Source organism: Miscanthus floridulus, chromosome 8, assembly GCF_019320115.1.
Source record: "Miscanthus floridulus cultivar M001 chromosome 8, ASM1932011v1, whole genome shotgun sequence".
In the NCBI taxonomy this organism is placed as follows: Eukaryota; Viridiplantae; Streptophyta; class Magnoliopsida; order Poales; family Poaceae; genus Miscanthus; species Miscanthus floridulus.
Window position 1 is genome coordinate 207,493,105 of NC_089587.1, and position 72,089 is coordinate 207,565,193.

The 72,089-nt window shown below is 43.3% G+C and overlaps 2 protein-coding genes and 3 non-coding genes across 7 annotated transcripts; 4 read left to right on the top strand and 1 right to left on the bottom strand.

The window, feature by feature from the left end:
- Positions 1–4,824: 4,824 nt before the first annotated feature.
- Positions 4,825–11,893, bottom strand: LOC136478048 (putative disease resistance protein RGA3). 3 transcript variants are annotated; one of them, XR_010764166.1, is made up of 5 exons: positions 11,519–11,893; positions 9,987–11,123; positions 7,886–9,883; positions 7,387–7,614; positions 4,825–5,280 (listed from the first exon to the last, which is right to left on the bottom strand). XR_010764166.1 is itself a non-coding variant. In XM_066476369.1 (4 exons), the coding sequence occupies exons 1-4, from the start codon at positions 11,792–11,794 to the stop codon at positions 7,447–7,449; spliced, it is 3,579 nt and encodes a 1,192-aa protein (XP_066332466.1). In that variant the 5' UTR covers positions 11,795–11,893; the 3' UTR covers positions 4,825–7,446. The 3 variants fall into 3 exon arrangements, 1 of the variants encoding a protein (XP_066332466.1); XR_010764168.1 differs by having other exon boundaries at positions 6,892–7,614; XM_066476369.1 differs by having other exon boundaries at positions 4,825–7,614.
- An 815-nt stretch (positions 11,894–12,708) lies between these two features.
- Positions 12,709–12,797, top strand: LOC136478865 (small nucleolar RNA Z266). The gene has a single exon (XR_010764533.1). It is a non-coding gene; the product is annotated as a small nucleolar RNA Z266 (small nucleolar RNA).
- Positions 12,798–12,889: 92 nt separating this feature from the next.
- LOC136478866 (small nucleolar RNA Z266) lies at positions 12,890–12,978 on the top strand. The gene has a single exon (XR_010764534.1). It is a non-coding gene; the product is annotated as a small nucleolar RNA Z266 (small nucleolar RNA).
- A 3,165-nt stretch (positions 12,979–16,143) lies between these two features.
- LOC136470551 (uncharacterized) lies at positions 16,144–18,288 on the top strand. Its single transcript, XM_066468359.1, has 5 exons — positions 16,144–16,360; positions 16,943–17,323; positions 17,407–17,611; positions 17,855–18,015; positions 18,107–18,288. Exons 1-5 carry the CDS (start codon positions 16,144–16,146, stop codon positions 18,286–18,288), a joined length of 1,146 nt encoding a protein of 381 aa, XP_066324456.1.
- Positions 18,289–31,300: 13,012 nt separating this feature from the next.
- LOC136478643 (small nucleolar RNA R71) lies at positions 31,301–31,409 on the top strand. The gene has a single exon (XR_010764363.1). It is a non-coding gene; the product is annotated as a small nucleolar RNA R71 (small nucleolar RNA).
- Positions 31,410–72,089: the final 40,680 nt, after the last annotated feature.

Consider the following 72,089-nt stretch of genomic DNA (forward strand, 5'->3'; position numbering starts at 1 on the left):
TCGGAGTATGTGCATACATTCCTTCCATGCATGTGGCCTCAGGTGATCGATTTGTTTGCTTCAAAGCAGGCGGGGATCGCAAGGATGGCCGTTTATTTTTCTATCGCACGGGGTATCTCATGGCCAAAAGGGAGGAACGACCCCAAAAAAAAGTCGCACCAAAAAATAGTCTTACTTTTAGTCTTTTTAGTTGTAGGATATATATATATACTCCCGGGAGTAACTACTCCCTCCTCCTAGCGGGTACATCAGAAACCCAATAGGGAAGACGGCTCCATACATGGCACATTTGAATGCCACCAACGAGAAAATATCGATATAGCAGATTGGAGTACGTGTACTCCCTTTAAAATATAGTATTTATACATATAGATTAACGGGTCTGTTTTTTAAACCCGCTAACGTTCCACGGGTGTATATATGTGTTTCAGTGTGTAATTAAGAGCAGAGAGTAACTACTCCTAGGGAGTAGGAAAATTTTTCCATATATAGGGTGAGTTTTCTATACTCCCGAGAGTAACTACTCCCTCCTCCTAGCGGTACATCAAAAATCCAATAGGGAAGACGGCTCCATGCATAGTACATTTGAATGCCACCAACGAGAAAATATCAGTACAACAGATTGGAGTACATGTACTCCCTTTAAAATATAGTATTTATACATAGTACTTTTTAAAATGAAGTATCTGTACATAATTTTTAGGATAGAGTATTTATACATACTTTTTGGAATTGAGTATCTGTACATACTTTTTTAGAAGAATGGAGTATGTGTACATACTTTTTGGATTAGAGTATTTATACATACTTGCAAACATACGCAAAGATTTAGAAACTACAAGTGCATACTAAACCACACGATCGGAGTATGTGCATACATTCACGTATGGAGATATACAAAACAACGAGAGTATGTATTCATACTTATTTTGAGAAAAAAATATATGTGGATACTTTTGTGAGAAGGGAGTATGCGTATATACTTTTCTCAACAAAATTACACTGATGTAATACTCACATGCCAAAATCAAATCGTCAGTACTAAAAATTCATAGATAATTGAATCAGCCTTCACTGCCTATGCTTGCACCGTATCCCGCGTGGAGCCGCCGGTGGAGCAACAACTCATGCGGGCAGGATTGCATGAATCAAATCCCACGACGACGGCGGGCAGCGGATGCCGATTGGAGCAGTTTCACGTGGACGGAAACTCTGATGATCGGTAGTCTCACGTTGAAGTCCGATCTGAAACCTATGGTGGAAAAAAAATCAATGCTTAAAAATCCAAATAGAATCTGAATCCATCGGATGCGAGGACTCAAGAATCAAAAAATGAGGCATCCGTTCAAGGAGGCATAGTGAGAAAAGAAAAGGATAACCAATGCCTGGATCTGGATCGAGAGAGGCACCGTGGGAGACGGGCACCAGCGCCGGCCAGATGCAGGCTCCTCAACCGTCGCCGATCGCGGTTGTGGAGCGAGAGCCGCCGGATCCACAAGGCCAGGGGAGTGCCGCCGGATCAACTGACCTGGATCTGGAAGCTATCGTGGGGCGCCGTGCGGGTTGGGCCGCCGTCGCCGCCAAGGACGCTTACCGCACGGGCTGGCAGTGCCGTGCGTGCGGGGAGGGCCGTCGACGCAATCGGGAGGGTCGGGGCCGCCGCCGTCACGGTTCCGACTTCAGCACGGAACTGCTCGGCGGGGACGGAGCTCGGACACCAGTGGGCTCGCGTAGCCTGGCGTGCCCGCTGGACTATGGCGGCGCTGACATCTCCGACAGGGCCGTGGAAGAGAGGAGGAAGGGAAGAGGACGGCGGTGACTGCGAGATGCGTCGGGTGGGGCTCCGGCCTGAGATGCTTGTGGATCTTTCTATATATATCAGATTAACGGGTTTGTTTTTTAAACCCGCTAACGTTCCACGGGTGTATATGTGTGTGTCAGTGTGTAATTAAGAGCAGGGAGTAACTACTCCTAGGGAGTAGGAAAAATTCCATTGTCCAAGTCAGAAACTAGCGCACGCAAAGCAACCTGTCACCAACGACGTCGTTCACTGCTGTGTTTGGTCGCATGACTGCTAATCAGTCATCACGCACAATCCACGGGCAAGGAAAAGCTACCCAGAATCAGATTGCACACTAGAAACGCCCTCCTTGATTATACCAGTTCATAAGTACAGGTTTCAAACTATGATGGTCTGCTCATTTGTTTTGGGTATTATTGTGTTGTTATGATCTCAGAAATGAAACATAGCTATATGATCTTCTATATTTCGCAAGACTAACCAACTTAGCAAATCTGTATTACACATGTTTGCACGGGCATTAGAAATGGCGAGTCATCCAATTATCCTATTTCAAATAGGGTAGTATAGCTACTAGTTAATATGCATTTAGCAAGGAAGCAAAAGCAAGTATCCTTCGGGAAGCTGTTTGTTTTTCAGTGTCATCGACCCGCTGAGCCCGTCTACAGGATTCTGGTGGACGACAATACGATATATTGAAGTGCTCCACAAACTCGTGAGTAAACAACCTGTATTCCTTGTTGATGTGGGAAGAAGATTAGAATAGAGGTAGTGAAGTTAGAAAAGCTAAGTATCACGAAATTAAGAAGCATGGCTTGCAATCTGCTTAGACTTCAAGAACCTCTTGCCCCCGCTGTGTAAAATATATCAAAGGCTTGCTATGGTGAGCCAAGCCTCCTTTTTTCATCCATGCTAATCGCCGGAACTGGAGCAAGGAGTGAAAGTTTATTTGGAGGTATCTTCCCTTCTGCAATTGAGAGAGAGAAAAAATGCACAATCGATTTGAATACCATGCTTTAAATCTTCTGCGAAATGGCTCAAGTCTTTATGAAGGCGTTTTATATGGCTCTCTATTTGCACACTAATGCTCAAAAGTGTTTAAAATTAGATGACCACACAAATAAAATAACACTGAATAAAATAGTTAGATTGTAAAAATTGGACTTTCATTTTTTTAGGTTGATCTGCATTGACCAAAATCTCTCTATTTCTATGTGGCATATCAAACAATATGACCAGTCTCTGTACATTTAAATTTAATTTCATCTTGTAGCGCTCATATTTGAGTTTGTGCAACTATTATGAGTATATCGGTGACCACAATGATTTGACCCTAGAAAAATTGTTTTAATTTTGATGTGATGTTGGAGCTCACTTTGGACAATAAAAACAAAACAGCTACTATATAAATGTGAAATACGAACTATCAAGTATCAAATATGTGATATGTGTATTGTTGAAAACAACTCATATCATAAGCTCAGGAAGGTACTAGAACCAGGTCATAGACTTGGCTGCCAGCAAGACTTTGTAGGTGCAAAGACAAGCATTGTCCAGGTGAGCTTCAGTGTTCTTGTCCTTCATACTATCTGATTCATCATCATCCTTGTTTCACCTGTCATGACGATGGGCTGGTATGATAGCCTGAAATACAAAATGGCATAGGCAAAAATAATCATTCACATGAGGTTTTTAGATGCAATCTACAGTTGAAGAAAATACAAGTAGCATCAACTGATAGGGAAAGCAAACTTCCAGGAGGTAAGCTAGAAGTTAATCCTGTTACCTAGGTTCTATTTCTACACTTGCTAAACCAATCCACTTTGATAAACAAATGAGCTATAGATTAGAGTATGGTCCTTTGTCAAACCACTCAACAGGACATAAGTGTGGTTGTAATGGAAAAATAACGTTTTCACCACAAGATCATATTATTCTGCCTACTACTATCGTTGTGACAGAGAGCTAATAATTTTTGCCAAAGTAAGTTAACTAAAGGGCATAATTCATTATAATGTAAAGGTACATGTGCATATGGATTTCTCAAGCTAAGGGCATATCACAACTGATCCAACAAAATTGGTGTTGAAATTTGTTGAGCCCTCGGGAATTTATTTTGTATTTATTCAAGTTCTGCGCATTAGAATAAATAAAGAATACATGTGCATATGGATTTCTCAAGCTAAATTGGTGTTCAAATTTTGTACAGCCCTCTGGGAATTTTTTTCGCATTTATTCAAGTTCTGCACATTACAATAAATAAATAAATTTTGGTTCGAGTGACATATGCAAACATATTTTAAAAAGGTAGAGGATTATGTTATGAATCTAAGAAAATTAATTTCATAGTATTTGAATCTATTGTTATTTTCCTACGATTTTCACAAGTTTCTGCATGGATTAGTACCAATGTGCAAGTTCTTATTAGCTTGTACTATTCATTTTCTTGTCCTAACAAGCAAACACATACAGAGAAGGAAGGACCAAACCGCTACAGATCCACATCAAGAAGCATTCAAACGGGATGCGCAACCAGTTGAAGGAGCTAGATATAGCCGTATATGATTTGGCTCGAGTTTACCTTGTTGAAGGAGAGCAGAGCTCTCTGTGGGCGTGATCTCCGGCGAAGGTGACGACGAGCACTTCGTGCTCTTTTGTGTCTCTTGCTGTGACTCGGCAGTGGCCTCGCTCTTCGCCTCACACAGAGGAGCTTCGGCCACCGCCGCTGCGCTCGCGTCTAGAGAGCACGGGGTGCTTGGCGGCGGCGCCTGTGCCACGCTGGGCGACCGCGTCTCCTCGCCGGTCGCCGTGCCCTCGCTGCCGCCCGCTCTCCCAGGGAGCACGACGGGCCAAGGGCCCAAGAAACTTCGCGAGCCATCGGATGAGAGAATCGGGCAAAGACCTGAATCGCTACCGCATCGGACGGAGGACGACGGACTACGTTGCTTGCTCGTCGGATCCAACGGCCAGCGGGCGACGTGGCCAAATATGGTGCGAGCGCGTGGCCAAATATCTTTTAAGAGGCTAGAACATCAGGCGCCCAAAAGGGCGCCCTACCGTGACTTCTCTTCCGCAACTTGAATTTTAGCAGGTCCATCAGGGAATTGCTTCATTTATCAACAGAAAAAAAAATCATAATGGCTAATTTCCTAAAAAAAGCATAAACGGTTTATAATCTTGAGTTGACAGGTAAAACACTACAAAGGCCATAGATAAGTAAGTAAAACATATGAGATCACAAAGCTACATTCAGGGAGTGAGACAAGGCCAAAAGAACTAAAGAATTCACTCGTTGACAACAGTTTTACAAAAAAAGAAGACCAAAGATAAAAACCTATTATCATTATGCATATAATGGATTAATGGTACATCTACATAGATAATCCTGTAGCCTCCTGTAGCAATGGCCATTGTGATCATTTAAAATCAAATCACGAGTATCATCATCAGAGCAAAGTAGTCAAAGCCCTATCAGTTACCTGCAATTTGGCACACACAGTACATCAGCGCATGGTATGACATAGAAAATAGATGCAAGCCAAAAAAAGAAAAGAAAAAAACAGAAATATGGCTTACAATAATCTGCAAAGAACCATTGAGGCCGTAGCCATTTACCAAGGAAATGTTAAATGATATTTCTTAATGCACGATGTAATATTCAATAAATAAATTACTGGTCCGTAAGACATTCTATTTGCCCTCCTTTTCCCAAATCAATTTTCAACTCTAACATCCTGTGTATTTCTTCCAAGAGTAACCCACATGTCCAAAGGGAGAAAAAAAAACAGAATGGCAGTAGCACAGGTATTACACAAATAATAGCTGCAGTCTACACATGTAGAAGAATATGATGGTTGAATCTCAAGGCTCATAATAAAGGCCGCTCTCATATTAGATTTTTTTTTTTCCAAAATTGGATTAAAATGGTGACCGTGGGTGTTGTTTCATTCGATAGACATCAATTTCCAAGAAACCAAAAGTTACTTGCAATGGGATCATTTAAAAAAATTCCATTTATTAGATTATACTCATTTAAGCCTTTATGGTATGGTATACAAGTAACCATTGTCAAGAGTACATAATTTAATGCATGGTAGGACAGAGAGCTACAAACTAATAGTTCTGACGAGCAGATATTTGTAGGACCATCTCTTCCCTGAGCAGAAAAAAGCACAACATATGGTTTTCAAAATTTTGTTATGCTAAAATTACTGACACAAAAAATCCAATTCTTGAGAGCTTCCACAAGGCAAATCCAGTGGCGAGTTGGGGCATGCTAACACACAGCATACTTTACACCATGAGAAGAGATTTCTAGTTATGTCAAGAAGCCTGAGATATGAAACATGCAAAATATCATTGTGGAAAGTATGTTGTGTGTTAGCATACATCTCATCTGCTCCAACCATTAGCCTCTATTATTTCAGTATAATAACCCTTGAGTTACGGCATGCTAACACACAACATGCTTTCCACAAGTATGATGTGTATTAGCATACATCTCACCATGAGAAGAGATTTCTAGTTATGTCTAGGGTTATTATTAATTGTGAATACTCTATGGCTCATACGTAATCAACATGACAATCATAAGATAATATTCACTTATAACCAATCTCTTTAGTCCATCTGGCAGTACGATTGACCTCACTCCTCTGTATGAAATAGTTGCACAGATGCGGCCTGTTCGGGAGGCCGTATCGTATCGTGGATTATTTACTGCTGGCTGGTTTGGTGTGAGAGAAAAACACTATTCCCGGTTGGAAATTCACGATCGTTTACGAGCAAGCGAACAGGCTGCAACTCATTAGACTTATTGAGCCTCTACTGAACTTTGTGGCATACATCTCATTTGAATATTGCGGCACCCAAATAAATTATGAACTTCGCCAAAAAATAAATAAATTATGAAGGCACAAACTCAAGGAGGTGTTAGAACACTGCACTAATCTTGTTCATCGTTGTGAAATCCTGGATGCGGTAGCAGAGGCGGAACTAGAATTATAACAATCCAATCTATAAAGTTGGATGAGAGAAGTCGGAAATCCATAAGAAACGATTTCCTCGCAGTGCAAAAACCTGCAGCTCACCTGGCAAACGTTGAGATCCAGAGCCTGTCGTTGTGCTCCTCGCTGCTAGATCTCTCGGAGTTGAGGACGACTCGCCGAAGACGAACGCAACCCCTTCAACTACACGACACATCCACGACGCCTAAATGCATCTGAAGACAGGCAAGCCACCGCTTCTCATCGCGAGTGGAGAGTCCGACTGCCTGGGGCCGCCGGGATCCTAGCGAGCTAATGGCACCTCCACGCCATGGATCCAAGGAGGTTGTTCCTCCCTACGCGCTCTAACTCGCCACCTCCACCAGAGCTGCACCCCTCGCTCCCAGCAGCTGAGAGAGATGGGATAGAAATAGAGAGAAGGGGGAGAGAGCGACGGATGGGAGATAAGGCCGAGACTGGGAAGAAGAAGACCGGGGACGGGAACAAGGGGCCGCCGCGCTCACACGATATACATGTGATGTTCTATGAAATCTAATAGATTTAGTACCAAAAGATCTGTCGGACAGATAAATCTCTTACCTCGAGTGTAGCAGGTATGCGACATTCATGCAAAACTGTCTCAAGAGTATTCCATCAAGTTCAGCGCCCCGCCCGTGATGATTCACCATATCCATACATGGTAAAATATTCGAGATCTTCATCTTGACCCCATTCTTTTGTATCTGCAGGGCTATTGCTTCCCTCCCAGATGTTGGCTTTGCGGTCATCCTCGGGTGAATGTTTCATCAACTTGCCATCAAAATAAATCTGGAGACACCAATCGTGTTAGAACTCTAGTCTCAATTCAATCAAATGAACATCTGATTTTAAAGTTGTGCCGTATTTATACTAATATTAGCACAATACCCACTGTTAGAAGATGGCTTCCTCAGTTTGGGACACAAGCAATGCTAAATGAAAAAGTACCGGTCACATGGAGTAGCAACCATGAATGCTTTATGCTATTCCTCCACCAGTAAAAGAAAATAGAGCTTCGACAGAACTAACTTAATACTGGCTAGTGAGTGCCTAAAGTTACCTTATCTTTTATGTCGCTATGCCTGATCCAGTTATAATGGCCCCTGAACCATCTTTGCAATGCGTCATTATCATTGATTTCCAATTTCTTCAGAGCAGTAAATGTCAGTACGTATTCAGGCAGAGTCCTAAGTCTAGTGCAGCCAGAAATAATGAGTTCCTGCAGTGATGACAGGATTCTCAGTTCTTCTGATAGCTCCACACTATGACAGCCATCTATCTGCAGTGATCGGAGTGATACCAGAAAACGAATGCCTTCTGGCAATGTCGGCCCGTGGTAATTTGAGATTTCCAATACCTCAAGAGTGGGGATAAATTGAAGCAGTGCCCATTTGCTGGGCAGAAGTCGGCAACTTCTAACATGCAGTTTTGATAGCATCAAAGAGGATGATGAGGCTGCATCATATTGACTTGCTACAACTTCATCACTTGCTTCTATTCTCCATTCATTTGCCCTAGGAAGGCATGGCTTCAACCTTAACTTAGGGCAATGACAGATTTCCAACTTGTAAAGGCTAGGGAACATAAACTCACCCTTTGCTGAAACTTTGGTGACCCACTCCTCGAGGTTACCAAGATTAGCCAAGGTAAGCTCTCTTAGTTTTTTAAATGCTCCATTGCCACCACAAATATCCACTCCCAGTTTCCTGAGGATAGGCATTCTCTTCAGAATCAGCTGCTCCAAATTTTGTAATTGGCCAAACGGTGGTAAATGTTCGCATCTGGGTAAATCTACCATCTCAATGCGAACAAGATCTGGTAGACAAGACGCCAAGTCTATCATCCATCCAGAAAAGGAAGTTGCCATGTAGCTTTGCAGTTTCAAAGTAACTAGACTTTCAGGAGGCTGTAAATTTTGCAGCAATGCTTCATCCTCCACAAAGCGTTCAACTGCAGGTGTCCATGCCATTGTCAAATTGTATAGTGTTGATTTAGCTGCCAAATTTACTGCACCAATTTCTTCAATACATGTCACATTTTCAAGGCACTCAATTTCTAGTTCAGCTGGATATACAGATTGTAGCCGTGAAATATTGCTACACTTCCCAAACATTGCTCTTTGAACAATAAACTTGGGCAATGTCAGAATATCATTTTTGAACTGAGACTCCCTGACACGCTTTTGCAACCAGGGCGAACATCCTTGTATTAGCAGAAATTTGAGGCTGGTAATTTCACATAAACTTTGTGGAAAATTCTCTATCCACTGACATCCTGAGAGATCTAAAGTCTGGAGATTCTTTAGATTGCTTACAGATTCAGGTAGATAGATGAGACTTGGACAACGGGACAGGTTTAGATACTGTAGGCTAGTAACACAACATATATTCTCCATGCCAACCAGTAGATTTAGTTTAAAGCAACATGACAGGTTCAAATAGTGAAGTTCACTTAGCCTCCCGAAAGACTTCGGCAAAGAATAAAGAGCAGAACAATGTGCCAGGTCCAAATGTGTGAGGTTCTGCAGGTCACTGAATGATTCTGGTAATGAACAAAGCTCACAGCATCCAGACAGGTCCAGATGTAGCAAGCTTCTGAGTTTGTTTACTGAGTCTGGCAGCTTTGAAATTTTTGGAGACCCACTTAGGTTCAAATAGATCAGGTTTGAAAGGCCAGTGACGTGCTCAGGAATCTGTTCATGTTGCATGCCAACAGCAGAAAGATACCTCAATTGCTTCAATTTGCCAATATAAGCTGGTAGGTTCCCATTGGAGCACTTGCTTAAATCTAGTACACGCAAGGATTTACTATACAAAGACATCGGAATTTCACCACAATCAAAAACATGCAAAGCTCTTAACTTAGCAGGAACATCACTGCATGAAGCTGTTTGCCTTGGGCAATTGACTACTAATGCATACCGGTAATTGCCATATTCAGAATCGTAGTCCTTTTTTCCATCCATGAGTAGTAGCTCATCATCCATAACAGATCTTGCAAGATCATGAATTAGGTCGTGCATGCTAAGCAGCATACAATTCTTTGTGTCCTCCGTAATCTGAAATATTCAGAGTATATTAATTAGACGTATCCTAAAAGGTCACTGAAAATATTTAATACAAGATAAGGATTAGATTACTTAGGTATATTTTTTGACTCACCAAGGATGTTATCCTAGAGTATTGGAGAAAGGACATTCCCAAAAGTTCATTCACGTAGTTTTCTCCAATCTTCTCGAGTGTTAAATCCTTCCTAGAACTGGAATGAATGAACCCAAGGGATATCCACTGTTGGATTAGATTATCCCTATGTATTTCACAACCTTTAGGAAACACTGAGCAATAGGAAAAGCATAGTTTCAAGTAAGGAGGCATATGGTAATAACTAAGTTTCAGCGATGGAAGCACATCATCTGTGGATGGTCCCTCCCAAATCTCACTATCTCTCATATTTTCCCACTCCCAGACATCTTTAGTGCGCAGCATGAACCCAAGAGCTTGAGCTGCTAATGGCACTCCTTTACACTTCTTTGCAATTGTCTGCCCTATGCTTTCCAGCGCATCCGTATCGCCTTCTCCTAAAGTGCAACCAGATTGAAAAGCAATCTGTCTGAACAATGCCCAACAATAATCATCAGACAGTGGCTTCAGCTTGTATGGAGCGACTGTACCTATGTTCCTTGCAACTTCTTCATTCCGTGTTGTTACAATCACCCTAACCATACTTTCCTTCTTAAAGCTGCTTAACATCAACATTAATTCACCCAACCGAAAGCAATTGCTTTCCCATAGGTCATCCAAAACAATCAAGCAACTTTTACCATCCAGTGTCTCTTCAAGACAATTACTTACTGCCTGTAGATCATCTAAACAGTCAACCTTCCCTTTGATCTGTGAAATTATACTCTTCCCAATCATTCTTAGATCAAAATGTGGAGACACAAAAACCCATGCTCTCAAATCGAAACTTTGCATCCGGTCATCATTGAAAACCAATTTAGCTAATATGGTTTTACCAATACCCCCAAACCCGAAGATAGGGATTACCAGTGTTTCTTTTTCATCATCTAAGTTTAACAATGTTACAATTTCCTCCTTCTCTTTGTGCCTTCCAACAATAGTTGCTCTATTGATCTTTGATGTTGTTTGTCTCTTCTTGATCTCTTCCTCGTCTGTTGAACAGGCGTCTAGCATGAATCCGAACTGTGTCCTCTGTGCTGCTATGTTTGCTAGCTTTTCTCTCATATTCTTCAGCTTTTTACCCATAGAAAACTTTGCAACAAAGCTAGAGATTGTCCCCTGTTCAATATGGAATTAAATTGAAACAGGTTTTAAAAGGGAAAAAAACGAACGAAGTTCCTAAATAACTGATGCACAGCTTGTCAGCAGACAGTCTTAGTATTACCAAATAACCTACACAATGTTATATAACAACGTGTTGAACCTATCTAACAATTGGTTCCATCAGAGAGATTAACTTTTGTACAAGTGCTCAATGATGTGACTAACATCGTCTCTCTTCAAGCACCCATGTGGCCATGTCTAAGCATCTTGCACAGTAGTATATGCCTAAATGAAAGAGGTAACAAAAACATATGAAGATGATTGCTGCAGTAGTTCAGGACACAGGACTGTAATTGGTGCTATTACGAAGAAGTCTATGTTTTTTAGAGCACACGCAAGAGAAGATCTACCTGTGACAATTTGATTTCAAATTCATCGAGCATATCGGATATGTCGTAGGCGGCATTCTTGAGCATTTTGAGCCACAGCCTGACCGGTTCCTCCCTCACGGACCGCCTCTCGGCATCCTTGAGTACCGCTTGCACTACCACCAGCGTGCACTTGATGTACTCCATGTCTTGCTCTAGCTTCCATCGCGCCTTGATCTGCTCCCCGACAGCAGATCCCAGGTTGCGCAACACCTCCTTGAGCACTACGGACACCAGCGCTTCCCCGACACCAGCCATGGATGCTAACGACTCCGCAGATCGCAGGTCAACGGCTCGACGTCTTCTTCTTCTTCTTCTTCTTCTTTTTTAAGAACGGCTCGACTATTTAACAACTGAAGTCTGCAGGTGCGAGAAGTGAAATATCTGTCACTCTGTCCACTCCGCCTACCACTACGGAATGGATTTTTTTAGAAGGGTAACGCGGAATGGAAACTCACTCCGACACTCCGCCTCCCAGTGCGCGTGAAGTCGTTATAGGCGGAATGGATTTTTTTAAACACGGAATCCAATTGGGTTTTTTTACAACAACTTTTAATATATAACGTTAAAACACATTATACCGGTGTGAGAAAAGAATTTCTCAGAGCACAGGTAAGTTAGGCCCTGTTTGGGACAGCGTTTACTCAGCTTCTAAGCTCAATAAGCAAATAATCTCGCATAAACGCCCTGCGATCAGGGCCAAAAAGCGAACGCGCTTCTGCGATCTCTGGTCGCCCGTAACATATCCGAAATCACGAGCAAGGCCCCGCTTTTCCGAAATCGCGAAGGCTTTTCCTCTCCGTGCCCCTCCCTCAAGACCCGAGCGGTCCCGTGCTCTCTCCCTCCCCCGTTCGCTCCCTCCCCGCCGCCTCCCATTCCCCTCCGGCCGGTGCTCCAGCCAGTGCGCCGGCAGCCGTCCCCTCCCCTCCTTCGGATCTCCAGGCATTGTGCCGGCTCCCCTCCCCTCCCCCTCCGCCGGTGCTCCAGCCAGTGCGCCGGTGGCCCTCCCATCCCCTTCTTTGGATCTACAGCAAGGGCGCCGGCTGCCGTACAGCAAGGTGATTAGGTGCTCCAGCAGTTGATTTTCACGGGTGGGACATTTTCCGTTTCAGTCCTTTGCGTCCACTTGTGACAATCCAATATCGCTTGTTTCAATTGCATTCAGTGCAGTGGGTTGGCAGGAGTGATGAACCAATTAGATGTGCGAACTTACCTTATGAGCTTAACTTTTGAGGCATACATTCAGTCTGAACTGCCAGTCCACTGATTAGTGTTCTGCATTATGCGACACTTGTATAAGTGCCCATTGTCGATATCGGTGCACTGCTGCTTTTGTGTTTTCATAGAATAGTTCATTGGCAAGGAATGATGAATCAATTAGATGTGTGAAGTTTCCTTATGAACTTAACTCTTGAGGCATACATTCTGTCCGACCTGCCATGCTATTGTTTAATTTTCTGCTACAGCCCCGTTCGACTTACCTTAAATCCGACTTATTCGGCTTCTTTTTTCAGTCGAAATAGTGTTTTTCTCTCACAACATTTCAGCCAGAACAGTGTTTTCAGCCCATTTCAGTCAAGTTTCAGCAAGCCGAACGGGGCTAGCCATGCATCTATTTAGTATTCTGCTGCATTCTGTTTTTTTTATTGTTAGCAGTATGTACATCTTTGCTTCATTTTGTTAATGGCATGCCTATCCTCCCTTACTATTTGTATTATATGGCTTATCTGTTGAATGTTACTAGAGCTCTTTGTGTTTTGGTAGTATAACTTAGGGTTATTTGTTCAGTTGCAGTGTCTTTGGACTGGGATTTGTGCTGTCCTAGGCTCCTAACACAGTTGGTTGGCTGGAATGATGAATCAATTTGTTCAGTTAGCGGATGATATGAATATGTGTGCTTTCCGTGATGCTATTGCTAATGCGTTGGTTGGGTGATTCATGGTTAGAAACTTGAGTATTTTGTAGCAATTACATTACCCAAATGGATGTTATTTTCGACTATTATTGTACATTGCAACTTAATGGAACCATATTGCTATCTCAAACTTTAAAAATATTCCCACCATTGTCTTCAGATTATTGTGACGAACCAAAAGAGGTATCATCAGCCTTAGGGGTACATAGGTCAATTTACATCCAGGACAGATAATCTACCAGAAATAATCAGGACAACCAAATACCCAGCTTATTCAGAGAGCAGATTCTCCAGATCGTGACTTATCAGATAAGCCTGCTCAGCTTATAAGCCTAGTTATTTGGACCGGACCGGACCGGCGGTCGGACCGGTAAAAGACCGAACCAGAGCCTACACCGGTCCGGTTCAGTTCAAAGACCGTCTGTGCAATCGGACCGCTATAAACCGGTTGAACCGGCCGGTTTTTCATCAAACCGGTGAACCGGGCGGTTCCATACGAACCGGTGGGTTTTTGATTTTTTTCCAAAGTTATCCTCTGTGCACTCAGCAGAACCTTATCTACGTAGGGGCATTGATGTACATCGGTAAAAATGAGTCCTTTAGGGTTGTTTGCTGGCTGAGGGAGGGAAAAAAATTCACTCTTATCCTTTTCGCGGTCATTTTGGGCGGCGGCGGCGGCGGCTCTGCTCCTCCTGGAAGCGGCGCGCGCGTAGCTGGGGGCTCCGTCACTCGGGGTCTCTCCCCTACCCGCAGCGCCCACCGCGTCAGGCGAGCTCCGCTCCCACCTGCGCCGCCAGAGTGCCCATCCGCCCGTCGCCGTTTTCTCCATCGCCCAACAGCAACACAACAGAGCAGATCCCCATCGTCGCCTCATGTCTCCGTTGCTCCGATGACCGACACATAGGTACGCTTCTCTTCCAAGAAAGAGAGGAGGAATCCTTCTCTCCTTTGCGCTGCTCTTCTCAGCTGCTGTTAAGACTTAAGACTTTAAGAGAGTTGCTCGTGCCGCGTCTACATGCTAGTCATTTGTTTGTAAATTTCCCCGAGGATGCGGATCCATGCCCTGCGTCGTGCGCTTCCGGCGGCCGGCCGCTGTCACCGCACTATTTGACTGTTCGGTATTCCGGATTTCCGGTGGCTGACTTTGCTAGCGTGGTCTCCCATCCTCAGTCGCCCTCCCACCTAGGCCACCATCAATTCAGCCAGCAAGATTTCATTCTAAAAGTGCAGTTAGTTTGTAGTTTTGTACATCGCTGTTGGCATATTTCATTCGATTCATCAATTAGTTATGCTGCCTGTACATTGTTGATTGCACTGTATGGATGTTGTTCATCAGCCTCAAACCAATTGCAAATTGACCCGTGCTGCCTCATGTCATGTTTACTTTCCCTGCGAACTCCCTACTTTGTTTCAGATATATTTAACATCAATACTAAAACCTACTACTGAATCAGGCATTTCTTTTCAACCCAAGTTTCCTGTTAACTACAGCTACCGATGGTCATGTCCTCTTTAATTTGGTTGGAAATTTGGTACTTTATTGCTCATGTTGTCTGGTCATTTAATTTATTAGTAACCGAACGACAGACAAGGAGCCGCCTCGGCGGGCAGATACTGCAGTGCACTGCACCTGCAGCGGCGGGCAAGGAGCCAAGGACAACGAGCGGCGGGCGCCGGGCGGATCCAGATTCCTGTTCTGCTTTTTCAATCTCCGGCTTCCAGACAGCACGTCCACTCCACGACATGGCCGCTAATGGTGAGCTTGTCTAGTATTTGTCTGCGTTTATTAGATGACAGCACCTCCACTCCACGACACTATATGGCCTGCATTTATTTGGTATTTGTCTAGTGAGATTTTTTATATGATTTCAATAAGATTTGTTAGATATATTTAGTAAGATTTTTTAGATATATTCAGTAAGATATATGGCCTACATTGCTTTGTTAATTGACTGATAGAATAGAAACATGGCTATGATTATTGATTAATGTCATAGAAACGTAAGGTTATCCATGCACTCATATATATTTTCTTTTGCACACAGTGGATTCTTCGGACACTCCAACTCCGGTTGACAGTAATCGGAATTCAACACCTTCTACTCAAGAGGCATCCGTAGAAGTAAAGACAAGAAGGAAATCTGATCCAGCATGGGGATATTGTACACAGTTCACTGAAGGAGGAAAAAAGAAGATCAAATGCATGTTCTGTAATGATGTATTTGTAGGAGGAGGGATCCATCGTTTTAAGGAGCATTTAGCCAAATACCCAGGTAATGTGGCGCCATGTAAAAAGGTGGATCCTGAGGTTGAGCATGCAATGTTTCAAAACATTGAAGATTGGAAAGAAAAGAAAAAGAAGGCACAACAGGACTATGAGGAATGGAATGCATATGGGCCAGAACCTGGAGAACAAGATGACGTTGTTGAAGTCTCTGTTGCTAATGCACCTACAGCCCCTTCCCAGCGTGTTGCTGCTGCACCTGCAGCAAACAAAGGAAAAAAAAGACATGCTGCTACTCCTAGTGTTGGCAAGTACTTCAAGCCTAGAACTGGCCTAGGGGATCAACCAACAATTAAGAGTGTTCTTCAAGGAGAAGCAGTCAAGGAGAAGACAGATTTGTGCATGACAAGATGGTTTCTTGATGCATCTATTTCCTTTAATGCAAGTAATTCCATTTTTTTCCAGCCGATGATTGATGCTGTGTGTGCATATGGTTCTGGATACAAGGGGCCAAACTTTAATCAGCTGCGTGGTCCATTGCTTGCAAAATGTGTTGCGAAAACTAGGAATTTTGTTGATGGTTTCCGTAGAACTTGGAGGGAAACTGGTTGCACTATTATGGCTGATGGGTGGACTGACAGAAAGAGAAGGACCCTCATCAACTTCTTGGTGTACTGTCCCAAAGGTACTGTTTTTCTAAAGTCAGTTGATGCCACTGATAGCTCCAAAACTACAGATTTCTTGTTTAGATTATTCAAAGATGTAGTAAATTTTGTTGGGCCTGAGCATGTGGTTCATTTTGTCACTGATAATGCCTCAAACATGGTTGCTGCTGGTAGAAGGTTAGAAGATGAGTTCCCATCCATTTCTTGGTCCCCTTGTGCTGCCCATTGTTTGAATTTGATATTGTCTGACTTTGGTAAGGAGGATTTAGTGAAGACTACTGTAGCTCATGCATCAGGCATTACAAAATATCTCTATAACCATTGCTTCCCATTGTATCTAATGAGGAAGTTCACTAAAGGTCATGAGATTCTCCGCCCAACCCAAACTCGTTTTGCTACTAATTTTATTGCTTTGCAAAGCATATATAAGCACAAAGCTGAACTGCATGCAATGGTTATCTCCAATGAGTGGACAACCTGTGCATATTATAAGGAACCAAAAGCCAAAAAGTTCACCAAAGCTGTGCTAGACCAAAAGTTCTGGAAAAATTGTGCTATTGTTTGCCAATTATCAGAACCACTAGTTCAGGTGCTGAGAATAGCGGACAGCGATGAGAGACCTGCAATGGGCTATCTATTTGCAGCATTCCATGCTGCAAGAGATGAAATTGTGAAGAGATTTCAGCGAAAGAAAGAGTTAGCAAAGCCTTTCTTGGAATACATAGATGCACGGTGGGATAAGCACTTTGATAAGAATCTCCATGCTGCTGGCTTTTGGTTCAATCCTAATAACCAGTACAATATTGAACTAAGAGAGAAGTACAAGTTTACTACTTCTGGAGTTCTTGATGTCATAGAGAGATATGCTGGCAAAGATGCTGCCCTTAGAAGTGCTTTGACAAAAGAAATGAAGATTTTTAGGAATGGAGAAGGTGATTTTGGGCGTTCAACTGCTATAAATGATCGCTCGGTCATGCTTGCTGGTAACTTCACTACTACTTCTAGATTGCTGTTTTTTACTTTTTTAGTTTATTTCAGCATCACTAACTTCTGTTTTGTCACACAGATGAGTGGTGGCAAACTTATGGTTGCAGCGCACCAAATTTACAGAAGCTTGCCCTGCGTGTGTTGAGCCAAACTTGCAGTGCTTCTGGATGTGAGAGGAGCTGGAGCTACTTTGAGCATGTGCACTCCAAAAAAAGAAACAGATTAGAGCATCAAAGGCTAAATGATATTGTGTATGTTCATTGTAACCTGAGATTGCGTCAAAGGTACCCCTTCTCTAGTTCCTTACATTCATTCACAGCTATCTGCTAGCTTGTTCTTTAACCTGAAAATGATATTGTCTATTGGACTGAAACTTGCACAGCTAGCCGCTAGTCTATTCTGTAACTTGAAAATAATATTAGCTGTAGGTAGCAACCTCACTTTAGGATTGTTGGTTACTGTCAAATATTAATGTCAATTGGATAATAGTCCTCATTGTTTTCTTGTTTGAACTATTTGAACATTAGGTCCAAATTTAGTACAAGAAATTATGACCCAATAAGTTTGGAACAAATTGGAAAGGGAAATGAAGCTTGGATCTTAGAGGACAATCCACCTCACCTTAACTCGGAAGAGCTAAACGCCTTTCGTAGTGAACTGTCCGCACTAAGTATACAATGCAGTGATGGTAATGTCTCTTGTCAATTGTGAAATCAGTTCAACATACATATATTTTTTTTCTCATTTAACATCATATCTATATTGATAAAAAAAATTAGAATTGGTGCTAGACTTGGATGTTGTTGAGGCTGATGCCATGGAAGAAAGTGACGAGATTCAGGACATTCGGAACCTGGAAAGAGAGGAAGATCTATTTGATTACGATGGTATTGCACTTGATGTTGGTGGACCAAGTGATGATGCACTTGAAGATGAATGGGATCCCCTGAATTTTGATTGAGTACCATCTACCAGTCATGCTATTAGTCATGCTGTCATCCAGTTATATAGGGGACAAGTAGGTTATGTTGCTGTAGATTTGGTAAATGTGCCAATGTTGCTGGGGACTTGGTAATCTCCAGTTCCTGTAGTGCTGAAACTATGCAATCTCTAGTTCCTGTCATCTCCACTTTCTGTCATCCAGTAACTGTTGTAGTTCTGAAAGTGTGAACTACTACCAGATCTTTTTTTTCTCAGATTCATGTATGCTCTGAACATTGTCATCCTTTGCCTTCTTCAGTTTTCAGTTTTAGTTACTGGATGCATTATTTGTCTAAAAATGTTGTTAGCTATTTGAGTTTCAGTTACTGGATCCTTGATCAGTACTGCAGTTGTTTAGTCTTTTTTTAGTATTTACTGGTCCGTAATGCAGAAGTTTACTGGATCCTTGATCAGGGTATGCTATGATTCTGAACTTGGTGTACATAGCTATCAGTCTGAGCTTGGTGTGCATTGCTATCAGTCTTGCAGTCTGAAACTCTGAACTGCTGCATGAAATGGTACTAACTTGATGATCCATTATCTATTTTTTACAGGGATAAAGACCCACAATCTAGTTAGGAAGTTCATAAAGATAGAACCTACATTTCTTTCATGGAAAAGCGAAGCAAAGCTGCATTCTGACTGGCTTTTTTTTGAAAAAAATTGACTGGCTAAATATTTAGCCTATTATATAGAGAACACTGGATGAAAGACTAAGAACATGTCATTTTATATATACATATGTATAAACCTTATAGTTGTGCAATTAAATTTATGTTGTTTAGCATCCGTCAATTATTAATTATAGCATATATAATTATATATATATACCGGTTCAAACTATTTTTGACCGGTTCGATTTGTCCGGTCCAAAACAATTGAACCGGCGGTTCAATCGGTTCGAAACGGTTGGACCAGTGAACCAATGAACCGACGGCCTCGCCGGTTCGATCTCCGGTCCGGTTCCAATAACTATGCTTATAAGCGAGACTCAGAAAAGCTGAAACAAACAGGGCCTTAAAGCTACTCTGAATTGCTTATGTAGACATAAGTAATACTTCCGTCGGGGCGCGGGGCCCGTCGAGGCCACATGGTCCACGAGAAGTGGCCACGATAGAAATATCGAGGGTTCTCGTTTTCGTACTCTGATAGAACAACCGGCGCTCCCCTCGACTGTCTAATCAGCCTGTGTCTTCGAGGACAAATAGTCTTGAATCGTAGATAGGATGGACGCTTCACTGGAGTCAAGAATATGGATCCATAGCCACCGATGCAAAAGAAAAAAAATCCGAGGACCAGCTTCAACTGACATCGGCGGTTAACCCGCACCAATGGCTGTGTTACCACTTCCATGTGTACAAATAAAAAAAATAGATTGACAGAGAATATAAACTTGCTGTGCCTGGCAGACCCACGGAGCAAGAGATGGCCACCACGTGACGTCAACTATGCCTCTCCAATGGGCATGGAACCGCCCATGAAAGCGTAGCCTCCTCCATGTGATACACGTTGCACTGGTGGGGCCTAGCCCTCAGAAGATGGACCCCATAGCGTAGCAGGTAGGCCGCACCCGCACCGAACGGATCGGAAGCGCCGAGGAAGTCGAAGACGGGACGGACGTAGGAACCTGCAGCAGCGAACGGCACCGCCGCAATGGTCCCCACTATGGACACGAAGGCCGGCGCAACCTCCACCGCTCGGGAGATGCAGCCGACCCCGGCCTCCATGGACACAGGCGCTGGAGACGAAGAAGGCCGAGAAGGCGCGCCGATGCGCGCGTTCCACGCCTCCGACCTGCAGGATCCGCTCGCCTAGGGACACGAGGACCCGAGGCACTCGAATCCCTGCCAACCGCCTCCTTGTGTTGGTGTTGTAGGTGACCTTGTCGACACTGCTGTTGAAGTTGTCGCCAGGCATGCCTCTACCCTTGCTCGATCTGGATCGAAGCGGCACCATGCCGCCTAGAAATCCAGGGAGCAGGGGAGGGCGAAGCACATGAGAAGAAGAGAAGGGCTTTATTGTAGTACTCACCTCGTCGATCTAGAGGAAGCTTTCGTCAGTCACCATGACCGCGGCGAGCTCGCCCACCTCCAAGATGACGACAGTGAGGAGGAGAGTCCTCAAAACACTCATTCGGGCACTTATTCCTCTAGGGAAACTCTACAGAAGAGAAGGAGGGGGATGGGAAGGGACCGGGAAGGGGACCGGCCCACCTGCCCTCGTCGCCGGCGAACACGCGACGAGAAGGAACCGTCCGAGACTAGGGACCGATGGAGCAGACTGATGATCTAGTAGTTCCAAGTTTCCAACCGTGTTTGGTTGAGGCATCGAGCTGGTCCCGCATGAGTTTTCTTTAAACGAGAAGAATGTGGCGCGCCTTGTTATAAGTTAATAGAATAATCAAATAAAACGTTTATAGAAAATTAGATCAAATTATTGGAAAATGTGATGACCAAACAAATAGTACAACGTGATGCCTTATAAGTTAATAGAATAATCAAGAGCTGGTGATGGCTCCTGATTCTCTATGTGCCCAGTTATTGATGGCTAAGCATTGTCAGAATGGGAGACTTATGGAGGCTGGTGAAGGTCCAAGTATATCCTATTCATGGAGAAGCATAGTCCGAGGAATCAAAGCGTTGAGGAGAGGTATTATATGGAGAGTAGGAGATGGGGTACAGATTCGGATTTGGGAGGATCCCTGGCTACCGAGAGGTGCTACACGTCGGCCTATTACACTAAGGGCGACACTTTTGTAACACCCTCAGTGTTACACCCTAAATCATTTACTAAAATATATCATAAGCATCATGTTTATATGTTAGTGCATGTAATAAAGTGTGTAGATCAATTTCTTGTAACCTAAAATGACTAATAAAAATGTTAAACGAAAGTTAATTCAGTAGCTCATGTATATCAAGTAGGGTTTAAAACTAATTTTTATTGAACAAAAATGCTATAGAACATATATGTGGCGCTTAAATAAAGATTGAAATATGAACTTTGTAGATGACAATAAAATACTTGCTGTAGAAAAATAACATTGCTAACAAACATTTCTAATAGTCAAGAAATGCAAATTAGAATCAAGTTCAGCTCAAAAGACTTAGAATATTTTCAAGTATGTTGATAGTTAGACAATGCCATGTTTGGTAATTTATTTTGTGAAATTGGATTAAGAAAATGTATCATGTGTTAGCTCGGTTTGGTAGCCTCATATGCCATCTTGAGCATAGTGAAGATGGTTAAGGTTCAGAAACAATTGTTTAGTTTTTATAGGCAATTTAAAATTCGTGCACGACACGGTCTCGGGCTGGTTGGCCGCGTGGGTGAGGTCACCATGCTCGGGCCCTCGGCGTCGCCACGCTGGCTGTCCCACACGCACGCGAGCTGCCGCGCATGGTCGGCCACAGCTGCTCTGGCCAGGCTGTGGCCTGGCCGCTGCTGGCTCCTAGCGCGTGGAGCCGCCGCCGCTGCTTACGCAGCCAGGCAGTGCTGCTGCACTGTCAACCCTCCCCATGCCGCGACACAGCCACTGCCGGTGCCGTCGCCTCGCCATCATGTCCGTGCCTCCCTCTGCATCTCTACGCCGCTGCCGACCCAGTGCGATGCCGCCTCTGCCGCGCGCACGTGGCTGGGCTCGTCGTCACCTTATCATTGATGGCACTGCGGCACGCAGGACACGTCGGTCGTGAACGTGCACGCCTGTCTGCTAGCGCCTGGACATGGGTCTCTACGGTCACGCCAACCACATCCAGCCAAGGCGCGCACACGCCGAGCCACCAGTCGTACCCCACCGTCCTCTCTCTGTTTCTCATCTCTCTGCCGCCGTCGAGCCACGCCCACGAGCCGTTGCGCGCGTGCGCGCGCTGTGTCGCGTGGGCCGCGTGGGAGAATTCGTCTTTCTTTTTCATAAGGAATTAGAAATAGTTTTTAATTTAATTTCTAAGCTGATCTTTGGCAATTAATATAAAATCATGTAGGTGTCCAAAAATTGTGAAACAAATTTTGTTAGGTTCCTAAAATTGTGCTCTATCTGTTAGTGTATTTAGTTCATATATATACATGTTGATACCAGGAGCTATTAAATCATTTGAGAGTGCTCAATATTATTAGGTTAAATATTGTAGGAATTTTTGTGGTAAATTGGTGATAGCTTTAGTCCTAAAATTTTTATGGTAGTTTCATTGTATTATCATATGCTCACTGTAATTTTTATAGCCTTAGAATAGACTAAGCATTATGGTAGTTAAATGCTCTTTGTTTCAATATACATTAGATCACTAGTATCAATAAAGATATATCCTTAATTTGCCAAGCTAAGGGTTTGTTAGTTGAATCCAACACCTTGCTTGATGAAGATGATAGTTAGCTTAGTACCTTAGTCATTAGAGCTAGCTTAGTAGCTTAGTATGCGTATTCTTAGTTTAAGAGTTGTTGTTGCCTAAATGCTAAGTGTTGCATCATCATCGCATGTATGTAGAAAACGAGTTGGCGGAGATCGTGACCACCGACGATCACGAGTTCGAGGAGATCATCGAGGAGTACGATGAGGAGATTCTTGTGCAGGATGAGGTCCCGGAGCCGCCACTGACCGACTCAACTGACACCGCGCCTGCCCAAGGCAAGCCCCAATGCATAACCCTTATTTTTTATAATCACTGAATATATATGTGATGTGCATTTACGTTATAGAAATTTTATGAAAACCACACGCATGGATATATCTGTCCTATGAGTCTTACTAGTGCAGGTTCGAGTAGATGCTATGCTTAGGTTTTCGGTAGCATGAGTAACCTGTCGTTACTCACAATAAGTGATTATTATATTTACTCTCGTGATAAAATAATGAAAGGAAAAATGAAGACAGGGCAGGGATATGGTATGGGTATTGGTGGGTGTAACAGGTTGTGTCCCATAGCCAACGGGGCTTAGCTTGGTTATACTGTTTTCCCTGTTCGTGTCGATTAAGGGTCGTCCGTTACTGTGGATGGTAGTCAAGTTACAGACTTATTATCCTAAGCACATACTTGCTTATGGGTACGAGAAGGCTCGTTACACTTTTGTCATGGGTTCCAGCTCTTTCCGGACCGACTGATTGGAGGCGGGGAAAGGTGGAGGTCTAAGCACCATATTGAGACCGGCTCTCAAGCATGGGGGCTTGGAGTCCAAGTTTGGATAGGGACCTAGACCCCTTGACAGGAGTGGAATAGGTTGGTCTTGTTTGTGCCTGGGATACAAATAGGGCATGTGTTTCGGGGTACCCAGCTGGGATACATTGATTCATGAATCGCCGTTTCCATGAGACGGTATGACTTGGCTATGGTCTAGCACCGTAGTAAAAACTGGAAGATGAAAGATGGTAAAATGGTTCTGATTGCTCAACCCTTGCTTAAAAGATGGTACGACTTGGCTATGGTCTAACACCACCCTTTCTAGTGTGCACCAAACACCCTAGAGCAGTGGCACCGCCCCCCCTAGGGTGGTGCACCGCCACCCCCTGCAACGTGACCATTTCAACAGCACCATCCTTTTGTATTTTGGGTATAACGCTTAGATTTGAACTCTGATTTTGATGATCTTGGACTTTTAGGAAAGCTAATGAAATGGTCTACAGGCTTGAGGTGGTGGAAATTGATTTGGAGCAAGTTTGTGTCACTAGACTGTCCGATGACCATGGTAGTGTGGCACCGCCCCTTTTTTCCAGAGAGGGGGAAACTCGTTGGGGGGCACCGCCACCCCTAGGGCAGTGCACCGCCCCCCTATGTCTGGTGCTAGGGTCCCAACGGCTATTTTTTGTTGCAATTTGACCATTGGGCACCACCACCCTATGTCGGGTGCCCGCACGTTGCTATCCGATGATCGCGTAGAAATGTGATCCAAGGCTCCAACGGCTCTATTTGGCTTTGGGGCTATAAATAGAGGTGGAGCTCAGCCTTGGGCTGGTTGCTCAGCACCCTTAAGCCTTGGTGGCTTATGTAGGTGTCCTTGGGAGCCCTCTAACTTACATACGCTTGATAGTGATCATCCGATTGAGTGTAGTGCGATTCTAGTGCGATTGCATTATGAAAGTGTATAGAGTGGCACTAGGTGATCGAGTTGCAAGCCAGTGGTGCTTGTTACTTTTGGAGGTTGCCACCTCCTAGATGGCTTGGTGGTGGTCTCCGTCGAAGCACACAAGGAAAATTGTGCGATGCTCTAGAGAAGAGATTGTGAGGGGTATTATGCTCGCCCTGTGGGAGCCATGAAGAGCAACTCTAATGGAGCATGTCATTGAGCTACCCTCACTTGTGGGTAGGTTCTTGCGGTGCCCAATGTGTGGGCTTGGCGGGTGATGCCAATTAGCGGCCAAACCACCAAGTGAGCGGTCAACACAACGGGGACTAGCTTGGTGGCAACCAAATGAACCTCGAGATAAAAATCATTGTGTCAACTTTGTTCATCCTGTTGGTTTGTAATCCCCTTACACAAGCTTGTATTTACTTTCATTTACATTGTGCTTGTGTAGTTGCTCTTGTAATTAATTAGCTTATGTAGCTTGCTAGTTACCTTCTTGCTTGTGTAGTATAGAAGTAGCTCCCTTGCGTGACTAATTTGGTTTGTGTAACCTTGTTAGTCACATTGTTTAGTTTGTGTAGCTAAGTGATTTGCGCTCTCTAATTTAGCTTGTGTAGCCTTGTTATTGAGCATTGCTAGTGAGCTTAGGAGTTTTGTGCTTTTGCATCACTAACATGTGTAGGAGCTCCCCGATTGCTAAAGTACTAGTGCAGAGGTTTGTGTGACCTTGCTCTAGAATTGGTTAGGTGAGCTCTAGCTAGCTCGACACCTTAGTTGCTTAATTAGTATCTTTGTAAGGTGCTAGAGAATTTAGATAGAGGGGTGTAGTCTTGGCTAGACCGTTAGTTTTAATTTCGAATTTGTTTTGGTTAGCCGGTGCGATTAATTTTAGAAAGAACTATTCATCCCCCTCTAGTCTGCCATCTCGACCCTACAAGTGTCAGGTCAGGCAGTGGTGCGTCTGGTGTTGGCATTGTTTGTGTGGGTGCGTGTGCGAGTGGACACGGCGCTGGTGCGTCTGATCCTACTCGGCTACGTCTGGTCTCGACTTAACCGTTGGCGCGTTGTCTGTTGACCATTGGGATCAAGAGGAGGAGCTTGAACACGAGGGCACGTGGCCTCCATCTAGCAACCAGACATTGGGGCTGCTGCATCCGGTCAATGCGACTGGCGCGTTCGGTCAGTGTTGGTATTTATTAACGTGTCACTTGTTTTAAGTAGTCACCCTATGTTGTTGACATTCCTTAGCATCTTTTACTAAGTTGTCATCCCTAGTGATGGTGCCAGAAATGCTTGTTGGTACTACCTAGTGCCACTTCTTGAATGACACTAAGAAGTACTTTAATATTGCATGTGACTAGAAAGAATATATATATATATATATATATATATATATATATATATATATATATATATGAAAGGAATCTACAAGCGCACATATAATATACTATTGTAGCACTTTACCCAGGAGTATTCTAGGTATCGTTATTTATATTTTTACCATAGGGAAGGACGGGCAGTTGGAATATATTGATAACTCATATGTATGATGGAGAGATTAACCATAACCTACTTCTACTCACAACAGGGGTAAGTCAAGAGATAAATATATATGAATGGTAAATAATAACTAATCATTGATCACTCAAAGTACTCCTTTCTATGGCATTAGCATGGCTAAGTAGAATATTAGAGGAATAATTCCTAAGTCATTCTTAATTACAAGTCAAAGCATACGTTGATTAGTGCAATTACACCTAGTAGTCATGGCTAAGATAAACTTTATTTCTACATATAAGGGATATTACTAAGGAAGATTAAGAACATAGCTTGTCTTTCTTCATAACCGCATCCTAGTTGTCCCATATTCGAGGAGTGAACTACAAAGGACTCAACATGAGTGTCACATCCACGATCTACCACATGGCCCAGAATAAAGGGTACATCCACAGGTAAACAACGTATAAGCATCATGCTTACACAATGTCGACCACTCACCCCGTGTTATAACAATTGTAGCAAACATATAAAAGTAATGAGAGATACAAACGAGAGGAGATACAAAAGCTATACCAAGCCACGCTCTTGACAAGATCGAAAATCCAAGCAAAGCTTGCCTCCCTCTAGATCTAGCCTAGCTAGCTATGCCCTAGAATATGGTGGAGCTCTAAGGATGATTAGGGTTTCTATCTTCTCTTGATTGAATACAATGCCTGAGGGAGAGGGGTAGGGGATGGTATATATTGGCCAGAGTGTCAATTCTAAGCCCTCGGATCAAATCGACTTGAATAAACGACGTAGATGCAATCTAGAAGGTGGTGGAGAACCGACATAATGAGATGGAGGCTAACAGGTGGGGCCCCAGACCGATCGGCCTGCAAGTGGGACCGGCCAATCCCACTTGGCAGCCCCTCGCCCTTCGCTTCGGTGTGGTGTCCTCTAGAACCTTCTAGAGCTGTTTATCCGATGATTAAGCGCAATTAATTCTGACATCTAGGTCCACATTGATGGTTTTCTGGATAAACCCTGCAGAAAATACAGATTCACTTAAACTCGTGGAATTTATTAGTTTAAACCCCTAAACCTATGTTGGTGATTATATTCATGCCCTTATACATGTTACATTGACAGTTTATAATGTTCGCTAACTACCATCAACAAACTCCCCCAAGCTTAACCTTTGCTCATCCCTAAGCAATGCTAAACTTAGCAAATGGATTAGGAGTTGCATCAATATTTTCACTCCTTAAAAGTACATATTTGTTCAAACAAGAATTCTCCTCCGGATTAGAATAAACTTGTCTAACTTTCAAACTTACACGTATTACCTTCAACCATGGGGCTTCTTAGCCTTCACTTGGGTCTTGAGCAATTGAAAGACAGAATGATCATGTCAAGCACTATGTCTCAAGTTCTTTGCTCAACTATTATTCCAGAGTTTTTATGGATTGTCAAAATAAAACTCAGAGCTTTCATTGTATGGCACTCTCAAATCTCTTAATATATGTGGTATTTGTGGATCCTCACTAAGGCAATAAAGATGTTGTGCCTTTCTCTTCCTACAACTAAGGCTTATGTGGAGCTCATAGGAGTGGAGAAAGTATGAAAGAGCATACTTGCAATACATATATTACAAAGTCAAACCATGGATCTAAAGAGAGTTGAGTCGTACAATCAAATCAAGATGTGCATGTGTATAGATGTATGGTGGTTATATATGGTGGATATATATGTGGCTAACCTAATTCTACTATGCTCCTTGAAAACATATCTCTCTTTTAGAATTTAGAAACAACTTTGCAAGAGAACATGGGCTATCTTATTCATCTCTTCTCTTTTTTTCAGGTGGACATTCGAGTATCCATTGTTTTAGATATCTCGAACACTTGTCCATTTTTTTCAACTCTTTTTTTATGAATAACTTTTGCATAGCCCCATGCTTCTTTCTTTTGCAACAAAACTTTTGAGAGATAGCAACAAGAACTTAGAGCATTTATTTGGTGGATGCACAACCTAATAGGCATATTCTTAGTGTTCACTCCCAGTGTAGGAGTAAAACATTTTTGAGCGGATCTAGATGGAATGGCATGTTTTTGCGCCTACCCCTAGTGTAGGAGTAGTGCATATGTGGGTGGTGTGTATGTGATCTTGATTTTAAGAGCATGACAAACCTCTCAGAAGGGTTAACAAAGGTTGACTAAACTAAATGCAAAACAAGCAGCACATATGAGTGGAAGTTTTCCTAGTGTAAATATCATATATAGCTCTGGTAGGAATTCAAGCTTTGTCATACAAGAACTCATCATGAAACATTTTTATGTTTTTAAAAAGATAAATCTCTAGAACTTTAGTATCACTTAGAACAAGATAAACAGTAGCCCAGACCTTCTCATATCATATCCATCAATTACCTAGACTTAGTTCAAGCATATGCTACCCATGAGTTTCAAGTTCAGAATAAATTCTTATATCAAAACAGTCTTATCCAAAACTTAGGAGAATTCAAGACTGAAAACTAGGTACTTAAAAGGAATTACAACAGAGCAACTATTCATCATTTCCATTTTAAGAGATCATCTTTAGAGTCCTTTTTATTTTAGCTTTTAAGAACAAACTTAAAACTAGACACACATTTTTATTTTGTTTTCATCATTTTTTAGATCACACAATACTTAATATATTTTTAACACAAAGATAAATTTTTATTTTGTTTTTAATTATTCATCTCTCTTTTTTAGCATGAAGCAAACTCATAGTAAAAGGAAAGAAATACTTAGCTTGATACATGGGGATGCTCCTCCCCCAAGCTGGATATTATCGTGGTCCTTCTTAGAGCAGCCTTACCATCGGGTGTCCTTCTCGTCCAAAGGTGGAGCGAGACGAAGTCAACCGGGTGAACTTGCTCTTGACCATCCTACAAAATACCAACAAGAACACCAAAACTCGTGGAATGAATTAGGATAAGGGGTTAGCGGTCAGCCGTCCTAAGATTAGTTATTCTTGAGGTTTAGAAATATTTTTGTATTGGCAAAATTTTAGCAGGATGTTTACCTAATACTTTTGGATTTTCTTATTTATGATATGTAGAAAAGAAAATACGTATGCATGGTATTTTTATTTTTATGCCACCATGGTAAATATCCTTGCGAGTCTTTACACTCTGAGGAATTATTCACATGGGGCTTTAGGATTTTAAAATGCAACAATAAACCTTTTATTTTCTTTTACTAATACTAATGCAGAAAAGTAAATATGCTAAAGTGAAATAATTCATGCAATGCAAGAAAAGTAAATATGGATAACTACCAACTTTTACCTCTTGGCGAGGGTTTGGATTTTTAAGTCCTTCGGACATGACATTCTCCAGTCTTGTTCATTCCTTGGGTGCATCTGTCGGACTCAGAGATGGAGACCTTAATGGCTGCACCTCTTGTGATGGTGACCTTGATGTTGTTACCATTTCCTTCCACACTTGCTTGGTCTGTGAACTCGATTTTGGTAGAGTAGGATCATCTTTTACAACTTTTTCAAGTTCTTCATCTTCTTCCCATTTATTCTTTGGGGGTTGAGTCCTTTGGTGTTGGGATGATTGACATCTCCTCCTATAGCAGGTCTTCTTTAGCAGTTCATAAGTGGTATAACTATTGAAATAACAGTGCACCTTTTCTCCAGGGAATTGCAAGTGGACTTGTCCAGATCCGACATAGATGATTGTGTTTGTGGTGTTGAGGAACGGTCTTCTAGGGATGATAGGTACGTCTTCTTCTTATCCCATGTCTAGGACCATGAAGTCGGCAGGAGCATAATGATCATGTATTCTTACTATGACATCTTTATTTATTCCCTCTGGAAATCGTATCGATTTGTCCTCCATCTACAAAGGCATATATGTAGGGAACAAAGGTTCATCACCAAATAAATATTCATATGTTACCTTGGACATTATATTGACACCTGACCTAATGTCACAGAAGGTCTTGTGGAATATTCTTTGCCCAATTGTACACTCGATCACGGGTATGCCTGGATCGTCCTTCTTGATAAGGTATGGTGAAGCGAGTAGGTGGTCGTACTTTGATCAGAGTGTGTTGATCATGTTGACTGATTCTTCTTGTGGCTGCTTGGCCTTGTTCTTCCTCCTTCTTCTGTTGGTTTTCTTCTTGCTTATTGTTGTCTCTTTGGGCAGGTACGACGTCTATGGATGACCAGGAGATTGCAAGATGCGATTCTTGAAAGAAAACTCTTTTTTATCCTTAATTGTGAAACATATTTTGGCACTGTCCGCGTAGATGGTGGCTTTCATGGTGTTCAGGAAGGGTCAGCCCAGGATGATGGGTGCCCTTGCATCTCCACCTGTTTCCAAAACCATGAAGTCTACGAGTACATATGATTGTCCCACTCATACACAGATGTCTTCAAGAATTCCCTTGGGGTAGCAGAGTGACTGATTTGCAAGCTGCAAACACATATTTATGTACAACAAAGTATCTCCATTAATTTTATCATATATTACCTTAGGCATGATGTTGATACTTGCGCCGAAGTCACAAATAGCTTCTTGGAAAATATGAGGTCCAATGGCGATGGGGATGACAGGTCTTCCTGGATCACCTTTTTTCTTTGGCAAGGAATACTCTATCCATCCTCCAGCTAACGGTTGTATATAGTAGTATGCTGCATTATGAATATCAACAAGATTTGTAGTTTCTAAATCTTCTGGTTGTCCTAGAATCTTACCTTTGTCGGTCAGAGGAACAATAACCACCAGCTAAGCTATTTGTGATTCTATCATTTTATTAAAGCTATGCTAGTTTTTAATGGCAGAGAAGAAGCTATCCATTTTATTGTTTATGTTTTCTAGAATTTTATCATTAGAAGCTAACTTTCTAGATAAACTCTCCATTATTTTAGCTTGGCTAGAAATTAACTCTCTCAAGGGTGGTTGATTATTGAAATTATTATTACCTTAATAGTTACCTTGGTAATTATCTTAGTAGTTTGGCCTTTGTTGCTGATTCCATCCTTGATTCTGTTGAGGCCGATAGTTGTTGTTGATGAAGTTCACATCCTCGTGAATTTCAGGGTAGTTGTTCCCTAAATGCCCAGTGTTTCCACACTCTTCACATGTCATGTGGGAATCATAAATGTGCATGACTTCTTGCTTCTCTATGGCTTGGTCTTCAAGCTTCTTTAGCAGTAGATCCATCTTGGCAGACATCATGTCTACCTCCTTGAGTTGATGCATACCTCCACCTCTCTTGCGGGTCTAAAGACGTTCTTTATTCCAACCTTGGTTGGAGGCCATCTTCTCTATGAGAGCTGTTGTACCTAGGACTGTGAGTGACAGGAAAGCACCTCCAGCAGCAGCATCCATGTTCTCATGGGTACTATTGGTCAACCCTTGGTAGAACATCTACATGAGTAGCCAATTCTCTATCCCATGATGAGGACATTCTGAAATATAATCTTGAAAGCGTTCCCATGCCTCAGGGATAGATTCATCATGTTGTTGTTGGAAATTTAAAATTCTCCCACGTAGAGCATTGGTCTTGCCTGTGGGAAAGAATTTTGCTAGGAAGGCAGTGGAGCAATTATCCTATGTAGTGTTTCTATCTTTGTTGGCATACAACCATTGCTTAACCTTCCCCAAGAGTGAGAATGGGAAGAGGCAAAGTAATATGGCATCTCTAGTAATTCCTTTGATGGTGAAAGTGATGCAGTTCTCCAAGAAATGTTGGAGATGAGCACTCGTATCTTCATGTGCCTTTCCATAAAACTGGCTGGCTTGCACCATGTTGATGAGAGCTGGTTTGAGTTCAAAGCCATTGTCTCCAACATTGACCGCCGGTCTAGTACGAATGTTGGCCGTAGTTGGAGCAGAGAATTCACAGAGAGTCTTGTCAGCCATGGCTTCAAATTCTGGTGTTAAGCTTCGCCTTATCTGGTTGTCTTCTGATTCTAAAGCTAAGAATTTCTTGAGTTTGGCTCTTGTTCTCCTAATTAATGCTTCTGGATCTTCAATGTAGTTTGTTGAAAGGTCAAAACAGGTCATACATTACCCTATATAAGATTCAAAAGTAGACAAAACAAGGGTAAGCCTGTTTGAGCAGAGGTTAATGGTTTATCTCAATCACATCAGTAAGTACAAGTTTATCAATATTTACTTCTTGCCTAGCTACCTTCATTGGCAATGGTGCCAAAAATGCTTGTTGGTATTTATTAATGTGTCACTTGTTTTAAGTAGTCACCCTTGTTGTTAACATTTCTTAGCATCTTTTACTAAGTTGTCATCCCTAGTGATGGTGCCAGAAATGTTTGTTGGTACTACCTAGTGCCACTTCTAGAATGACACTAAGAAGTACTTTAATATTGCATGTGACTAGAAAGAATATATATATATATACATATATATATACATATATATATATATGAAAAGAATCTACAAGCGCACAAATGAAAGGTCCTAATATGGCTAGAGGGGGGTAAATAGCCTATTTAAAAATCTACAAATCAACTAGAGCAATTTGATTAGTATGACAAATAGCGTAATGCAAACTTGCTCTAGCTCTACAAGGGTTGCAAGCCACCTATCCAATAATTCTAGTTGCAATGATTACTTAGGCACACAAACTTGCTATGTAATTACTCACTAAGAGCTCTCAACCTTGCTACTCTAAAGAGCTCAACTAGATGAATATAAATAATAAAGCAAGCTCTCAATTCTAATTACACTAAAGAGCTTGTGTCAACTAGTTTGCAAGAATGTAAATAAGTGAGTAAGGTGATTATACCGACGTGTAGGGGATGAACCAATCACAAGATGAATATATAGCCAATCACCGAGAGAATGCCAAAGACAAGAGACAATCGATTTTCTCCGGAGGTTCACGTGTTTGCCAACACGCTACGTCCCCGTTGTGTCGACCAACACTTGGTGGTTCGGCGGCTAAGAGGTGTTTCACAAACCTCGTCCACACGATTGGACACCGCAAGAACCGACCCACAAGTGAGGTAACTCAATGACACGAGCAATTTACTAGAGTTACCTTTCAGCGCTCTGCCGGGGAAGGTACAACTCCCCTCACAATCACCGAAGGCGGCCACGAACAATCGCCAACTCGTGCTGATCCTTCACCGCTGCTCCAACCGTCTAGGTGGTGGCAACCACCAAGAGAAATAAGCGAAATCCGCAGCGCAACACGAATACCAAGTGCCTCTAGATGCAATCACTCAAGCAATGCACTTGGATTCTCTCCCAATCTCACAATGATGATGGATCAATGATAGAGATGAGTGGGAGGGCTTTGGCTAAGCTCACAAGGATGCTATGTCAATGAAAATGTGCAAGAGTTATCCCTTGAGCCGGCCATGGGGCTATAAATAGAGCCCCCATCAAATAGAGCCGTTGTACCCCTTTACTAGGCAAAACACGCTCTGACCGGACGCTCCGGTCATACTGACCGGACGCTGGCCCTCAGCGTCCGGTCGCTCGATGGACGCCATGCGTCACTAGCTTCAAACGCTGTTCGTTAGATTTCAACGGCTACAAAGCTGATCGGACGCTCCGGTCAAAACTAACTGGACGCTGAAGCCCCAGCGTCCAGTTGTTTCCAGTAAGCTCCCCGAGGCATGTTTTTTCGACCGGACGTGTCCGGTCCACCTTGACCGGACGCAGACCAGCGTCCGGTGCTCAACCCTACCCACTGTGCCGTCTGACAGCTCGACCAAACGCAGCCTTTCAGCATTCGGTCGCTGAGTGGTCCAGCGTCTGGTCAGTAGACCGACGCCAGCATCATTTCGACCAACTCTATTTCAACTCTAACTTCTTCACCCTTGCTCAAATGTGCCAACCACCAAGAATTTTGCATCCGGCGCAATAGAAAATAGACATTTCATTTTTCCAAAAGCGCCGAATCCCGCCGAGCTTGCGAGGCGGGAGGGAGAGAGGGACCCAAACCCATCTCAACCCTGCAAACACCTTGTGCACATGTGTTAGCATATTTTCACAAATATTTTTAAGGGTGTTAGCACTCCACTAGATCCTAAATGCATATGCAATGAGTTTGAGCATCTAGTGGCACTTTGATAACCGTATTTCGATACGAGTTACACTCTTCTTAATAGTATGGCTATCTATCCTAAATGTGATCACACTCACTAAGTGTCTTGATCACTAAAACAAAATGGCTCCTACATTTTATACCTTTGCCTTGAGCCTTTTGTTTTTCTCTTTCTTCTTTTCCAAGTTCAAGCATTTGATCATCACCATGCTATCACCATTGTCATGATCTTCGTCATTGCTTCATCACTTGGAGTAGTGCTACCTATCTCATAATCATCTTGATAAACTAGGTTAGCACTTAGGGTTTCATCAATTAACCAAAACCAAACTAGAGCTTTCAACAAATAATATACCATTATAGCACTTTACTCGGGAGTATTTCAGATATCGTTATTTATATTTTTACCATAGGGAAGGACGAGCGGTTGGAATATATTGATAACTCATATGTATGATGGAGAGATTAACCATAACCTACTTCTACTCACAACATGGGTAAGTCAAGAGATAAATATATATATATGAATGGTAAATAATAATTAATCATTGATCACTCAGAGTACTCCTTTCTATGGCATTAGCATGGCTAAGTAGAATATTAGAGGAATAATTCCTAAGTCATTCTTAATTACAAGTCAAAGCATACATTGATTAGTGCAACTACACCTAGTAGTCATAGCTAAGATCAACTTTATATCTACACATAAGGGATATTACTAAGGAAGATTAAGAACAGAGCTTGTCCTACTTCGTAACTGCATCCTACTTGTCCTATATTTGGAGAGTGGACTACAAAGGACTCAACGGGAGTGTTACATCCACGATCTACCACATGGCTCAGAATATAGGGTGCATCTGTAGTTAAACAATGTATAAGCATCACGCTTACACAATGTCGACCACTCACCTCATGTACACCAGAGGGAGCGCTATATGAATTTATGTTTGAATATAATGATAATCTAGCTATACTAAGCATATAATCAAAGTAAATGATGAACATTATAACTAGGAACATGAATGAAATGAAGAACATTGTCATAACAATTATAGCAAACATATAAATGTAATGAGAGATACAAACGAGATAAGGGTACAAAAGCTATACCAAGCCACGCTCTTGATAAGATCGGAAATCCAAGCAAAGCTTACCTCCCTCTAGACCTAGCCTAGTGAAAGGTCCTTGTTTGGTTTTGGTAATTGAGTGACAACCTAGGTGGACTAATTATGTTTAATGTGAGATACACAGGTGATTAGTCTATAGGTACACTTATGTGAGCAACTCATACCATAGAGGTGAAATGGCTTGGATATGTTGCAAAGCTCACACATGTGATGAAGGAACTCATTGCATGAGACATGACATTGAGTCATGTGATCAAGGTGAAGAAGATCAAGACAAGACTTGGGGTCAATGGACTAGATTGCAAGTGTGAAGGGCAAGTTGAGTGATGACTTGGTGCCGATGGACTGAGGCAATGGTGAAAAGCAAGTGAAGTCAAGATTGATGAATATAGTCACGTGATGATATGAAGTGGATCATATCATTTGGTGGTTGGTTGGTGCATATGTTGCATCAATAATGGATGAGATGGAATGGAATGCACAAGGCAAATATATATTTGTAGGGCATTTCATTTCACCAGTCATAGGTGTGTAGAGAAGTTTATGACCGGGTTTAGGATAGATGGCTGTACTTTCAAGAGGGGCAAACTTGTTTACATATCGGTCATCTAGTGCCACTTGAATGATCTAACTTTGCATATGTGTTAGGATTGAGTGGCGTGGTGAAAAGAGTGCTAATCCTTTGGGAAAATGTTTGTGAAAAGCTAACACATGTGCACAAGGTGGTGATCTCTTGGTGGTGTTAGCACATTTGCAAAGGAGAAGGTGTTGGAGTTGATTTGGATCAATTCAGAGTTGAAAAGGAGAAGAAAAGGCCAAGGTTTTGGTTGTGCGAGGGTCGAAAGTTGCAACCTAACTTGTAGCCAACTTACAACCATTGTAGAGGGTGGCACCGCCCTTTCTGGTGTGCACCAGATAGGGCACCGTCACCCCAGAGCGGTGCACCGCCACCCTAGGGCGGTGCCAAAAAACAACAGCAGTAGCCTTTTGTATTTCGGGAATAACTCCTAGCTCTGAACTCCAATTTCAATGATCTAGGACTTTTTGGAAAGCTAACGAGTAGCTATACTAGCTTGAAGTGGTGGAATTCAATTTGGAGAAACTTTTGGTCACCGAACTGTCTGGTGACCATGGCGGTGTGGCACTGCCACTTTTTCTAGAGAGGGGGGAACTTCGTCGGGGGGCACCGCCACCCCTAGGATGGTGCACCACCCCCTATGTCCGGTGCTAGGGTTCCAACAGATAGTTTGAAATAGCCATTACAATTGTACCATTGGGCACCGCCACCCTATGTCCGGTGCCTGCACGTTGCTGTCCGGTGACCGCGTAGAAATGTGATCCAAGGCTTCAACGGCTTTATTTGGCCTGGGGGCTATAAATAGAGGTGGAGCTCAGGCTTGGCTAAGGTTGAGCACCTTGGGGATGTGTTGCCCTTGTGTGTGCTTGGTTTGAGAAGCCTCTAACTCACTTGTGCTTGTGAGAAGTGTGAATCCATCGTGAGTGAATGATTCTAGTGCGTTGCATTGAGATTGCATTGAGTGGCACTAGGTGTTCGAGTTGCAAGACAGTGGTGCTTGTTACTCATGGAGGTTGCCACCTCCTAGATGGCTTGGTGGTGGTCTCCGTCGAAGCATGCAAAGAAGATTGTGCGGTGCTTTGGAGAAGTGATTGTGAGGGGTATTGTGCTCACCCCGTGGGAGCCATGAAGAGCAACTCTAGTAGAGCGAGACGCGAAGGGCGACAAGTGGCCCGGCCATGTCAAGTGCTAGAGCTTGTGGTAAGCACTCCATGTGGGAGAGTGTGACTTGCAGGTCACCACTAGCAAGAGGACCAGTGACAACCTTAGAGCTTGTCTCAACAGGGACTAGCTTGGTGGCAATCAAGTGAACCTCAGGAGAAAAATTATCGTGTCATCCTTGTCTTTTTGTTGGTTTGCATTCCCCTTTACACAAGCTTGTATTTACATTTTATACATTGTGCTTGTGTAGTTGCTCTTGTAATTAGTTAGCTTGTGTAGCTTGCTAGTTATCTTCTTGCTTGTGTAGCATAGAAGTAGCTTCCTTACGTGACTAATTTGGTTTGTGTAACCTTGTTAGTCACATTGCTTAGTTTGTGTAGCTAAGTGATTTGTGCTCTCTAATTTGGCTTATGTAGCCTTGTTATTGAGCATTGCTAGTGAGCTTAGGAGCTTTGTGCTTTTGCATCACTAGTATGTGTAGGAGCTCTCCGGTTGCCAAAGTACTAGTGCATAGGTTTGTGTGACCATGCTCTAGAATTGATTAGGTGAGCTCTATCTAGCTCGGTAGCTTTGTTGCATAATTAGGATCTTTGTAAGGTACTTGATTACTTAGATAGAAGGGTTGTTGATGCAAAAGTAGATCTACAAACACAAAGGGCTAATACCCGAATCGATATCCAAAGCGTGCCAGTCGATTTGACCTGTTAATCGACAAGGATGAAGATACGAACACTTTGGTCCTGACAACAGCGATACGCCCGGAAGTCATGGCCAAGAGGTACTCACGCAGAACTCGAGAATCGCCGAAGGTTGCACCGCGATGCAACTCGCCGAATCAATGAGAACTCATAAAAAGAAAAATGTGCAAATTGATGAAGTCGCCGAAAAGTAAGTAGATGCAAATAGGAGTAAAAATTGGTTTTGATATTGATTGATATATCTTTTTTCATTGCCCTTCAATCCATATTTATACCCTGATCTAAAGAGACATAACCAAACATAACTAGGACACCAAATCCATACCTAAGGAAATACGTGACTCTTACATGAATCATATTCTAATAAATACATAAAAGGAAATCAACTCCTATCTATTTCCCTGTCCGCCTCAATTACGATGGAAATCTCACCGACCTCCTCTCCATCGGCATACTTCCTGTTTCATCGGCAGTAGTCTTCAAACCTTCCTTCATCGGCATCGATAATAACACCTCCAACCTCATCGGCAACGCCCGAGTCTAAATCAACCTTTCCATCGACCACCACCAATCATCGGCAACCATCTTTACAAGCTGACTTTCATCGGCTATCATCGTATACAGTAACTTTCCTCGTGCCAATTAGTCCACTCCGATCATTTTGACATGTGCAAAAAACAGTGTCAACACATGCCCCCCAATTTTGGAGTATAAAACCATTAATGCTCCAAAATTTACTCCAGATAACGTTGGCCTTTGCCCATTTACTGCAACTCATCCTCCAAGCCAAAACTTCATCTGTTATCAAATTTAATCAAATCTAATCCTGATTCACGCACCTCAGCAAATATCGCACAATTCCCAACCATTCTTGCCCTAATTATGGTTAAGACACCGAAATAATAATTCATCGACAAGATCCTAACATAATAATGCCGCTATTTTTAGAATTAAAATATCCTGTATCAAGATCTCTTCCAAGTCATGATTACTTGCCATCGAATCATCTGTACAATCCCTTGATTACTGTGCGAACAGTTACCATATCCACCTGAACCACCTTGACCTACATGCTCATGGCATAGAGATAAGTCCAAAATACTCTTACTCCGAGCGGCTTATAAATAGATTTCTCCGGAACGCTCATCCTCTATCCTTATATTCCAATCTCTAGCATTCTTTCTTTCCGGCGGCGACTCCAACGAACAACTGCGCGACCTCAACCAACAAGACTTCTTCTCCAGCATCAACTTCGATTCTCTGGCCCGTGCCCCCATCTACCTCAAGATAATGGCAATCAACTTCGATGTCCCTGCGGTTCGTTCCTCTTCTGTTACCTTTTACCTCGATTCCTCTGGTCTTTGCTAGTTCATACAGTCGATAATTTTTCTTTTCTTTTGTTCTTCGGATCCTCTAAACTTAGGAACTGCGCAACAAATTAGTTATTCCAACCAATTAGCCACATATCCAATGCCTAGGACCAATGGGCAACCCAGATCCAACTGATTTGATTAATGCAGAGGTCAATAGAATCCCCTTTAGAGTCCAAAATTTCTCTCTGAATTTATGGAAAGATACATTTCGATCTTGGCCCAAAACCACAAAAGGGTGGAAAGACTAGTACTTAAGGGTCAATAGGTCGATGCAAGTACACTAGGCAAAACGGAAACTAGACCAATGCATTAGGCTATCTATTGCCGATATGCAGAAGAATGAGTCAATGATGATTGCAGCTGCTTACTTCTGGTCAGACACAACAAACACTTTTATGTTTGGACATGGCCCAGCTACTCCCACACTTGCCGATGTATACATGCTCACTGGTTTGGATATTTCAACTACCGATGAAGGCTCTATCTATGGCAGAAAATCTGAATATAGGGTGAATACCCGCAACATCGGCGGTTGGATAGGATACATCCAAGAATGCCAGAAGACTGGGACAGTTAATCAGAGGGAACATGCCACATTCTTGAATATGTGGTTAGAAAAATTTATCTTCTATGGTCGATCAGTAGGACCAACCAACGCTTTCCTCCCCGCTGCTGAACTCCTAGCCAATGGTGTAAGAGTCCCTCTTGGCCGATACCTTCTGAGCTCCACTTATCATCTTCTTCATCAAGTGTCTCAGAAACTTCTGCTTGGCGAACCCATCAGCAACTTAGTAGGCCCGTGGTGGTTCATCAACATGTGGCTGAATACCCATATGCACAAACGGTTGCAATGGGACTTCTTTACCCAACAATTCCCACAAGAAATTGCTAAAGACCATGTGCTTGGGGACGAGGAATCGGCAACATGCTCACCTCTCAATTTTGGTGAAGCCATAATTGTCCTCCCTGGAACAGAAGCCAATGAAGACCAGATCGGTAGATTCTTTCAAAGCTTCTACAATGGTCTTTCTCGTGATCATAGGGCCTGGGTGCCTTATATTGACGAAGAAAACAGATTCCCCCTTCTTTTTAACTTTACCGATGACACTCTGAATCAAGATAATGAGCTCATGATGGCTATCATTACTCCTAGGGCAATTCCAGTAAACACATTCAGTAGCGGGAAAAACACCAATATCATATATGAGTTTTACAACCCATCGGCAGTATCCCATCAATTGGCTTTTGGGCAACTGCTAATCAAACTTTGTTTTGCCGATGTGATCAAACCTAGAGAAACAATCACCTACGGAACAGATTGGAACAGGGTAGTGCAACTCTCCCCCGATGCCGATACTACAAATGTCGATATATCCATCTGGACGCCAGTATCTTTCATCACCGAATCATATAAGCAATGGTGGCGAGAGTGGAGGGAACAACTGTTTGCAACATCTGCTCACACATATCGGCACATGATCGACCCTGAATACGCCATTCCCGATGACACAGTAAGTTCCTTTTAGCTCCCTTCTGCTTTTTTTTCATATATCGGTAACTAACTTTCTCGTGACAGGTTAATAACCCAGCACCAACTATGAGCAAAAGTGGGAAACCCTTCGATCTTTGGCCTGTTTCCCCGATATCACCGATCGGCTACAACGCCCCCACCTTAGCTGCTTTGACTCACCAGAAGATCCATACCAAGACCATCACCTCCAAGTCCAAATTGGCTACAGCTAGGGCCACTCCATCGGCTGCTGCTACAACCTTGGTCAAGGCATTCAATGTAACAACCTTGTTTATTTCTACTTATGCCGATCACAAACTGTATTAACATTAATCATCAGGGGGTAAGAGCCGCTGCTGGATCGTCATCGGCAATTCCTCTGATATCAAGCACCACTTCTTCTGACAAACCTTCAGAGGTATCCCTTTGATTTCACATTTTATCTGTTAAATATCATACCTTACACTTGTTTTGCAGCAACAAATGGGTACATCAGCAAGCGTACCAGATGTCCAAGCTTCACAACCAACAAGTGCCGATGCCCCCTAGCCAACCATTGCTGATGCCCAAGCAAAGCGCAAAGCCTTAACAGATGTCGAGGCACAGCCAAAACGACAGAAGTCCATGCCGATCCCCACATCTGCCCCAATGTCATCGGTCATCATACCCCAAGAGCCAACCATCGATGAGGTCATAGAGGATATCCCATCAGCAAGCTCAGCCGATCCCCCACACGGCATACTCCAGGCTGCTTCCTCCAGTCAAGCATAGGAAATTGCCTTGAAACAGGTAAACCAATTGACCTAGTTAATTTACAATACTCATACTTATCCTTAACTGACCTCCTTTTCTTTTCCTCAAGAACAAGACTCCCCAAACAGCCTATTCTCCTTTGCCATTGATGTCTCTGATGATGATGGAGAGGAAACAAGTTCTTCCCTTGCACTGGGAACAATATCGGTAGAAACTAAGTCCAAGTTGGAAGCTCTCCTGAGCTTGTTACAGCAGGATACTGCCCAACTGGTAGATGACTCAGACCTCGCAAAGGCAATTTTCAAAACAATCCGTGGCCAAGTCCCTGCCGACGTTGAAGAAGTACTCTTCCTAGCAGCCCATTTAGAAAGCCACCAACTGCAATATCAATGGGCTGCTCAACGTATTGCCGATAGAGCAGCTCAGGCTCAACTCAAAGAAGAGATGCTACAACTGAAACAAATTGCCGATGAGAAGCACAAGGGCATCAGCAACTTGCAGACTTCGGGCGCTGAACTTAAGCAGAAAATCTTAGATTTATCGGCAAAGAAGATGGCTCTATTGGCTGAATTGAAAGAAGTCGAGGCAGCCTTAACTCATGCTCAACAAGAAGAAAGCCAGCTACCCAATGCCATCAAGGCCCTTCAGCAAGAAAGAGACACCCAGGCTCATAAAGCCTTGGCCATGAAGAAAAAACTCAAGCCTGTGGAAGGTGCTGCCGATGAAGACATCAAAGAAATGAAGGAAGCCGACCAAATTCGCCTGTGTGCGATATTAGCTATCCAATCCTTGTTAAATTTGTAAATCTTATCTATTACATCGGCACTTTACGAGACATTGACATCCTTGTATAATTCTAGCCGATAGGACTGTTATCGGCACTTATACTTTTATGCATCCATCCAGATACTAGGGTAATATTTCTTTAAATATTTTCCATTTAACGCTCTAGGAAACACAACCCCTTCGAGGGTTTCTAGAATATATGCGTTACCAGGAACAGACTGATTTATCCGATATGGACCTTCCCAATTAGGAGACCACTTTCCAAACTTTGAACTTTTAGTCCCAATCGGTAAAATCAATTTCCAGACCAGATTTCCATCGGCAAACTCTTTTACCTTCACCTTCTTGTCATACCATCTAGCTACTCTTTTCTTATTTTCTTCAATGCTAACTAAAGCCCTTAACCGATGACCCGCCACATCTTCCAACTCATCCTTCATAAGAGTATCATAATCATCGACTATCAGCTGATTTTGAGAACGTATTCGTCTAGAGCCAATTTTAATTTCTCAAGGCAATACTACGTCATGTCCATATACTAACTGATAAGGCGTTACTTTGGTTGCACCATGACATGACATCCGATACGACCACAAGGCTTCATTTAATACTGTATGCCACCTCCTAGGATTTTCTTCAATCTTCCGCTTAATGAGTTTGATGATCCCTTTGTTAGAAGCCTCAGCCTGACCATTAGCTTGAGCATAATATGGAGAAGAATTTAAAACTTTAATTCCCATACCCACAACAAACTCATCAAATTCTCCCGACGTAAACATAGTACCCCGATCGGTAGTGATAGTTTGAGGAATACCAAATCGGTAAACAATATGCTCTTTCACAAAATCGACCATGTTAGCCGATGTCACCTTTTTAAAAGGAATTGCCTCAACCCATTTTGTGAAATAATCAGTAGCAACCAGAATAAATTTATGTCCTTTGCTTGATGGCGGATAAATCTGACCAATGAGATCAATAGCCCACCCCCGGAATGGCCAAGGTTTAATTATAGGGTTCATAGCCGATGCAGGCGCTCTTTGAATATTATCAAACTTTTGACACCCCTGACATCCTTTAAAATATTTAAAACAATCTTCAAGAATAGTCGGCCAATAGTATCCATTCCTTCTGATCATCCACTTCATCTTGAAAGCCGATTGATGCGCTCCACACACTCCTTCATGAATTTCACCCATCAAACTTTTCGATTCATCACTGCTAACACATCTGAGTAAAACTCCATCTATAGTTCGATAATATAATTCATCATCGAGGAGCACATACTTGGTAGCTTGGAACCTTATACGCCTTTCAACCTTTTTACATGGATCCTTTAAATAATCGACAATCTCCTTTCTCCAGTCATCGGTATCGACTGCCGATGTTAGCACTTCCTGAATAGGCTGATACCCTAAAGCATGCTGAGCTAGTCGATTAGCCTCTTCATTATGCAGTCGAGAAATATGTTCAAGACGAAAATCTCTAAACCCTTTCAATAATTGTAAACATCTTTCATAATACAAAATTAAAACTTTACTTCGGCATTCATAAATCCTAGCCAATTGATTTATAACTAGCATAGAATCACCGAAGATTTCAACAGCATCGACACGTATCTCCTTCAGCAATTCTAAACCTTTTATCAAGGCTTGGTATTCATCCTGATTGTTTGTCGATGTAGCAGCAATCAGCAATGAAAACTCATACTTCCTTCCTTGAGGTAAAATCAACACAATGCCGATACCTTCTCCTTCTCCACATGTAGATCCATCGAAGAAAAGTGTCTAAGGAGCAACCTCCAGAGAGTCTAATGTATTACAATGCTGAGTGACAAAATCAGCCATAACTTGCCCCTTAACTGCCTTAGTCGATTCGTAACGTAGTTCAAATTCTGACAATGCCAACATCCACTTGCCGATTCTACCACTTAATATCGGCATCGACAGCATATACTTGACTACGTCGTCTTTGCATATGACCGTACATTCGGTAGATAACAGATAATGTCTTAATTTGACACAAGAAAAGTATAAACACAGACATAATTTTTCGATGGCCGAATACCTCATCTCAGCATCCACTAGTCTTCTGCTCAAATAATAAATAACACGTTCTTTCCCTTCAAATTCCTGAATAAGAGCTAAACCGATAACGGTATCATCAGTTGACAAATACAACCTGAAAGGTTTCCCGTGTTGAGGTGGAACTAGCACTGGAGGATTTGTTAAATATCTCTTAATTTCGTCTTGGGCTAACTGCTGCTTAGCTCCCCATACAAATTTCTGATCGGCTTTCAATTTAAGTAATGGACTGAAAGCCTTGATCTTACCCGACAGATTAGATATGAATCTTCTAATGAAATTAATCTTACCGATCAAAGATTGCAATTCAGTTTTATTGGCAGGAGCAACCACCTTGTTAATTGCATCAATAGACCTCCTACTAATTTCGATGCCCCGCTGATGCACCATAAAACCCAAGAATTGACCTACCGATACACCAAATGCACATTTATTAGGATTCATCTTCAATCCATGCTTCCTTGTGCAATCCAGTATCTTTCGTAGATCGGCTAGATGTTTTGTGATATCTCCAGACTTAATCACTACATCATCAATGTAGATCTCCACTAATGTGCCGATGTGTTCATGAAAAATAAAGTTCATAGCTCTTTGATAAGTAGCACCAGCATTTTTCAAACCAAACGTCATGACTATCCACTCAAACAACCCTACATGACCTGGACATCTGAAAGTAGTCTTGGGAATATCTTCTTCAGCCATGAATATTTGATTGTAACCTGCATTACCATCCAATAAGCTGATAATTTGATGTCCGATTGTAGCATCAATCAATAAATCAGCAATCGGCATTGGATAGCCATCCATTGGTGTGGCTTTGTTAAGATTCCTGAAATCAATACAAACACGAAGTTTTCCATTTTTCTTATAAGCAGGAACCACATTAGAGATCCACTCTGCATATCGACACTGCCGAATAAACTTCGCCTCAATTAATTTAGTTATTTCGACCTTAATGTCAGGAAGTATATTAGGGTTGCATCGGCGTGCTGGCTGCTGATGTGGTCGAAATCCAGATTTGATAGGTAACCGATATTCAACTATCGATCGGTCTAATCCAGGCATCTCAGTATAATCCCAAGCAAAACAATCTTTATACTCTTTTAACAAATCAGTCATTTGCTACTTACACTTGGAATCTAACTTAGCACTAATAAAAGTAGGCCTTGGCCTATCGCCATCACCAATATCTACTTCTACTAAATCATCTACCGATGTGAACCCTTGACCTAATTTTCCATCATCGGCAAACCTATCCATTAAAACTCTTCTTCAGAACCGACTGCTTGGATCGGTGGAATTTCATAATCAGCAACTCTAAGGAACTCTTTTTCCCAAACTTCTCCTGATATGCACTTAGTTCGCTCATAAGTATTTGTTTCTGCCGATGCAATGATATAAGAAGAATCACCAGGGACAAACTCAATCTTATCCCCAATCCACTGTACGAGGCATTGATGCATTGTAGAAGGAACACAACAATTAGCATAAATCCAATCCCTCCCTAGAAGCAGATTATATGCACCCTTGCCATTAATGACAAAGAACGTTGTTGTCAAAGTTTTGCTGCTGATAGTCAATTTGACGCATACTGCCCCCTTAGCCGGTGACACATTGCCTTCAAAATCCTTCAGCATCATATCGGTTTTGGCCAAATCTTGATCTCCCTTACCAAGTTTCTGATACATCACATAAGGCATAATATTAATTGCAGCTCCTCCGTCGATAAGTATCTTAGATATAGGCTGCCCATCAACTCTGCCTTTCACAAACAAAGCCTTAAGATGCTGTCTCTTGTCATCAGTAGGTTTCTCAAAAATAGCCATCATTGGATCTAGTGTCAACTAAGCTACTTGATCAGAGAGAACAACTTCTTCCTCATTATCAAATAGTGCCAAAAACTCCATTGGCAACATGAATACTATATTAACGTCTGCCGATGGACCCTTATTTTTGTGTTTTACCTGCCACTGCTGATGACCGGACCTCTCATTGGAAGAATTTTCCTCTCGGTATAAATCCTCCTAATGCTCACGTTGCATCCTCCTTCTCTGTGTCTTTGTCAGACCCTCCGGGCACCATCGAGGAAACTTGGTTTTCCAAACCGGCTGATAACAGGTCCTAGTTGATTCTACATGGCGTATATTAGGATCCCTGTAGAATATTTCTTCATCGGGAACTCTTGCGTTTGCCATCTCCTCAAGCTCCTCTTGATTCCTTGGAAAATATCCAGTGCGTTTACCAAGCCTCTCATGTACACTTAGTCTGCCCCCCAGCCAATCATGTACTGATGCTCTGCCTCTGATCGGCTCATTAATAAATAAACCCTGATCGCTAGGTTGAAACCTCCTTTCTGACCGATTGACCCCATAATAACCATTGCACTCAGGGCAATTTTCAATAGTTGACAATTTAATACCTTCTTCCCAGCAATGGATGAAAAATGGGCACCTCTAATGATCTTTATGCCGATGCCATTCTTCCCGACGTCTCTCTTCTTGCTGTTATCGATATCGGTCATTTTGCTGACGCCAACTCTCCTGCTGCCTTCGATGGGTAATCACAATGCCAGGTCGAGGAGGTTTTTTGGAACTACTGCTTTCTCCCAGCAAACCCTTACTTTTTGCATCATCGGTAGTTATCCAATGTTGGAGATCCACTGATGCGTTTTTCTCAGCAGCCTCTGACGTCAATACCTTGGTCTTCCCTTTAGCCTCCAACATATTTGCTGGAAAAGGGTGTTGATCAATTTTCATCGGCTTCTGGGCCTTGGAAGTACCAAACTTAATTCTCCCAGATTCAATAGCCGATTGTAACTATTGCCTGAACACCTTGCACTCATTTGTACTGTGTGAAGTTGCATTGTGCCATTTGCAGTACAAGATCTTCTTCAACTCTTCTGCCGATGGGATCACATGATTAGGTGACAGCTTAATTTGGCCCTCTTGAAGCAGAAGATCAAATATTTTGTCGGCCTTGGTGATATCAAAGGTAAACTTTTCTGGCTCTTTTTGACCAAAGGGATAAGATATCGGCTTTTTATTCTTAACCCACTCAGCTAAGCCGATAACTGGTTCTTCATCAGAATTAGAATCTCCTACTTCTTCAACAAATGATACCTTTTTACTCCAATTCTTTTTAGGTTCAAAAACCCTAGTATCTTGATCAGAGATCCTTTGCATGAGATGACTGAGGCTTTCAAATTCCTGAGAAGCATACCTGTCTTTGAGATGTGGCAATAATCCTTGGAAAGCCAAATTGGCAAGCTGCCGATCATCCAGCACCAGGCTGTAGCACTTATTTTTTACATCTCGTAGCCTTTGCATAAAGCTTTCTACCGATTCATCATTACACTGTTTCAATTTTACTAAATTGGTAAGCTTCTTTTCATGAATTCCAGCAAAGAAATACTTATGAAATTGTTTTTCTAGATCAGCCCAGGTAATAATAGAATTTGGTGGTAACGAAATGAACCATGTAAATGTCGATCCAGACAAAGATGATGAAAATAATCGAACTCTTAATTCATCTCTGCTACCAGCCTCTCCACATTGAATAATGAAGAGATTGACGTGTTCCATTGTTGATGTATCATCTTACCCAGAGAATTTAGTGAAATCTGGTACCTTGTACCGATTTGGGAGAGGAATTAAATCATATGCAGGGGGGTAAGGAGTCCGATAAGAATAAGTATTGACCTTGGGCTTTATCCCAAATTGATCATTCATAATTTCTGTTATCTTATCGGCCCAAAAAGCACCAGCCTCCTACTGACGAACTGGCTGAATTTCTACAGGAGGTACCTGCTGATATCCCTCCACATATCTTTGTGGCCCATGATCTCCAGCAATCGGCATATTTGCCGTTACTTGTGGTCCATTAACCTGCTGGAAAAGATTCATTGGCTGAGCTGCCGATGCTTGATTCTAGAAACCAGCTTGCATATGACCTTGTTGAACCCCTACAACCTGCTGATTTTGCTGAACTGTATGTTGAACAGGTAACTGTCCTAGCCAACCATTATTAGAACTCATCGGTACAAAACTTACCGATGGCTGGTAATTTGCTGACATTGTTGGATAATTATAACCAGCTTGAGGCATGAACTGAACCCCAGTTTGACTCATAGCAGGGGCTTTCTGCTGCATCGATAGTAAGCTTGCCGATGGACTTGAATTGGGTGTTTGAACCAAAGGCATTTGGAAACCTCCTAGAGTTGGTTGCACAGTTGTTGCTGTGGCATATTGAGGCACTTGAGCCATCGGCGAAACAGCCGATGGTATAGGAGCTTTTCCTACTGCGTCAAATACTTGAGGTAAGCCAGGATTGAAAGCAGATGACTCCAGAGGCATACCATATCCCCACCAATTAGCAGGAATCTGGCTATTCTGAGACACAGGGCCTGACATAGCTGATGCTGCTAGATCTGTATTAAGCTGCACTCGTCCTCCTAGTAGTACCGGATCTGATCGTATCGGTGTAGATTGAATATTAGGTAAGCCTGCCGATACTGGAGGAGAAGTAACTTCTGTACCCACAACGGCCGAGGGAGCCAATGGAGTATTAACAGATGCCGGCTCTGGTTGGTGATAGGCAGGCCCAACGTAATGCTGTGACGCTTGTCCTTCTTTGAGAGTTCAAACCATAGCATTATGAACAGTATTGGACAGTACATTGGAATGATTAATCAAAGCATGATTTACTACAGAATTAACCATCTCTTGAAGTTTACCAGGATTGGAGTCAAAGGTAACCTGCCGAGGCAACGGCAAATCTTGCTTCTGGATAACTTGTCCACTCTTGTTTAGGCTAAACGATTTCAGATAAAGCTGCCTGTATTCTTCTACAGCCTTTTCCATAGCCTGCCTCTGCTCTTCCTTAAGATCTTCTTCTGATACCGCGATAATGTTCTCTGAATTGATCTCGGAATTGAACATATTGATCGGATTGATTGGTCCCACCGGGCGTGCCAAAAGATGTGTTGATGCAAAAGTAGATCTACAAACACAAAGGGCTAATACCCGAATCGATATCCAAAGCGTGCCAGTCGATTTGACCTGTTAATCGACAAGGATGAAGATACGAGCACTTTGGTCCTAACAACAGCGATACGCCCGGAAGTCACGGCCAAGAGGTACTCACGCGGAACTCGAGAATCGCCGAAGGTTGCACCGCGATGCAACTCGCCGAATCAATGAGAACTCATAAAAAGAAAAATGTGCAAATTGACGAAGTCGCCAAAAAGTAAGTAGATGCAAATAGGAGTAAAAATTGGTTTTGATATTGATTGATATATCTTTTTTCATTGCCCTTCAATCCATATTTATACCCTGATCTAAAGAGACATAACCAAACATAACTATGACACCAAATCCATACCTAAGGAAATACGTGACTCTTACATGAATTATATTCTAATAAATACAGAAAAGGAAATCAACTCCTATCTATTTCCCTGTCTGCCTCAATTACGATGGAAATCTCACCGACCTCCTCTCCATCGGTATACTTCCTGTTTCATCGGCAGTAGTCTTCAAACCTTCCTTTATCGGCATCGACAATAACACCTCCAACCTCATCGGCAACGCCCGAGTCTAAATCAACCTTTCCATCGACCACCACCAATCATCGGCAACCATCTTTACAAGCTGACTTTCATCGGCTGTCATCGTATACAGTAACTTTCCTCCTGCCGATTAGTCCACTCCGATCATTTTGACATGTGCAAAAAACAGTGTCAACAAGGGTATAGTCGTGGCTAGACCGATAGTTTTAATTCCACATTTATTTCAGTTAGCCGGCACGTTCAATTTTAGAAAGGACTATTCACCTCCCTCTAGTCCGCCATCTCAACCCTACACATGGTATCGGAGCAAGGTCTCTCATTTGTGGTCTTCACCGACCCAAGAGGATGGTGACTTATGGGCTAGATGTTGATTGTCCACATATTTTTGATGGCACACACTTTGTACGGTGGAAAAATAGGATGATATGCAATTTTAAGTTTATTTGCCCTCAAATGTGGTGGATGGTAGATGTAGGCTTTTCTCATGTGTTGGATGAAGAAAATCTAACTCAAGCACAAGAGAAATGCCTAGATCTTGACATCCAAGATACTAACATCATGTATAGATCTTTGGATGATTGCATATTTGGTGAGATCATAGACAAGAAGACCACCCACGAGATTTGGATTCATCTCAATGAGAAGTATGGGACGGTCTCTGATGATGATGATGAACCCAAGAAGGAGGCGCATGAGGGTGTTAAGCATGACCACGATTTGGTGATTGTCGAAGATTGCTCCACCTCATGGTCAAGTGATGATGATGATGATGATCATACCATAAGATCACTTGACAAGATTGACGATGATGCCACAAGTGATGCCAATGATGATGCTACTCCATGCACACTTGATGGTGATGATGATGGATCATGCTCGGGCTATGAGAGTGATGTATCTACAAGCTCATCCACTACATCACATTGCTTCATGTCACAAGGCGACACCAAGGTATCTAATGCAAATGTGATTGATCTTGATTCATATGAGGAGCTTCTAGATAGATATGGTAGCATGATCAAAGCTTTAGAAAATAAATTGGCTAAAACAAAGAAATTGAAAAATGAAAACTCATTTCTAAAGAAATCATGTGAACAACAAAAGCATCTACTTTATGTTACTACTTGTTCACATGATAAGCTAAAATTGATTCATGAGGAACTTTGTGTTGCTCATGATAACTTGGTACAAGACCATGCTTTTCTCACTAAGGAGCTTTCCAATGAAAAACTTAAAACTAGTGAGAGCTCTTCACAAGGGTCAATTGATCAATCACATGTTGTTGCTAACCCTTGTAATGTAGGCAAGAAGCATGTATCAACCTCTTGTAATGATTTATTAGATATGCCATGTTCTTCACATATAGATGCTTGTTCTACTTCTATGCCTTGTGAGACTAACCTTTTGAAGGAGAACAATGAGCTCAAAAGAGAAATGAAGAATTTGAGCAACATGCTAGAGAGGTACTACAACTCTAAAGTCACCTTCGAGCATATGTTGAATAACAAAAGAAGCTATGGTGATATGAGTTGCATTGGATTCAACAAGAGCTTGACGAAGGAGGAAAGAAAAGGAGAAAGAAAGATGAAGAAGAAAGAAAAAGAGAAGCTATCTTATTTCATATGCTTCAAATGTCATGAAGTGGGTCATCTTGTAAATATAAATAATTTGATGTAACACAAGTCTGAAAATTGATTTATCTGAAGAACGCAGGGCTTACAAACTAGCAACGAATTTGGCGAGGAGAATGTCACGTATCGTGTCCAAAGTCCGTTGGCACACAACCCAGCTTTTTGCGTCCAGGACCATCGACCATCATGCCTCATGCGAGGCTACCGCCACAGCCCATAGGCAAGAGCCCAAGGCCACAGCCATCGAGTCGCGTTTGGGCGTTCGGCCTAGGCTTAGGAGCGGACAGAAGCCCCAACTCAGGCCTACACAATTTCTTTCAGAAAAGCCCACTCTCAACTGTTGGGCCTCCAAAGCATGGAAGCTATGACTCCCGCAACTGAAGTGCCTCATGTTCCAAAAAAAAACTAAACTAAACTGGCGCATCCTCCATAAATAAATGCCACAGTGCGACTAGCAGAAAAATCATGAGATCGGTTCCATCTAAAATGCTTAATTGCAATCGTCAGGAGAGATTTAGATTTTGACTATTGCATGTACGATAATCTGAGTTACATTATCTGATCCATGCACCATGTTTGGTAGAAAAAATTAATCTACCAGTAGAAGTGTAATGACGCACTGTATTCTGGTAGAAACTGATATGCTAGTTCTGACCTGACTCACTGATTGTGCAATCATTTGGGCCAGACATGAAGGAGTTGAGAGCTTCCCTTCCGTAGGTTGGCAACATGATGGGGGCAGTCCTCGTAATATGATATGATAGCCAAGGCAAATAAACATTGATGTGTTAGACTTATAGGATTACTAGGAATATAAATCTAGCCGGGTACTTGCTGTTGAATAGAATCACGAGCCCTAGTACATCTACTATTGCAACGAGAGACATAGAGGGGTGGAGTAGAAGATGGACGTGTCAAACCTGACACCGCGGTGGAAGATCCACTCACGTCCGCCATGGAGTCGATCTACGCTAGGGCAGCGATGGTCAGGGAAGAGGACATCGGTGATGGGTAGTGGCGACTGGCGATGAAGGCAGTGAAGTCCAGTGACATAGTCTGGAGGCTTCCCGTCACTGGTTGCGCCCCTCTCTGATCGGGTTAGGGTTTGTCGGTGGGGAGCTCGGCTTAGGCGAACCTCATGATCAGAGCTGCCGGCCCCCACCTCTTTTTATAGCGTAGTGTGACAGGGGCCCTCCAGCCATGGTGGGCTGGGCGCCCCCGATCAGGGCACGAATCAAGGGCCCAACTAGGCCGTTGGGTCTAGTTAGGATTAGAGATCAATCTAACAATCTCCTCCTTGATCTCCTTCCATCTTTCATTTTCATATCAATTACTTTTGTTCATTCCATTGCAGATTAGCGCATAGAGCATGTCTCATCGTCATGGTCCATTGCCGATAGATTTAACAGCTGCAACACACCACTCTGTTCTGAAATAGATACTTATCTTTGGGCCTTCTTTTGTCCAGGAATTATAGGCTTTCTATTAAACCCATGCCGGCTACATGTTCTCTAAACACGTTGGGTGGTAAGCCTTTTGTAAACGGATCAACGAGCATCTTTTCAGTACTTATATGCTCAAGACTTATGACATGATCCCGGACTTTATCTTTCACGACATAATACTTTATGTCAATGTGTTTGGCAACACCACTTGACTTATTGTTGTGAGCATACTGTACTGCCGGATTATTATCGTAGTATAACTTAAGTGGTCTATAGATGTTGTCAACCACCTTCAAATCGGGTATGAACTTTGTCGGTGTTTTGGACCGGCGAGCCCTCAACCGACTAGTGAAAGTGTACTGCGTGTCCCTAATCCCGGATGGTGATGCAAAGAGGCATAAGGTTTATACTAGTTCAGGCAATAGGTGCCCTATGTCCAGTCTAAGAGAGTGATCTTGTATTCCTTGCACCGAGGTGCTTGTAGTAGGGGCTTACAAGCTGGGCGAGAGAGGAAGCTAGTCCCATGTCTCTGTGTAGAGTGGTGTGGGTTGCTTGAGATGTTGATCTCTTGCAGTGAGGGAGCGTGTGTGTTGCAGAGCGTTATGCGTTGCTTGCACGTGTGTCTCTTCTGCCCAGAAGCGGCCCTAGTTACTCCCTTTTATAGTCGAAGGGAGGCACAGGGGCGGTACATGTATTCGCTACGTGGCGTTCTTCGGCAGGGGTGGCATGTTCGAGCCCTGTAGCTTGTCACTATGGTGGCATGGTCGGTGGAGCTGTCTTGTCCTCCGTGCAATAGAGTGATGCGTCGGTCACGCCTGATCCTGTGTGACATGGGAGCTCCTGTGGTGGCAGGAGCGCCTTCTTCTATTGGAGGCGTGCTGGTCACCGTATGTTTGACCGGCGTGGAGTGTCAAAGCTGGGTTGATGCGATGGCGTGGGTACGCTGATTCCGAGGCTACAGGAGCTAGGCCCTATGCACGACGTGGGAGCTCCTGCAATCCAACGCAGGGCATGGCGCGTACTGCGGGCGATGTGCCAGTCCTAGTGCGCTAACAATGTAGAGAGCCGAGGCCTAGTCGATGTAGAGGCTGGGCCATCGTGGGGGCTCGGCAGGCATGAGCCTCGAGACTACAGGAGCCTAGAAGTGGGTAGCCAAGGCTCGGAGGGAGCAGTTGGCCTTGCACGTCATTTCTAAGGCTACAGAGAACCAGACGTGACTTTCCATGCCTAAGCAGGGGTTAGGCAGCACAGCGTGGCATGAGTGTCCATCGTGGGCATAGTGCCGAGCATAGCGGCTAGTAACCCCCGCCCTGTCCTATCTTGAACAACATGGGGTCGATGTGACTCCCGTCTCGTCGGCCACTCCGCTGTACCATGCCGTCGTGCGGCTGACGTCACGGGAGTGATTGAACATGTTAGTTGGATGTGATGTCTCATCAGAGAAGTCGGTCAAGGCGGCAGTGACGGGGTTGATGCCGAGCCTGCCTCGAGCGAGTCGGTAACTCAGTGCTCGTCCGAGGTCTCATGGCGTGGGGCCTCAGGTGAGTCGAAGAATCGGTACCTCGTCTAAGGCCTCGTGGCGCAGGGCCTTGGGCGAGTCGGAGAATCGCAACCTCGTCCGAGGCCTTGTGGTGGGGCCTTGGGCGAGTCGGAGAATCGATACCTCATCCGAGGCCTTGCGGTGGGGCCTCAGGCGAGTCAGAGAATCGATACCTCATTCGAGGCCTTGCGGTGGGGCCTCGGGTGAGTCGGAGAATCGGTACCTCGTCCGAGGCCTTGCGGTGGGTCCTCGGGCGAGTCGGAGAATCGATACCTCATCTGAGGCCTTGCGGTGTGGTTTTGGGCCGAGTCTGCTTCATGTGAGCCTGGATATTTGTTCGAGGGGGGTCGGGCGGTCCAGCCGGGCCTCGGATGAGGTGGCGGGTTTGCCCGCGGTTGTATTTTGGTTTCGTTATTTACAAGGTCTAAGCAATTCTTTCGGTTCTTGCTTAGGGTACCCCTTTTTATGGTATCCGATAGTAGCCCCTGAGCCTTAGGGGGAGTGCGAGCACTCTTCTTGAGGTTTTGATGAGACTTGGCTCGCAGCAGCTCCCATCGGGATTGTGTTTTATGCTCGAGGCTCCGGTGGATGCGCATGAGCGCACCCACCGGGTGTAGCCCCTGAGGCCCTGGAGGAGTGGATTTATTCCTCCAGGGGCTTTTTCCCTATTTGAGTGGGGGGGTTGTGCGTTTGCCGAGCCCCTGAGTGCGAGTTTGGGTTGCTGGGCCTCGGCATGGTTGTAGGAAGAGCCCCGAGCCTCTGCTCAGAGCAAGAGGGTGATCAGGAGTTTCCCTGTCTTTTTTGTGCAGCCCTCACACATCCTCTTCATTCAGAAGGAGGGGTGGAGTATGCTAGTCTACCCTCGGTGGGCAAGCAGTGACACCTCCGATGAGCTGTTATCGGGTAAGTCCGAGTGGAGGCCTGTGCCCCATTCGATATGGGTCGGCTAGCGGTCCAGAGACGCACTCCAAAAGTACCAGAGAGCTTCTCTAGTGGGCCCCAAGGCCATTCGATTGGCCCCAGGGGCTCGGTACCTCCCTATGGTGGGATCCCATTCAGAGACCTCCTTACTGGTCTCGGACATGACTTAGGGCATCCCAAGCAATTGCTTGCTTAGGCCTCAGCCATGTACGGGCTCGCCCATAGTCATCCCTAACTCTATTTGTCTTGGGCGGCTATCGAGACCCATGGGGGCCTATCCTTCGAACCCCTGGACCGTAACAAGCTTGGTGCCCAGTTCCTTAGTCGTTTTATCGTGTTTGCTGAGCCCCCGAGTGTGAGTTCGGGTCGCTGGGCCTCGGCTTGGTTGCAAGAAGAGCACCCGAGCCTCTGCTCGGAGCAAGAGGGCATTCATGAGTTTCCCTATCTTTTTTGTGCGGCCCTCCCGCATCCTTTTTGTTTAGAAGGAGGGGTGGAGTATGCCAGGCTACCCTCAGTGGGCGAGCAGTGACACCTTCGGTGAGCTGTTACTGGGTAAGTCCGAGTGGAGTCTCATGCCCCATTTGATAGGGGTTGGCTAGCGATTCAGAGACACACTCCAAAAGTACCAGAGGGCTTCTCTAGTAGGTCCTAGGGCTGTTCGATTGGCCCTGGGGGCTCGGTGCCTCCCTACGGTGGGATCCCATTCAGAGACCTCCCTACCGGTCTTAGACACGACTTAGGGCATCCCAAGCAATTGCTTGCTTGGGCCTCAGCCATGTACGGGCTCGCTCAAAGTCATCCCTAACTCTATTTGTCCTAGGGTGGCTATCGAGACCCTTGAGGGCCTAGCCTTCGAACCCCTGGACCATAACGGGCTCGGTGCCTAGTTCCTTAGTCTAAAAGGAATTGGGTGGGGAATATTCCTTAGTCCGATTGTCCACTGTCGCCCTCTTCGATGAGGAGATTCTGCGTCGAGCGAGAGAGATGGTGGAGGGGCGGCTGAGGCCCCTAGCACGATGCTGGCTAGGTTGTTCGAAGAGGGGTGGTTCCTCCAATGCCGACCACCGACACTGGTGACCCTGAGTTTTGACCAGGGCCAAAGGGGCCATGTAAATAAATTAGGACTTACATCATTGTACCATAACGCTTGTGGCTATCGAGGCCTTTATAGTACTTGTGTATATATGTTTTTTAATCATTTTTTATTGTATTTCTGAGCCTCTGCCCTCTGTCTAGTTCTTGGACAAATGCAAAAACTTCTTCGGAACCAAAGCTACCCTTTGGGCGAAAGGTGGTGAGGGAGTTGCCGTAGCCTAGAGGCGTAGGCCGTTCTCACGGCTCGGTCGGCCTTTTGGCCCCGAGACAAACTTTTGGTCCTTAGGTTTTTTACAATCGTTTTGTCAGAGTACATGAGAGAGTTTGGTGTAGAAAATTTTTCAAAAAACGACTAAAAACAGTGTCTGGGACTTAGGGGGGGTTCCCCCCTCCTAGCCCCCAAGGGAGGCTTGGTTCTACAGAGGCAGAGCCGAGTCTCCCTTATAGCGTTATTGTAACGCCGAGCCCCTATCGATGGGCTTGGGAGGTTTCTCAAAAAATTATAACAACTAAAGAACGCTTCTTTATTGTATTTCGAGAAACAATGTATACAATGCTTGGGAATTTAAGGGTAGAAGCAACGTAGCTATTCTATGTTCCAAGCGTTGGTGAGGATTTCACCCTTCTCATTGGCTAGCTTGTAGGTCCCAGGCTTTAGTACTTGGGCGACAATGTACGGCCCTTCCCATGGTGGGTCAGCTTGTGGCGGCCCTTACTGCTCTGCCTCAGTCTTAGCACCAGGTCGCCCACCTTCAGGTCTCGGCTTTGAATGCATCGGGCTTGGTAGCACCATAGGGCTTGCTGGTACTTGGCCGAGTGTAGCAGCGTGACATCTCGGGCTTCCTCCAGTTGGTCGAGGGCGTCCTCGTGGGCAGTGCGGTTGCTTTGCTCATTGTAGGCCTGTAGCCTCGGGGAGCCATACTCTAAGTCAGTGGGGAGGATGGCCTCGACTCCATAGACTAGGAAGAATGGTGTGAACCCCGTGGCTTGGCTCGGTGTGTTCCTCAGGCTCCAAATGACCGACGGGAGTTCGGCAAGCCATTTCTTGCCGAATTTCTTCAATCGGTTGTATATTCTCGGCTTGAGACCCTGTAGGATCATGCCGTTTGCGCATTCCACTTGGCCATTTGTCCTAGGGTGTCCTACAGCCGACCAAGCCACACAGATGTGGTGGTCATCACAGAACGTCAGGAACTTATGGTCGGTGAATTGCGTCCCATTGTCAGTGATGATGGTATTTGGAATCCTGAACCTGTGGATGATATTAGTGAAGAATAGCACTGCTTGCTCGGATTTGATTCAGGTGATCGGACGAGCCTCGATCCACTTGGAGAACTTGTCAATGGCCACCAGCAAATGGGTATAGCCCCCGGGGGCCTTCTACAGAGGCCCAACCATGTCTAGCCCCCACACGGCAAATGGCCATGTGATGGGGATGGTTTGGAGGGCTTGGGCCGGGAGGTGCGTCTACCGTGCATAGTACTGGCATCCCTCGCAGGAGCGCACTAGCTTCGTGGCATCAGCCACCGCCATTGGCCAGTAGAATCCTTGGTGGAAGGCGTTTCCGACGAGCGTTCGAGGCGCTGCATGGTGCCCGTAGGCTCCCGTGTGCAAGTCCTAAAGTAGGGCTTAGCCTGCTCCGGTGGTGATGCACCGTTGGAGGAAACCAGATGGGCTTCGCCTGTACAACTCGCCGTTGCTAAGGATGTAAGTTTTGGCTCATCACGCAAGCCGTCGGGCCTTGGTCCTGTCTGCAGGAAGCTCTCCTCGAACAAGGCAATCAAGGAACAGGACTCGCCAGTCCATACCCCGATCGGCCTTGGGAGGCTCCGCGTTGATTTCCATGGCCTCGGGCTCGACCGCAGGAGTCTTAGTGATAGAGGGGGCCTCAGGCCCTACGATGGGCTTGACCGGTGGACCCTCCTCTTGTCACAGAACCGACCAATTTATAAGAGTACAAGTACAATGGCAGCCCACAAGCGGTCGTACTGTCATACTTGAACCCATATAAACCTGATAGTCCGTCGAGTACCATGACGGGTCTCGATAAACGATTTACAACAACCAAGATCGTACAGGATTCAACATACATGCCACATATTACATAAAGTTTACAGATACATTTCATCATCAGAGTATGAATAAAAGTTATTACAAACCGAGTTTGATAGATAAAGCGGAAGCAATTAAGTTCGAAAATAAAGTTTCCAACATAGTTTGCTATAGTGCCAAGTAGGATCACGGTCCACAAAAGCAAAGATAGGAATTAATAAAGAAGCCTACCCAAGGCTTACTCCTCATCCACAGTGGGATAGAAGCAACTCTTACAATAACCATGATATACAGTGCCATCTGCAACAATGGGAAAAATAAACCCTGAGTACGAGAAGGTACTCAGCTAGACTTACCCGTCATGAACTAGAAATAAAAATGACTCCAAGGATTATGCAAGGCTGTATAAGTGGACGTAACTTGACAACATTTTGCGTAAAAGGCAGTTGAATCATGGTACAGTTACAAACTCTTTACCAGGTTGATTATAACTATCCATATCTAGATTAGCAACTATCGTATGCCAAACATGTGGTATATCATTTAGAAGCATACAATGGTAACCATAGCAGGTATTGTAATTCCATATTCATCCGAACCATCATGTTTCATAACACAGTTGCTATGATGTTGGGACTAGCCAAGTTTCTCACTATCCGGGAGAGACGGTGATTCGAATCAATTTCAACCAGCTGGGAATTTACTCCTAACACAAACCTAGGTCTACCAGCCACGATAGCCTTAGGTCACCTTTGGTACAACTCAGGTACACATTTCGCTGGTCCATACCGCGCCGCACAATCTGGAACACCAGATGCCAGGATGCTTAGGCCAAGCCTGCCCTTGGGCTCAGTCTAATCGTTCCCCAGAAGGAGCACACAATAGAACGGTTCCTGGCCTCAGTTGAATTACTCGGCTTCGCGGTCGGAACGAGTTATCCGGCCAACTAAGTGAGAGGCATGCGTTCAATCTTGTCAAAAGCACCAATAATGGTACAATCCTTAATCGACACAGACAGGGATAAATCCACACCCAAGACCTCCATGTCTTGTTGCTTCTCTATCGACTTCCCGTCCGGTCTCGATTTACTTTTACCCCATGGTTCTGTTCCACGATAGCAGATATAGCCAACCGTGCTCTGGTATCCACCTACATCTCATAGGTGATAGGACATCACCCAACTTCTACCGGTCTAAGCATGGCTAAGCATATATTCGATCCTGGACCTATACCGGTTAAAGGTGTAATATCTGGACAAGGAATTTATATACATCAAGTGGTTCCATTCAACTCTTATAACCTAATGCATCAATTATAAGTACTTAAGTAAACATTTGTAAATTACAGGGAGACTTATAATGCTCCGGGGCTTGCTTTACAGAAAGGAAGTAGGGCGGTGGTCAGGACACTCCAGAAGCTCTTCAGGGTTCTGTTCCACGCCTTCGGGAGCTACGGCTTGCGGATCCTCCTGCTGATTCCCTTCCTCTGCTTCTTCGAAATCCAGCAACATTATCTCTTCCTCTGATCCTAGATGCATGAATATGGCATAAGTATTACGAATGCATAGATGTTAACAAGTGCATCATGTTTATTGAGTAGGTGCATATCTCTTCTCGATTATTTAATTATCTACTTCCATAATGCATCGATTATACCATAAAATAGCAGCTACTTGTTTCACTCATAACTGGAGTTCTACTAATCCAAATATAGTGATCCTGGACTCTCTAGAAAGCTTATCAAATTTTCTACACCTTTATTATTAATCATTTTTACAGTACACATCATTTTCAACATGCAACTCATCAAACTCCAGAATCTATCCAGAAACTATTCAATATGCGATACAAAGTAACAATACTTCTACTTCATGTAATCATTCAAAATTTGACAACATAAAATCTACCAACAGTTTAAGCATACCAAATACATTTAAGATAATATAATGGTGAAGCTCAAACTATTTATTTAAATGCCTTTATTATTTTACTAAGATATTTAGGTTAAATAATAAACATATATCAGATGAACTTAATAAATTCTCAAAAATTTACAGTGCCTTACTAATGCTATCAAAGGACTACTGTAAAAGTTTCATGCCATTTTGCCAAGTAGAACATTCTATACAAAAATGGAAAGGAAGCAAGGCTTGAAATAGCATAAATGGAAAACCCTATTGAAAATTGTCAAGCAACAGATTTCCTATTTTTCTTAGTATCCATATGGTACTAGGATTACCTCCAAAAATTTTCATAAATTTTGGATTCATAAATAATTTATAAAAATTTACACAAGGATTAACTATTCATAAAAGAAAAATCTATAACTATAAATCTACACATGCACTGGTCCTCAAATGTTTACCAGAGTTCTTATATGCTAAGACTAGCTTACCACAAAAATGTCATAATTTTTGGAGCATGGGAACTCTAGATATAAAATAAACAAATTTGAATGCATTCAAAAGCACATTTCAAATCCCTATTTAAATCTCCAAAAATTTCTATTGTAAATGTTAAGAACATATTTTTCCTAAATACTACACTTCCTAAGGGACACTAACAAATTTATTTCATAATTTTTGAAGCTAACAAACTGAAGATACAAAAATTACAAAACATATGAAATATGCATTCAAACTGAACTGGCTTTAAAACATGGAGTCGCTGACACGCGGGACCCACTGGTTAGTTGACCCCACTTGTCAGTGAGACAAAATAGAGCACGACGGTGCTGCTCGATGCTGCGTGGCTGGAGCTTGTCGACGGCGAGTCTGCCGGCGGTGACGTCTACGCGGTAAGACCTACTTGACCGGGCGCACCGATTGAGATACTAGGTGGGGCCTCTCACCGACGCTAACTATGATGGTGGCGGCCATGGTGGATCAGTGAGGCACGGCGTTGTTGCATACCAAGCGCTACCAGCAGACATGGGAGGAGGTAGTAGGTTGCTGGGGAGCTAGTGGTGCTGCGACGGTGAAGAATGGATGGCTCGGTGTGAGCTTGCGCATGGCTATGGTGACGGTGGTGCTGCTCGGTGCTACGGGAGTTCGGCTGTCGCTGCGGCGAGGAAGGAGGAGCCAGAAAAGCGAAATGGGAAGCGTAGGGCGATGCGGGCGAGTGCAGGGGTGGTGAAGGCGCGTACTGGCCCGACATGGCCTGGCTAGGCAGAGCAGAGGCGACGCACAACCTTTTCTCCTCCATGCGGAGGCCATGGCCTGAAGGCGGTCGAACACTGAATCGCCTGATTCAGTAAGTTCAGAGCCCGCGAAGAAGCCTGACAGCGTGTTTTCGAGTCGATCAAACTCCTAATCCGTGGACTTCTAGCCAAAACTTCCTAAACCAAAGTTGAAGCCCAAAGTACCAGCCACAAATCTTGTTCAAAGAACTTGTTCTAATTCGCAACAGAAACGGAGTAAAATCATGATCAAGGTCGGCTTGTCAGGCTGTCAGTGATCCAAGACTTAGCAAAATTTTGTTAAGTGTTGAAATCTTGATTTTGCTGATTTTTGTGGGACCCATTCAAGCATGTTAGAAGCTAAATCAGTCAATGACCCAAAAATAAAAGTTGTTCCTTATGTCAAGCACTACAACTTTGCTTTAGTGATCTCCTCCATGCAAGGTCTCTAACACCTAGTTCAAACTTGGTCAAACAAGCTACATTCAAATGATGATAAATACTTAAACTATGACATAATGACCTAATTAGCCCTAGCCCTAAATACCAAAGTTGTTCATGATGATATTCTAAACATGTTTAAGCTATTTGCAAGGTCACACAATCATCTACATGTTTACACTCATGATCATATGCACATACACATGGAAACATGAAATAATTAGAATGTTGCACATGTTTCAATTGAATGTTTCAAATGTCAAAGCTTGTACATGAATGCTTTATGATCATGCTCATGCTATGCAAGTCAAGTTATGCAAGGCTAACACCCAAGGTGTTACAGCCCCTCCCCCTTATAAAAATCTCATCTCGAGATTTGCAAGACCTACTATTCTTGAAAAAAGGCAGGATAAACTTCTCGTAGATAATCTTCTCTTTCCCACGTAGCATCTTGTTCACTATGATTGTTCCACACCACCTTATAGAATTTAATAATCTTACTCTATGTTACTCTCTCCATCTCCTCTAATACTCAAATTGGCTTTTCTTCATAGGTCAAATCCGATTGAAGCTGCACGTTGGTGGGTGCAATAGCTTCTTTAGGTACTCGAAGACATTTCTTCAACTGGGAAACATGGAACACATCAAAGATTGCACTCATCTCTGGTGGAAGTTGTAACTTATATGCAACATTCCCTTTTCGTTCCAAAATTTTGTATGGCCCTACATATCTTAGTGAAAGCTTCTTTTTCATCCCAAATCTTTTCACACCTTTCATGGGTGATACTCTCAAGTATACATAGTCACCCACTTCAAAAGTTAGTGGTCTTCTTCTTCTATCGGCATAACTCTTTTGTCTTGATTGAGCTGCTTTCATATGTTGTTGGATGATACGTACTTGCTCTTTGGCTTCATTGACAAAGTCAATACCAAAGTATCTCCTTTCATCGGGCTCAATCTAGTTCAAGGGAGTTCTACATTTTTTGCCATACAAGGCTTCAAATGGAGCCATTTTGATACTCGCTTGATAACTGTTGTTATAGGAGAACTCAGCTAAAGGTAATCATTTCTCCCATGAACCTTTTGAAGATATAATACAAGCTCTAAGTAAATCTTCTAGAATTTGGTTCACTCGCTCTGTCTGTCCTGAAGTTTGTAGATGATATGCTGAGCTTCTGATTAGCTTGGTTCCCAAAGCCTGGTGTAAGTGCTCCCAGAAACGAGCTATGAACTGTGGTCCTCGATCTGAGATTATAGTCCTGGGTACTCCATATAGTCTCATGATCTAGGAAACATATATCTCAGTGTATTTTCCAACTATATACCGTGTATTCACGGGTATAAAGTGTGCTGACTTGGTGAGATGGTCAACAATTACCCATATTGAATCATGACCTTGTGGCGTCATTGGAAGGCCCATGATAAAGTCCATGCTGATTTCCTCCCATTTCCATCCTAGAATAGGCAATGGCTGAAGTAATCCAGCAGTTTTCATATGGACAGCTTTTACCCTACTGTAGTTATCACACCTAGCAACATAGGCTGCGATCTCTTTCTTCATCTTAGTCCACCAAAAATGGGTTTTCAAATCTTGATACATCTTACTACTACCCAGATGAATAGACAATTTGGATGAGTGAGCTTCATCTAAAATTTGATTCCTTAGCTCACGGTCTTTTGGTACCACTAGCCGGTCCTCAAACCATAATACACCTCTTTCGTCCAATCTAAAATGTTTGGTTTCCTGCTCTTGCATTTTTCTCTTGATGTGACTTATTCCTACATCTGTCTGCTGTAGCTCTACGATTTTGCCCTCAAGTGAACAACGGATCGTGATATTGTGTAGTACAGCAGGATGTAACAAGTTGAATCCATCTTCCAACAATGCTTCCACAGTGTTGCAATGAGACTTCCGACTGAGTGCATTGGCTACTACATTAGCTTTACCCAGACGGTAATGCACTTCTAAATTGTAGTCCTTAATCAATTCTAACAATCTTCGTTGTCTCATGTTCAACTCTGGCTAGGCAAAGATATACTTGAGACTTTTGTGGTCAGTATAGATATGACATACATTGTCCAACAAGTAATGTCTCCATATCTTTAATGCATGAACAATGACTGCAAGTTCCAAATCATGTGTAGGGTAGTTGACTTCATGTTTTCTCAATTGCTGAGAAGCATATGCAATTACTCTTTCTTCTTGCATAAGCACACATCCTAAACCTATTCCCAATGCATCACAAAATACATCAAAAGGCTTTTTAATGTCTGGTTGTGCTAGCATAGGTGCTGTAGTCAACAAAGTTCTGAGGGTGTGAAAAGCTGCTTCACATTCTGGTGTCCATTTGTACTTCTCATCTTTCTGAAGTAGTCTGGTCATAGGCTTAGCTATCTTTGAGAAATCTGGAATAAACCGATGATAGTATCCTGCTAACCCTAGAAAACTCCGAACTTCATGAACCGAAGTTGGGGCTTTCCAATTCATGACCTCTTGTACTTTTGATGGGTCTACAGAGATTCCATCTTTTGATAAAATGTGACCTAAGAAAGGTACTTTGCTCAACCAAAATTCACATTTGCTAAACTTGGCAAATAGCTTATGCTCCCTCAGTCTGGATAGGACAATCCTCAGATGCTCTTCATGATCTAACTCATTTTCTAAATAAATCAATATATCATCGATAAACATGACCACGAACTTGTCAAGTTCGGGCATAAATACCGAGTTCATCAGGTACATGAACTAGGCGGGAGCATTTGTTAGTCCAAAAGACATAACCAAATACTCGTATAAGCCATACCTAGTAGAGAAAGCAGTTTTAGGTATATCCTCCGGTCTGATCTTTATCTGATGGTAGCCTAATCTCAAGTCAATTTTGGAGAATACCTTTGCCTTCGCTAGCTAATTGAACAAGATGTCGATGCGGGGCAACAGATATTTGTTCTTGATGGTCACAGCATTGAGTGGTCTGTAATCTACACACATTCTCAGTGACTTATCCTTCTTTTTCACAAACAAGGCTGGACATCCCCACAGAGATGAGCTAGGTTGGATAAGACCCTTGTCCAATAGATCTTGCAATTGAACCTTAAGTTTTGCTAACTCATTGGGTGGCATTCTATAGGGCCTTCTAGATATGGGTGTCATACCTAGCACTAATTCAATCTTAAATTCCACGTCCCTATCCGGTGGTAGACCGAGTAATTCTTCTGGAAATACATCCGGAAACTCACAAACCATGGAGATATCACATATTGTGGTGGTTTGGATAGCACAGGCTAAATGTTGGGGTTCGAAATCACGGGAGAGTGGTACTAGAAAAGCATTCCCTCCCATGGGTTCTTTCAACATAATAGTATGGGTGCTAGTGTCAATAAGAACACCATGATCCTTCATCCAATTCATGCCTAAGATTACACTTATTGATAACCCCAACAATATTATCAAATCTGTTGTGTACTCCCTCCCTTGTATAGAGATGAGTATATTTTTGACTATCTTTTTGGTAGTAACAGTTCCCCCTGCTGAACTTATGTTAAAACCCCCTTTGCTTACTTCAGTTATTTCTTGATCATGTCTAGATACAAATGCTTGACTCATAAATGAATGAGAAGCTCCCGAATCAAATAAAACAATAGTGGGATGCTTGTTGACGAGAAACATACCAGCCGTGACAACTTCTCCGGCGGGCACTTCCTCCACAACGGTATAATGCACTTGTCCCTGATGTGCCCTGGCATTCGCCTATCTCTGATTGTTCTAATTCTGGTTGCTATTCTTCTTGGGGTGGGGGCATTCCTTGGACCAGTGACCCAGTTGGTTGCAGTTGAAACATGGTTGATTACTTCTGAATCTAGTGAAGCTATCCTGACTGCCATTTCCTTTTGGTAACGCAATAGTAAACGCCTTACGAAATGGTCTCTGTGGCCTATTATTCTGAGCTTTCAGTGGTGGAGGCCTAAACTTGGGTGCGGGTGGAGGGAATTGTGGCCTAGTTGTGATAGGCGCTTTCGACTAGAAAGATCCGGAGGCACCGACCTCATATGCCCTCTTGCGACCCTTGGCAACTGCATGCATGTTGTTGTGGTTTTCTTGGGTCAAGGCATCACTAATAAACTCATTGTATGTGGCACACCTAGAATTGGCCATGGTCTTCATCAGTTTAGTACCCAAACCTCGCTTGAAACTCTCTATCTTTTTCTCTTCAATATCCATGAAACTTGGAGCATATCTTGACAAGTTGTTGAATGCATGCATATATTCTGTGAGTAACTTCATTCCTTGAGTGAGCCTCATAAATTCAGCCGCTTTCATGCGTATTAGGCCCGGGAGAATATGGTGTCCCCTAAAAGCCAGCTTGAACTGTTCCTAGGTCACTCATGCATTAGCAGGCAAAGATGATAGAAAATGTGTCCACCAGATCCCTGCTGGTCCTTGTAATTGATGAGAAGTATACTCAGCTTTCAGATGTTCTATGACCCTCAGTAGACGAAATTTCTGCTCAATGGTATTTAGCCACTCGTTAGCCTGCAGTGGTTCCTCAGCCACCTTGAAGATTGGAGGCTTCGTATCTAGAAACTCCTTGAATGTACTGTGCTGATTCGGCTTGGCCCCTAGTTGATGTGGGTGGCCACAAGCAGTGTTTTGCGCGATGAGGCGCAAAGCTTCCTCCATTATCCTCTGGCTCCTTAGGAACTGGGTAAAGAACTCCTAAGCAGATGGCGGCGGTGGGGGTGGCAAGTCGTCATGGGTGCCATCCTAGCTGCCACCAGCTCTAGCACGGGTGCGCGTCATCTACGATGTTGCAATAATAAGCGATTATTGGTTGATGTCAAGAGATTGCAGATGAATTAGGTACTCATGCCAAACTGAAATTACTGGAGAAAATTCTCAAAATCACAATAAAAACATATGCATAACAATTCATTCTCACAACATGACATCCCCAATTTGACCACTCATCACGCTCATAACGCATGCAAATTTAAATCGTGATTACCGACAAAGGACTGGAATTGCATTGATGTTCAACCAAACGTGCGATTAATCAACATTACATGATAGTCAGGTTACTAATGCCAAATTCGAACTATAGGTCCATTACATGAATAAAAGTGATACATTAGACCTTCCACTAAGTACTAAGCGATCTAATCCTCATCATGATCACTATCGAGGTCAAACGTAGGATCATCTCCTTCCTCAGGCTCCACTTCTTCTTCAGGCTCTACTTCTTCTTCTTCCTCGTCCTCTTCTAGATCCATCTCTGCGGCTCTAGGTGGGACATAAGGGTGGAGCTGGTTGTTCAGTAGATGAACCTCTTCATGTAGATTATCGTTGTATTCTTCTGCATTGGCCAGCTGCTGCCCCAGCTCGAACTGTCGAGCCCTTAGAACATCTTCCCTAGACCAAGCTGCATTTCTTTGGTGAGTTAACCGAGTCATCTCTACAGTGAGCCTCTCAATCTCGACGTCGTGCTCCCTTTGAAGCTGATGTCGGTCCTCATGGGCATGACCAAGAGCACCAGATACATGTCTAAGACTACCTTCTACTCCATCTAACACTCTCAACACTACGAACATGGCACTCATGGAAGGGTTATCACTGTTCTACCCTTCTACTGCACCAATCTCCAAAGATCTTCCTCTTGCCTGCTGCCATGAGTCAGTGGAGGGGTTACCCCTCAGAAAGACTCCAACCAAAGCGGCTGCCAGCTCCTGAGGAAAACGATCCATGATATCCCTCAGGATCCCAAAGGCTACCCTGCCTGCTGCTTCTTTAGCAGTCCTGCCAGTTGACTCATAACACCAGCCTGTCCACTCAGAATCGTCACCTCGGGGATGAACAATGGCCTCCACAGTAACCAAGAGACCTTCTCCCAACTGCTCATTCGCCCAGAAGTAGTGGGGTTCCATTCCATCAGGATAGCCTACATAGCTGAGCACTCTCCACAAGAGTGTAGGCATCCCAAACTCTCCAAGAAATGTATGATGTTGACGGGTACATGGAGCAAGCTGACGGCTGGGAGCTCTGCCTTCGGTGGACTTGCGAGTAGTCTGCTTTGTGCGTGCTATCTGCACCATTAACATGTACCCCTTGGTGAGACAATGCCATAATGGATAAGAGTTACATAATCGAGTAAGAATTTTATAAGGGGAGGAACAATGTAATTATGTGAATGGTAATTATCATGATGCATGCTCGTTTCGTACGTCCTCACAAACTTAGAAAAAAATTTGTTTCTAACGGTAGACATGGTGGCATACATACGTTCTCTCATAAATAGCGTAACTAGTCGAGCTACATGTTTCGTTGTTAGTGTACCTGCATAAAATTTCATCTCAGCCCTAAACCCATAATGAAATATGCAGAATGTAGTTGTAAATACTTCCATATATGTATATCCATACATATACCTCTGTATCAATCTACCCGACAATAATTTAAACCCACAATTAAATGCGTACCATATACGCATGCAGGCATGCATACCTAGCCGTACCAAAGCTAACTCTCCCCGACCGCACGCTCACATCTTGCGATCATACACTCATCATCTTACCTTGGCGTAGAGGCATTTGATCCATACATTACCACTCAAGTGAATGGCATCCATACAATAGCACGCCGTATGGACGATGAAGTAGAAACCCCCATGTTAGTACTTAAATAGCCACCTAATAGTCCTTAATTTGGGCATAAGGAAAGTGATCATTGGTATACTTTAGATTTCAAATACCTCTTATATAACTATTAGTTGCTCGAGAAGGGTTTTTGGGAAAACAAAAACTTTTGTTTTAAATACACTTGTGACAATTAACGTTGAATCTTGCTCTGATACCAGCTGTCGCAAAACCGACCAATTTATAAGAGTACAAGTACAATGGCAGCCCGCAAGCGGTCGCACTGTCATACTTGAACCCATATAAACTCGGTAGTCCATCGAGTACCATGACGGGTCTCGATAAATGATTTACAACAACCAAGATCATATAGGATTCAACATACATGCCACATATTACATAAAGTTTACAGATACATTTCATCATCAGAGTATGAATAAAAGTTATTACAAACCGAGTTTGATAGATAAAGCGGAAGCAATTAAGTTCAAAAATAAAGTTTCCAACATAGTTTGCTACAGTGCCGAGTAGGATCATGGTCCACAAAAGCAAAGATAGGAATTAATAAAGAAGTCTGCCCAAGGCTTATTCCTCATCCACAGCGGGATAGAAGCAACTCTTGCAATAACCATGATATACAGTACCATCTGCAACAATGGGAAAAATAAACCCTGAGTACGAGAAGGTACTCGGTTAGACTTACCCATCATGAACTAGAAATAAAAATGACTCCAAGGATTATACAAGGTTGTATAAGTGGACGTAACTTGACAACATTTTGCGTAAAAGGCAATTGAATCATGGTACAGTTACAAACTCTTTACCAGGTTGATTATAACTATCCATTTCTAGATTAGCAACTATCCTGTGCCAAACATATGGTATATCATTTAGAAGCATACAATGGTTACCATAGCAGGTATTGTAATTCCATATTCGTTCGAACCATCATGTTTCATAACATAGTTGCTACGATGTTGGGACTAGCTAAGTTTCTCACTATCCGAGAGAGACGGTGATTCGAATCGATTTCAACCAGCTGGAAATTTATTCCTAACACAAACCTAGGTCTACCTGCTACGATAGCCTTAGGTCACCTTTGGTACAACTCAGGTACACATTTCATGGGTCCGTACCGCGCTGCACAATCTGGAACACCAAATGCCAGGATGCTTAGGCCAAGCCTGCCCTTGGGCTCAGTCTGATCGTTCCTCAGAAGGAGCGCACAACAGAACGGTTCCCGGCCTAAGTTGAATTACTCGGCTTCACGGTCGGAATGAGTTATCCGGACAGCTAAGTGAGAGGCATGTGTTCAATCTTGTCAAAAGTGCCAACAATGGTATGGTCCTTAATCAACACAGACGGGGATAAATCCACACCCAAGATCTCCATGTCTTGTTGCTTCTCTATCGACTTCCCGTCCGGTCTCGATTTACTTTTACCCCATGGTTCTGTTCCACGATAGCAGATATAGCCAACCGTGCTCCGGTATCCACCTACATCTCGTAGGTGATAGGATATCACCCAACTTCTACCGGTCTAAGCATGGCTAAGCATATATTCGATCCTGGACCTATACCGGTTAAAGGTGTAATATCTGGACAAGGAATTTATATGCATCAAGTGGTTCCATTCAACTCTTATAACCTAATGCATCAATCATAAGTACTTAAGTAAACATTTGTAAATTATGGGAAGACTTATAATGATCTGGGGCTTGCCTCGTAGAAAGGAAGTAGGGCGGTGGTCAGGACACTTCGGAAGCTCTTCAGGGTTCTGTTCCACGCCTTCGGGAGCTGCGGCTTGCGGATCCTCCTGCTGATTCCCTTCCTCTGCTTCTTCGAAATCCAGCAACGTTATCTCTTCCTCCGATCCTAGATGCATGAATGTGGCATAAGTATTACGAATGCATAGATGTTAACAAGTGCATCATGTTTATTGAGTAGGTGCATATCTCTTCTCGATTATTTAATTATCTACTTCCATAATGCATCGATTATACCACAAAATAGCAGCTAATTGTTTCACTCATAACTGGAGTTCTACTAATCCAAATACAGTGATCCTAGACTCTCTGGAAAGCTTATCAAATTTTCTACAACTTTGTTATTAACCATTTTTACAGTACACATCATTTTCAACATGCAACTCATCAAACTCCAGAATCTGTCCAGAAACTATTCAATATGCGATACAAAGTAACAATACTTCTACTTCATGTAATCATTCAAAATTTGACAACATAAAATCTACCAACAGTTTAAGCATACCAAATACATTTAAGATAATATAATGGTGAAGCTCAAACTATTTATTTAAATGCCTTTATTATTTTACTGAGATATTTAGGTTAAATAATAAACATATATCAGATGTACTTCATAAATTCTCAAAAATTTACAGTGCCTTACTAATGCTATCAACGAACTACTGTAAAAGTTTCATGCCATTTTGCCAAGTAGAACATTCTATACAAAAATGGAAAGGAAGCAAGGCTTGAAATAGCATAAATGGAAAACCCTATTGAAAAGTGTGAAACAATAGATTTCTTATTTTTCTTAGCATCCATATGGTACTAGGCTTACCTCCAAAAATTTTCATAAATTTTGGATTCATAAATAATTTATAAAAATTTACACAAGGATTAACTATTCATAAAAGAAAAATCTATAACTATAAATCTGCACATGCACTGGTCCTCAAATTTTTATCAAAGTTCATATATGCTAAGACTAGCTTACCACAAAAATTTCATAATTTTTGGAGCATAGGAACTCTATATATAAAATAAACAAATTTGAATGCATTCAAAAGCACATTTCAAATCCCTATTTAAATCTCCAAAAATTTCTATTGTAAATATCAAGAACATATTTTTCCTAAATACTACACTTCCTAAGGGACACTAACAAATTTATTTCATAATTTTTGAAGCTATCAAACTGAAGATACAAAAATTACAAAATATATGAAATATGCATTCAAACTGAACTGGCTTTATAACATGGAGTTGCTGACACGCGGGACCCACTGGTCAGTTGACCCCACTGGTCAGTGAGACAAAACAGAGCACGATGGTGCCGCTCGATGCTGCGCGGTTGGAGCTCGTCGACGGCGAGTCCGCCAGCAGTGACGTCTACACGGTAAGACCTACTTGACCGGGCGCACCGATTGAGATACTAGGTGGGGCCTCTCACCGGCGCTAACTACGACGGCGGCGGCCATGGTGGATCGGCGAGGCAAGACCATGGTGGTACGCCGGTGGAGGCCACGGCGAAGCACAAAAGGGCATGGACGAGCTTCACTGGGCTCAGGCGAACCTAACGCACATGGTTGCACGGTCTACGGTGGGGGGAGGTGCCCCAGCCATGGTGATGGGCGCAGCGGGGATGCTTCGGCGAGCTAGCGCACGGCGCTGTTGCATACCAAGCGCTACCAGCGGACATGGGAGGAGGTAGTAGGTTGCTGGGGAGCTAGTGGTGCTGCTGCGGTGAAGAATGGATGGCTCGACGTGAGCTTGTGCACGGCTATGGCGACAGTGGTGCTGCTCGGTGCTACGGGAGTTCGGCTGTTGCTGCGGCAAGGAAGGAGGAGCTAGAAAAG

Excerpts from the sequence above, each read along its gene's own strand:
- LOC136478048 (XM_066476369.1), bottom strand. The coding sequence starts at position 11,794 with ATGGCTGGTGTCGGGGAAGCGCTGGTGTCCGTAGTGCTCAAGGAGGTG. Across the intron at positions 11,124-11,518 it reads TTGAAATCAAATTGTCACAG|GGGACAATCTCTAGCTTTGT; the intron begins GTAGATCTTCTC and ends CATATTGAACAG. Across the intron at positions 7,615-7,885 it reads ATAGCGACATAAAAGATAAG|ATTTATTTTGATGGCAAGTT; the intron begins GTAACTTTAGGC and ends TGGTGTCTCCAG.
- LOC136470551 (XM_066468359.1), top strand. The coding sequence starts at position 16,144 with ATGATTGATGCTGTGTGTGCATATGGTTCTGGATACAAGGGGCCAAAC. Across the intron at positions 17,612-17,854 it reads AACCTGAGATTGCGTCAAAG|GTCCAAATTTAGTACAAGAA; the intron begins GTACCCCTTCTC and ends TTTGAACATTAG. Across the intron at positions 18,016-18,106 it reads AAGTATACAATGCAGTGATG|AATTGGTGCTAGACTTGGAT; the intron begins GTAATGTCTCTT and ends AAAAAAAATTAG.